Source organism: Mobula birostris, chromosome 19, assembly GCF_030028105.1.
Source record: "Mobula birostris isolate sMobBir1 chromosome 19, sMobBir1.hap1, whole genome shotgun sequence".
Taxonomy (NCBI): Eukaryota; Metazoa; Chordata; class Chondrichthyes; order Myliobatiformes; family Myliobatidae; genus Mobula; species Mobula birostris.
In genome coordinates this window covers 48523047-48595135 of record NC_092388.1, presented here as the reverse complement: position 1 = coordinate 48595135, position 72089 = coordinate 48523047, and the positions used below count along the sequence as shown (strand labels likewise).

General features: G+C 42.3%; 2 long non-coding RNA genes across 3 annotated transcripts; one reads left to right on the top strand and one right to left on the bottom strand.

The window, feature by feature from the left end:
• Positions 1-24461: 24461 nt before the first annotated feature.
• LOC140212354 (uncharacterized) lies at positions 24462-48737 on the bottom strand. The gene is made up of 3 exons (XR_011889702.1): positions 48643-48737; positions 48441-48492; positions 24462-24591 (listed from the first exon to the last, which is right to left on the bottom strand). It is a non-coding gene; the product is annotated as an uncharacterized lncRNA (long non-coding RNA).
• Positions 48738-65380: 16643 nt separating this feature from the next.
• Positions 65381-71239, top strand: LOC140212353 (uncharacterized). Of its 2 annotated transcripts, none has more exons than XR_011889701.1 (4): positions 65381-65476; positions 67229-67355; positions 70169-70235; positions 71004-71239. It is a non-coding gene; the product is annotated as an uncharacterized lncRNA (long non-coding RNA). The 2 variants fall into 2 exon arrangements; XR_011889700.1 differs by having other exon boundaries at positions 65381-65533.
• Positions 71240-72089: the final 850 nt, after the last annotated feature.

Sequence of the window (72089 nt, the reverse complement as noted above, 5' to 3'; positions counted from 1 at the left end):
ATCTTTGACTTTATTCTATCTCTTCCTTCAGCAAATGGGCCTGGGTCAAATATTTGCATTATCACCAAGATTAGATGCATGAGAAATGCTGAAATACATTTTTTCCACACAAAGCTTTCCCTTATTTGGCAAGAGTTGGCAGGTCTGGAATGGATGTCTGGCACATACTATAGTACTATGCTATTGTGCATCATGAAGGATCCCACCCACCCTGCTCATGGACTGTTTGTCCCACTCCCGTCAGGGAAAAGGCTAAGTAGCAACCACACCAGGACCACCGGACTCAAGAACAGTTACTTTCCCCAAGCAGTAAGGCTGACCAATATCTCCACCTACTAATCTACACTGCACGCCCCCAACCACCACTACTTTATTATTTCCTATTAGTCACTTTATATACAGACACTCTTGTGCTTAGTATCATATTATGGACATACAATCAATCTTATATATTTACACTTATTGTGTTATTATTATTGAGTTCTTTATCTTTTGCGTGTTTTTTATGCTGCATCAGACCTGAGTAACAATTATTTTATTTTCCTTTACATTTGTGTATAGGAAATGACATTAAACAATCTTGAATCCTGAATATTGTGGAGATTCCAAGTAGCATGAGTCTTAAATTTCCACGTTGACTATTTCCATCCGCCACTGCTTGTGCTGCGCTTCCCAGGGTCTCCATCAAAATCTCCCAATACTATTGTAGAAGATTTAGAGAGCACCTGTAGAAATGAAAGGCCTCTAGTTTTCAAGCCGGACATTTCCATTTCAGTTAGGGAGTCATTTTAAATCCAGAATCAGAACAGATTCTGCAGGTACTGTATCCAAGTACTGTCTCATCGATGTTATATGATTGTTCCTTCCCGCTGGTCTTGTTGAAGAGCTTTCCTTGCAAATAACAATCAGCTCTCAGGAAACATCCACTGGATGTACAGCTGTAAAGTGTGCCCTGAGGATAGCAATGTGGATTTTATAAATTCAGGTCCATTTGGTCTTACCTGGTGCAGTAATAATACCTTCAGTAAAGCACCCTGAATTTCTATTGGTAAAAGGCCCTTGCTTGTATCGCTATGGAAACAGCTTGTGGAGGGAAAGACGAAGTTGGAACTTGGTAATGTAAGTTTGTGGGTGAATCCTGCCTTACGAAATTAGGAAAAGTAGTTGCAACAGAATGTGAAAAATTTGGACCAAAGTTAGGATGTCTAGCTTCTTTGGTCTTCTTCACATGTAATAATCATCCACAGATCTCCTCTCACAAATTGACAGCGAAGAGTGTATGTGTGACCTCCATATAGAAGAGAACACTTTCATCCCAATACTCTCTGAGGTCCCTAGTCATCACAGTTCTTTTTCTTAAGCACCCCTGTTTTGTTGTCACTCTTTTGGCAGCAAGGCCTTCAGCTGCCTTGGCTCCAAGGTGGACCTTTCCTCATTTAAGATGTTGCTTATATCTATTTGATCCAGATTTTGCTTATCAAGCATTAATTACCCTCAGCTTGACATCAGATTCTCTTTGCTAGCTTTCTGGTGAAGAACTTTGGATCACTACTAATTTAAAGATGTTTTATGCCTGTAACTTTTGGTTACAGATGTCAATCCACAAGTATTTGAGAACAATGGGCCTGTAGGTATGGGGGGAACTGAAAAAGAACTTTCCTATACCATGGTAATTTATGACCATGAAACAATTCAGTGCTCAGATTCTGCATTGGACATCATCATTACTCTTTGTAGAAAACTAAAATAGTGCGGTGACCTACTCTCACTCAAACTTCATGCAGTAGGTCTATATGTGAACTTCAAATTCTTGAGCTTGTTGATTTAATATTTTAACGACTGGTTTGTATTTTGCTGTCAAGCATTCCATTGACAGTTCTGTGGGCCAGTAGGTCTGCAGAAAGAAAGCTGAAAGCACATCAGATATACCCAGTTAATTGATGTTGCGGTGCTGTTACAGAGTGACACATGTGTGGTGTATTTGAGGAAAGGCTGGTCATTGGATTATTGACTGTCTGTTGTTTTAATCAACAGTTAAGCAAGTCAAAAAATGCTAACAGTCCTTAAAATTCACTCTTAAACTCCTGCAATGTCTACATTCATAATGGATAGTGAAACATGCTATGAATTATAATGCAGTCAGGGGATCTATAATAAAGTGTTGTTCCAGCACTTATGGAACACAGAATTTAGATAGTTGAAGTTAAGTCTGGAGGAAGGAGATCAAAGGTGGAGATTGACTGATCTGGTAAGTGGCTGCTTTCCCACACTCAGCATCCTGTCCTTTATAAAGGAGCCAGGCACGCAGTCTGGTTGTTGTAACTTTCTCTTTTTCTTTCTTGGACACATTCTAATTAAAGCAGAGAGCTGCCTGCATAGCCATGCAAGTGGGTGCTTAAGGATGTCTGCAGCCATGTTCACACACTGAATGATGAGAGCTGGTGCTCCGTTACTAACTCTCCACTGGTGGAACCACACAGCAATTCTAGAAATGGAATTGGATGGTTTGGCACAATCAAGTTTGGAATCAAAGGAAGCTGTTAGATTACAGATCAAATTCCACAAATCCCGTTGCTATTTATTTCCATTATTTTGCTTTATGATGTATTTTACATTCATTTGATATGCTGCATTAAGGGCTGGAAGACATGAAGGATGTTTCACGTTCTAATGGCACAAATTAACAGTGAAGTACATAGAGACCAATACAGGTGTAAATTCTATGGTTAGGTATTGAATATGGCTCAGTGACAGGATGAGGTTAATCAGCTCACTATTTGTTAGATATTCCTGTGCAAAAATTGGCTGTAATTTTAGAGTCACTCAGTCATAGAACACTACAACACAGAAACAGATCCTTCAGTCCATTTAGTTCATGCCGAACCAATCATCTGCCCCCAGATCAGAACCCTCCGTACCCCTCCCCTCCATGTACCTATCCAAATTTCTCTTAAATATTGAAATCCAACCCATATCCACCACTTGCAGTGGCAGCTCGTTCCACAATCTCCCCACCCTGAGTGAAGAAGTTTCCCCTCATGTTTCCCATAGACATTTCAAACAATGTCCTCTATTTGTAGTCTCACTCAAAGTAGTGGAAAAGCCTGCTTGCATTTAATCCATCAATACCTCTCAAAATTTTATTTCTCTATCAACTCTTCCCTCAATCTCCTACGCTCCAGGGAATAAAATCCTAATCTATTCAATCTTTCCCTACAACTCAGGTCCTCAAGTCCCAGCAGCGTCCTTGTAAATTTTCTCTGCATCCTTTCAATCTCATTTGTATGTATATACCGTATGCACCCAAATCAAAAACCATGGATGAACTAGGCGGTCTGTCATCTGCTGAAGGCTAGATCTGTGGCATTCAAGTCTGGTGACCCAGGTCTGTAAAAGAAATCCAGGTACGACCTGTGGAGGGCTATCTCAAGAGCAAAAGAACAATTTCACACAAGGTTGGAGGCAGAATCAGATGAACATCAACTCTGGCAGAGTTTGCAGGTCTTTACTTCCTGCAGAATGAAACCTAACATCATGAATGGCTTCACTCCCAGATAAGCTCAACACCTTTTATGCACACTTTGAAAGGGAGAATAAAATTGCAGCTATGACGATCCCTACAGCATCCTGTGATGCTTGGACCTCTCCCTGTATTCAAACAATGACTGCAAACCATGCTACTATATTGGTGATCAGGCAAAAAGTTTTTGTAAAGCTCTTTGAGAGTACTCATCTTCCTCCTCTCCTTTCTAATACACTACTTTTTGCACAACTTATTGAATTAAACTATTCAATGTATACATAATAAAAGAGAAAAAAATGTGAATTACAGTAAGTATATATACAGTGGCATGCAAAGGTTTGGGCACCCCGGTCAAAATTTCTGTTACTGTGAACAGCTAAGCGAGTAAAAGATGAACTGATTTCCAAAAGGCAAAAAGTTAAAGATGACACATTTCTTTAATATTTTAAACAAGAAAACTTTTTTATTTCCATCTTTTCCGTGCGTGAGTGGGCCAGTGAAGGAGTGGAGCTTTGAGGCTTTGACTCGAGAGGCTTTGACGAGAAGAGGCGGAGGACAAGCTAGCTCGCAGTTAGTTTTTACAATGTCTCCTGAGACGGTGATGTGCCTCTCATGTGAGATGTGGCAGTCTTGGGGGAACTCCCCTCTCCCACAGAGTCACATCTGCCAGAAGTGCATACAGCTGGGTGATCTGGAAGACCGTATAAGGAATCTGGAGCAGCAGCTGGATGACCTTCGACTCATAAGGGAGAATGAGGCAGTCACAGATGAGAGCTACAGGGAGGTAGTCACACCTAGGCTGTCGGAAGCAGGTCGTTGGGTGACAGTCAGAGGGGGGAAAGCGAAGGTGAGCAGACAGGTAGGGCAGAGCACCCCTGTAGCCATTCCCCTGAATAATAAGTTTACCGTCCTGGATACTGTTGGCGGGGACGACCGACCAGGTGTGAGCCACGGTGGCAGGGCCTCCGGCACTGAGACTGACCCTGTGGTGCAGAAGGGTGGGACAGGGAAGAGGAGAGCTGTCGTCATTGGAGACTCTATAGTCAGGGGAGCAGACAGGAGATTTTGTGGACGTGAGAAGGACACCCGCATGGATTGTTGCCTCCCAGGTGCCAGGGTCCGGGATGTCTCTGACGGGTGCACAACATCTTGGTATGAGAGGGAAAACAACCAGAAGTCGTGATACATTTTGGGACCAACGACATAGGCAGGAAGAGGGATGAGGTCCTGAAGTGTGAGTTTCCGGAACTAGGCAAAGGCTGAAGAACAGGACCTCACGGGTGGCTTTCTCAGGATTGCTGCCAGTGCTACGTGACAGTGATGGTAAGAATTGGAGGAGATGGCAGTTGAATGCGTGGCTGAGGAGTTGGTGCAGGGAGCAGGGTTTTAGATTTTTAGATCATTGGGATCTCTTCTGGGGAAGGTGGGACCTGTACAGATTGGATGGGTTGCACCTGAACTCGAGGGGGAGCAATATCCTTGCAGTAGGTTTGCTAGCATGGTTCGGGAGAGTTTAAACTAATTTGCGAGGGGGATGGGACCCAGAGCGATAGAGCAGTAAAAGAAGGGCGTGGATTAAAACCAGATCAAACATACAGAGAGGCTTTGAGGAAAGAGAAGCAGAATAAACGGTGTAAAGACAGTAAAGTAGAAGGGCTGAAATGTGTGTACCTCAATGCAAGAAGCATCAGGAACAAAGATGATGAACTGAGAGCTTGGATACATACATGGAATTATGATGTAGTGGCCATTACAGAGACTTGGCTGGCACCAGGGCAGGAATGGATTCTCAATATTCCCGGATTTCAGTGCTTTTAAAGGGATAGAGAGGGGGGGGAAGGGGAGGAGGGGTGGCATTACTGGTCAGGGAAACTATTACAGCTACAGAAAGGGTGGGTAATGTAGCAGGATCCTCTTTTGAGTCAGTATGGGTGGAAGTCAGGAACAGGAAGGGAGCAGTTACTCTATTGGGGGTATTCTATAGGCCCCCTGGCAGCAGCAGAGAGACAGAGGAGCAGATTGGGAGGCAGATTTTGGAAAGGTGCAAAAATAACAGGGTTGTTATCATGGGTGACTTTAACTTCCCTAATATTGATGGCACCTGATTAGTTCCAAGGGTTTAGATGGGGCAGATTTTGTTAAGTGTGTCCAGGACGGATTCCTGTCACAGTATGTGGACAGGCCGACCAGGGGGAATGCCATACTAGATCTAGTACTAAGTAATGAACTGGGTCAGGTCACAGATCTCTCAGTGGGTGTGCATCTGGGGGACAGTGACCACCGCTCCCTGGCCTTCAGCATTATCATGGAAAAGGATAGAATCAGAGAGGACAGGAAAATTTTTAATTGGGGAAAGGCAAATTATGAGGCTATAGGCTAGAACTTGTGGGTGTGAATTGGGATGATGTTTTTGCAGGGAAATGTACTATGGATATGTGGTCGATGTTTAGAGATCTCTTGCGGGATGTTAGGGATAAATTTGTCCCGGTGAGGAAGATAAAGGATGGTAGGGTGAAGGAACCATGGGTGACAAGTGAGGTGGAAAATCTAGTCAGGTGGAAGAAGGCAGCATACATGAGGTTTAGGAAGCAAAGATCAGATGGTCCGATTGAGGAATATAGGGCAGCAAGAAAGGAGCTTAAGCAGGGGCTGAGAAGAGCAAGAAGGGGGCATGAGAAGGCCTTGGCAAATAGGGTAAAGGAAAACCCCAAGGCATTCTTCAATTATGTGAAGAAAAAAAGGATGACGGGAGTGAAGGTAGGACCAATTAGAGATAAAAGTGGGAAGATGTGCCTGGAGGCTGTAGAAGTGAGCGAGGTCCTCAATGAATACTTCTCTTCGGTATTCACCAATGAGAGGGAACTTGATGATGGTGAGGAAAATATGAGTGAGGTTGATGTTCTGGAGCATGTTGATATTAAGGGAGAGGAGGTGTTGGAGTTGTTAAAATACATTAGGACAGATAAGTCCCCGGGCCCTGACGGAATATTCCCCAGGCTGCTCCACGAGGCGAGAGAAGAGATTGCTCAGCCTCTGGCTAGGATCTTTATGTCCTCGTTGTCCACGGGAATGGTACTGGAGGATTGGAGGGAGGCGAATGTTGTCCCCTTGTTCAAAAAAGGTAGTAGGGATAGTCCGGGTAATTATAGACCAGTGAGCCTAACGCCTGTGGTGGGAAAGCTGTTGGAAAAGATTCTTAGAGATAGGATCTATAGGCATTTAGAGAATCATGGTCTGATCAGGGACAGTCAGCATGGCTTTGTGAAGGGCAGATCGTGTCTAACAAGCCTGATAGAGTTCTTTGAGGAGGTGACCAGGCATATAGATGAGGGTAGTGCAGTGGATGTGATCCATATGGATTTTAGTAAGGCATTTGACAAGGTTCCACACGGTAGGCTTATTCAGAAAGTTAGAAGGCATGGGATCCAGGGAAGTTTGGCCAGGTGGATTCAGAATTGGCTTGCCTGCAGAAGGCAGAGGGTGGTGGTGGAGGGAGTACATTCAGATTGGAGGATTGTGACTAGTGGTGTCCCACAAGGATCTGTTCTGGGACCTCTACTTTTTGTGATTTTTATTAACGACCTGGATGTGGGGGTAGAAAGGTGGGTTGGCAAGTTTGCAGACGACACAAGGGTTGGTGGTGTTGTAGATAGTGTAGAGGATTGTCAAAGATTGCAGAGAGTCATTGATAGGATGCAGGAGTGGGCTGAGAAGTGGCAGATGGTGTTCAACCTGGAGAAGTGTGAGGTGGTACACTTTGGAAGGACAAACTCCAAGGCAGAGTACAAAGTAAATGGCAGGATACTTGATAGTGTGGAGGAGCAGAGGGATCTCGGGGTACATGTCCACAGATCCCTGAAAGTTGCCTCACAGGTGGATAGGGTAGTTAAGAAAGCTTATGGGATGTTAGCTTTCATAAGTCGAGGGATAGAGTTTAAGAGTCGCGATGCAATGATGCAGCTCTATAAAACTCTGGTTAGGCCACACTTGGAGTACTGTGTCCAGTTCTGGTCACCTCACTATAGAAAGAATGTGGAAGCATTGGAAAGGGTACAGAGGAGATTTACCAGGATGCTGCCTGGTTTAGAGAGTATGCATTATGATCAGAGATTAAGGGAGCTAGGGCTTTACTCTTTGGAGAGAAGGAGGATGAGAGGAGACATGATAGAGGTGTACAAATAATAAGAGGAATAGATAGTGTGGATAGCCAGCGCCTCTTCCCCAGGGCACCATTGCTCAATACAGGAGGACATGGTTTTAAGGTAAGGGGTGGGAAGTTCAAGGGGGATATTAGAGGAAGGTTTTTTACTCAGAGAGTGGTTGGTGTGTGAAATGCACTGTCTGAGTATGTGGTGGAGGCAGATACACTAGTGAAATTTAAGAGACTACTAGACAGATATATGGAGGAATTTAAGGTGGGGGCTTATATGGGAGGCAGGGTTTGAGGGTCGGCACAACATTGTGGGCCGAAGGGCCTGTACTGTGCTGTACTATTCTATGTTCTATGTTCTATGTTTTACAGTTTCAAAATAACAAAAACGGAATAGGGCCTGAAGCAAAAGTTTGGGCACCCTGCATGGTCAGTACTTAGTAACACCCCCTTTGGCAAGTATCACAGCTTGTAGACGCTTTTTATAGCCAGCTAAGAGTCTTCTAATTCTTGTTTGGGGGATTTTCGCCCATTCTTCCTTGCAAAAAGCTTCTAGTTCTGTGAGATTCTTGGGCCATCTTGCATGCACTGCTCTTTTGAGGTCTATCCACAGATTCTTGATGACGTTTGGGTCAGGGGGCTGTGAGAGTCATGGCAAAACCTTCAGCTTGCACTTCTTGAGGTAGTCCATTGTGGATTTTGAGGTGTGTTTAGGATCATTATCCTGTTGTGGAAGCCATCCTGTTTTCATCTTCAGCTTTTTTACAGACGGTGTGATGTTTGCTTCCAGAATTTGCTGATATTTAATTGAATTCATTCTTCCCTCTACCAGTAAATGTTCACCGTGCCACTGGCTACAACACAAGCCCAAAGCATGATCGATCTACCCCCGTGCTTAACAGTTGGAGAGGGGTTTCTGCACCCTTTTTTCTCCAAACATACCTTTGCTCATTGTGGCCAGAAAGTTCTATTTTATCTTCATCAGTCCACAGGACTTGTTTCCAAAATGCATCAGGCTTGTTTAAATGTTCCTTTGAACCTTTTGAATAGAACTTTTTGGCCGCAATGAACAAAGGTATGTTTGGAGAAAACAGGGTGCAGAATTTCATGAAAAGAACACCTCTCCAACTGTTAAGCACGGGGGTGGATCGATCATGCTTTGGGCTTGTGTTGCAGCCAGTGGCACAGGGAACATTTACTGGTAGAGAGAAAAATGTATTCAATTAAATACCAGCAAATTCTGGAAGCAAACATCACACTGTCTGTATAAAAGCTGAAGATGAAAAGAGGATGGCTTCCACAACAGGATAATGAACCTAAACTCACCTCAAAATCCACAATGGACTACCTCAAGAGGTGCAAGCTGAAGGTTTTGCCATGGCCCTCACAGTCCCCTGATCTAAACATCATCGAAAATCTGTGGATAGACCTCAAAAGAGCAGCGCATGCAAGAAGGCCCAAGAATCTCACAGAACTAGAAGCCTTTTGCAAGGAATGGAAATAAAAAAGATTTCTTGCTTAAAATATTAAAGGAATGTGTCACCTTTAACTTTATGCCTTTTGGAAATCAATTCATCTTCTACTCACTTAGCTATTCACAGTAACAGAAATTTTGACCAGGGGTGCCCAAGCTTTTGCATACCACTGTACTTCCTGTAAGTCACATTTTTCTCTGTTATTATGTATTGTATTGTGCTGCTGTCTGCAAAGACAACAAATTTCATGACATATGCCGATGATATTAAACCTCATTCTGATTCTGATTCTGAATATAGTTTTTCCAGTATCAATTTTCTTCCACTTAGTGCGAGGCAATGGTCTTAATTAAAGAGGTGGCAAATGGATGAATGAATCATTCCAAGTTTCCAAGTGGTATTGTTAGACAAAGCAGCCACCAAGACCTCCATCAATTCAAAGGCTTTTTTCATTTTTGTATCTTCTTGAAGCCTTTGACTCATTTTGAACTTTATTGATGTTTACTGGGTATAATCTTCAAACATAAAACAACAGGTTTTGAAAGTAATTACTGTTTTGGTTGAGAAATAAAAAGGCACCTATCAAAGTATGAAACGTCACTAAGCAGCATGGAGGTCCGGGAGTCTCCTTACATGATGAACTCAGCATTCAGAGGGCCATTTTCTGGTTGATGCCAGGTTCAGGCTGTTTATCACCCATGAAGTAACTTCACAATCCTATGATTCAGTGCCACAGTAGCGTGACGGTTAGTGTGATGCTGTTACAGCTCAGAGCGTTGGAGTTCAGAGTTCAGTCCCGGCGTCCTCTGTAAGGAATCCTTCCTCCTCATGGAATGCGAGGGTTTCCCCTGGGTGCTCCAATTTTCTCCCGCAATGCAAAGTTGTATTGGATGGGTTAATTGGTCATTGTATAATTGTTCTGTGATTGCATTAGGGTTGTTGGGGTTGCTGGGTGGAATGGCTCGAAGGGCTGGAAGGTCCTATTCTGTGCTGTATCTCCAGATAAATAAATAAATGATTGTGGATGGGGAGAGAGACCTTTTCAAATGCGGTTTCAGTTTCAGCTCATCCTTTCAAAGTGTGATGAACTCAGTCAGAACTTTTTGTGACCTCAGGAATCTCAACGTTTCATAGAGTCATTTAAGCAGTTTGAAGAGTTGTTTGGGTGCAAAATATGGGATGCAGCAGCCAACTTGCCAAGTGTAAGCACCCACAATGTGATGATCACACAATAATCTGCTCTACTGTTGCTTGTTGGAGGCACCAAGACGAACCTTGGTACTGGCATCATTGGGTGTTGGACTCCTCCCCAACTATTGATTTTGTCTTATGCTGGATTACTGCAGTAGAACATAGTCCATTTCTCTGACCATTAATTTTGTCTTCTTAATTACTGACCAATTCTGCCAACTTCTGACCAGCAATACCCTTCTGACATCCAAATCATGCCCTGATGTTCTACTCAGCCGTTATGCTTATCAATTGGCCCCAATCCCACTTCTGTTCCTCAATCTTCCCAATTCACTCTGGCACTGATCCCTGTTTAATTTCCACTAGCGAGGAACAGCTGAAACCTCAGAAAAGTAATGAGCAAGTACTGCACTGCTGCTGATGATGTCTTCTCAATGACACCTGTTCTCTCAGGTGGACATAAAAAGCCACAAGATTAATGAAAAACAAGTAGTGTCCTAGCTGTCTTGCCAATATTTATCCCTTACTGAATACTTCTGGTTATTTTGTCATTATCAAACTGTTATATGCAGCAGTCTGATGTGTATAAATCACTCATTTACATCGGTGGTGCACAAGTGGAACAGGGCAAAAGTTTTAAGTTCCTCGGGGTCAATATCACAGATGACCTGACTTGGTCCAATCAAACAGAGTCCACTGCCAAGAAGGCCCACCAGCGCCTTTACTTCCTGAGAAAGCTCAAGAAATTTGGCCTGTTCCCTAAAACCTCATTAATTTTTATAGATGCACCATAGAAAGCATTCTTCTATGGTGCATCACAACCTGGTATGGAAGTTGTCCTGTCCAAGACTGGAAGAAGCTGCAGAAGATCGTGAACACAGCCCAGCACATCACACAAACCAATCTTCTGTCTTTGGACTCATTTTACACCGCCCGCTGTCGGAGCAGTGCTGCCAGGATAATCAAAGACACGACCCACTCAACCAACACACTTTTCATCCCTCTTCCCTCCGGGAGAAGGCTCAGGAGCTTGAAGACTCATACGGCCAGACTTGGGAACAGCTTCTTTCCAACTGTGATAAGACTGCTGAACAGATCCTGACCTGGATCTGGGCCGTACTCTGCAAATATCCGGACCTGCCTCTTGGTTTTTTTGCACTACCTTACTTTCCCTTTTCTATTTTCTATTTATGATTTATAATTTAAAATTTTAATGTTTACTATCGATTTGTACTCCAGGGAGCACGAAGCACAGAATCAAATATCACTGTGATAATTGTACGCTCTGGTATCAATTGTTTGGCGACAATAAAGTATAAATTAGTTGTCATGCAAGTTACTAAATTTCAAAAAACACTTCACTAGCTGTTCATATTGGTGCTGAACCCTTCACTGCCCTTTCCCAGGTCAGATAATCACTGTACCGATACACTGTTTTCACTCAGTTCAGATTATCACTGTACCTCTTACAGACACCTTTCTATTCAGACATATATCATTATATCATGACGCTGCCCCCCGTTTACAATTCAGATCATCATTGTACCCCTACACTGCCCCTTGCTAGTTCAGCTTGGCACTGTATGCCTACACTATCCCTCCAGTTTAGAAGGATACTGTACTCTTACACTACCCTTTTCCAATTCAGATTAACATTATTCTCTGATTCAATGCCTTTCTTTCTCTGTCTCCCTCAAGTCATAAACTGTATTTGATGGAAAACAGTTGTATGAAAGTAACACGTAATAATTAAGGTTTAAACCACTGATGTTCAACAAATATATATGCCCTGTCCAGTAGATTGAGAGCATTAATTGTCTGGAAACAGTGGAATTCTAAGGACATTAACCTCAAAGCAGCAACACAAGCTTAAATGCCTTTGCAGTCTAGTGGCTTCTTTCATTCTGTTACAACTCTGAACTGGAGAGGCACAGAAGGTTTAGAAGGGGATGGGGACCACTCTCTTTCTGTAACTCTAACCTCTTGACCCTCTGACTTACTGAGCACTCATTGCACCCGGAAGGGATGGTGCCTAACCTAATTCAAGGCAAATCAGCAAGACCATCTCCAAATGTGCACCCCAAAGTCAGCTCATTACCGAGCAGCCCATAGGCTCTTCAGCCCCTTGAGAACAGGTTAGTGAATGCTTTTGGTTGGAAGTGGGTGGAGGAGACAGAGATATAGAGTCAATCACATTCTGTGCTGACCCTCTGTTGCTGCACAGCCAGTGGGTCTGGTCAGAGAATACACGTCTCGGACTCTGGCCACACCTTGCTTAAAATGTCCTATAGGCTCCTTGATACATGTTGGTTTGCTTACTTAAAGGAGCCTACTGCATAAATGAAGTGCCAAAATAATAAGCCCACTTGAAAACCAAGAGTTGGTATAGTGGGGTTGACATACATTTGACCCCATTCTGCATCTGTCTACACATCTGTTCATGCTTATCTTGCCAATCTGAAAAAGAGAGCACAAGGAAATAGTGATGTTCTTCCTCTGATTCTTTTTAATGCTAATTAAAATAAAGACATCCTGCTGCATATCTTTACTCACATTCTTTGAACAGGCCTTTGGATCTCTGAGCTCCATTAACAATATTACCTAAACTAAGCTTTAATCTTACAAGTAACTCAAAACACTGAAGGCTCTATTACTCCCTCCAGCTGGAATTGTTAAAAAGGATGTTAGGGTTTTTACTGATATTAATAAAAAAAACCTCTGAAGATTTGTGTCTTTAATATTTCAGTAATATTTGAGTAATATTGTAAATATGTTGTTTGATTAAGCATTCTTTGTTTAAATAATTCATTATGGCTAAATTTACGAAGTGCATGAATGGCATGCGTCATCACATCACCATGTCATACGTGCGTGCCTCACTTAAAGTAAAAACAAAGTACACAAGTTATCCCCAGTTCGCCGATGTTTTGCTTTCAATTAGTTTTGGAGTTTAAAAATGTTACAGTTGCGAACAGGAAATTTTAAGCGAACCAGAGACGACTACCTACTTGTTGAAGCGCAACAAGACATTCAAGCTAAAAAAAAGTGCAGCGAGGCATTCGAGTTAAAAAGAGCATAGAACATTTTTTTTGCAAGGGGATAGATGCATCAAGTTAAAAAAAGGTAGCAAACAGACTAAATTCACATCTTCCTAAACAGTGAGTATGAGGTGGCAATAATCATAAATTAAAAATAAAGCAGAAATAGCAGACTACTTTGAAAAGATTAGACACATTTGATTGCACAAGAGATAACTGGAATATGTATATTGAGCAAATTGAGCAGTATTTTAAATCAAATGGAATAACCAATGAGAAACAGGTACTAGTTTTGCTGAGTGCTGTAGGTGGAAAAGCACACAGTTTGCTTAGAACTTTGATTGCTCCAACTAAACCAGCTGGAATGAGCTTTGCTGATATCATGAAAGTAATACAGGAACAGGAAAACATAGAGCTGACTGTAGAATGTTTTAGGTTTCATAAGTGGAATCAGATGGAAGGAGAGTCCATTTCAGCATAGGTGGCTGAAATGAAAGAGTTTTCTGAGCATTGACAGTTTGATAATGGGCTTAATTATACACTGAGGGATTGTTTAGTTTATGGAATCTTTCAAGAAAACATTCAAAAATGGCTCCTAACTGAAGCAGAAGCTACATTTAAGAGCAGTTGAAATAGCTGTATCAATGGAAACAGCAGAGACACAACTGAGTTGCAGTCAAGAATTGAAAGTGAGTGTGAAAAAAATTGTAGCATTTAAACAGAAACTGGCCCAGCTGAACAAAATGCGTTACCATTGTGCAGGGGTATGTATTTAATATTTGAATAATATTGTAAATATATTATTTGATTAAGCATTCTTTGTTTGTTTAAATAATTCAATATTGTTACATATAAGAAGTGCATGAATAGCATATGCCATCACGTTGCTGCATCATAAGTGCACACTTCGCTTAAATTAAAAACAAAGTACATGAGTTATTCTGGCTCTCCTGTGTTTTTCTTTCAATTAGCTTCGGTGTTACAAAACTGAACAAGGACCTATTTAAAAGTTGTTTTTTTCTTCAAACAAACCAAATTTTATTCTAATTATATATCTTATCAACTGTGTATCTTACTTTAAGAATGTGTTAAATTAAATTAAGAAGTAATGCACAAACAACGGACCAATAGCTTCTGATTGTTGATACAAAATACAATATACTAGTAAATGAAAAAGTGGTGTCAATATAAAATGGGAAGGGGTTATGGTGCCAATCTGAACAGCAAAGTAGTTTTAAAACTTACATTACTGTCTTGAAATGCACGGGTGTAATTTATTCTCAATACCAATTTAATCTCAAATTATCAGCAACAGCTAGTTCTGCATTCTGTTATTGTTTTCCTTTTTATTATCTCAATGCACTGATGTGAAAGATTGATCTGCATTGCAGGCACGCAAAGCAAAGTTTTTCGCTGTACCTTGGTACATGTAACAATAATGAACCAATTTAAATTTTAAGTAATACAGAATTTGATCCATTTGCCCGAAGTCCTTCCTAGTAACCAAAACTGGAAACTAGAATCCAGAAGACACTCCTGAGGTGAATAAAAGTCTAAAATAAAACAGAGCTTTTAAGAATGACTTAAAAAAGCAGAAGCTTTTTGTTTCTTGGAGAAGTTTTTGCGCATTTTCTTTGAGGAAATGAACCATACCACTGCCCTCCCCAGTGACTAGAGGTGCACCCCTCCCCCAACCCAGGAATGAGCACTGCAGAATGGTCTTCCCCTATCTGTATCACATCAGGAACCTTTAGATTGATTGAAACCTTCATGCCGAGGTGGGTGGTCCACAGAGAAGCGTCGGCAGAAGTCCCTTTCAACTTTGCCATTTATAAATAATTGCTTGTGTATGATCTGGAGGAAATAAGCTCCCAACAGTCTATGAGTGAGGGCTGGGAATGTTACAAACGTTTTACGTTAGAAGAAGAGAGGAGGCGGATAAAAAAGCTGCAACAGTTATCAGTAAAGTTAACTTCCAATTCTTTATTAAATTTATTGATTGTTCGAAGTTCCAAGCACATGTTTCTAATAAAAGTGTTAGTGTAATGTTGGAAAATCTTTATTCAGCCGCTTCCCATTATTTACTGAACAAGTATGTCAAATTATGTAACTTGGCAGAGCAGAAAGAATTCATTCACGACAGTTGGCACCATAATGGTTCAACAGTTACTGGGCTAAACTGGCTGAACTAATAATCCAGAGACTCAAGTTCAAACCCCACTATGGTAACTGTCCAGTTAATAATCTGGAATTTTAAAGAAACAGTAATAATAGTCAGTAGCATGCAGATTATTGTTTTCAAGCCCATCCGCCATTTAAAACTGGTCTGTATTTGACTCCAGGCCTAACAATGTGAATAACTGAAATGGCCTAGCAAACGATGACAGCTGGGAACTGTCAATAAATGCTGCCCTTACCAATGATGCCCAGGCAAACTGAAGCACAATTGACAGATGCTGATACTCACACACCATAAAAGCTACCTCTCATCCCTTAGATATCCCTGGGAACAGTACAAGACACAGTAAACCTACTGTTGATGTCACTCCACAGTCCTACATTCACAACTTTCAGAAATTATACAGATCTGAAAAAAAGGTGAATCACCAGTAAACCTTGCTCCATAGCAGGCATCAGGAAATTCACAAGGAGCCCACATAAGTTAGCTGCATACAGTATCTAATTGTCACTGTGATTTTTGTTCACTCTCAGCACGTCACCATCACTAATAAGAATAAGATTTATTGCCAATGCCTGGATGCTGTTGCAAAGGTGGTAGACGACTTTCTTCTTGAACCTCAACTGTCCTTGTGCTGAAGCTGATCTCATGCTTGTTAAGCAGAGTGTTCCAGGGTTTGGCCTGGAATAAGAATGTGCATGCAAATTGATATGTTAATTACCTACACGATGTTAACTCAAAATTAAACGTGCCCGTGATGAGAATAAAAATATTTTAGTAATTACATCATGATGCCTTCCCTTTTATTAATTTAAATGACATTTTAAAGTGTGTTGAAATTCAAGTAGTAGTTCAAGCATTTATTCAGAGGTAACATGTTATTCTCATATATTACGACTTGGAGAGAGGCTGTTGGCCCATTAAGTCAATGGCAGCTCTCAGAGCAATCCCATTACCCACTCACATCCTTGAGCCTAAACACCATCAGATTCCCATCAACTTTATTTCTTACTACCCAACTAGAGTGGAGGTGATTTACCATGACAAATTTTTGGACCAATCATCACTTATTTGAGATGTGGGAGAAACTGAGGCATGTGAGGGACGTTCACGTGGTCCAGGGAGAATAGGCAAATTCCACATAAACAGCTCTGAAGATCAAAACTGAACCAAGTCTCTCAAACAAGAGAGAGCATTAGGTTGTACCGTAGAAGTGGAAATGGTGTCCTCTTTGGAAGGGAACTTGCAAGAGGTGATGGCATCTGCTGTCCTGGTTCTTCTAGCTAAAGGAGATTTTTGAGAAGCTATATATATAACCCTAGTGGTGAGGGAAGTGATTGTTAATAGGGATGGGTGGACTGTCAATTCTACAGCCCATTTGTAATGGAATTAGTTGGCTCAAAACATCGAACTTGGATCACTTTACAAACATGTTAATATTTCCAAACTGAATTTATATAAAAATGAATCATTTAAGGTTACAATGAACTGGTCAGGAATTATACTAAAACTTAATTGCTCATTCAGGTCATTGAGTGAGGGAATTTAAGCTCAGTTTAAGCTGTCTTGATGTAAAATCCACACTGAAATAACGTAGTGGTTAAGTAACAAAGCAGTCTCAGTGCTGGAGTCATTGAGTTTTGCAGCAGAGAAATTAGTCCATCAGCTCACTGGGTCCAGAGCAACCTTTTTATCCATCTACACTAATCCCATTTATCCTTGTTGGGAACATTCCCTTCTATGACTTGCCTACTTAAAGAATCAAAACGTATTGAAAAATAAGATTAAAAAAAAAGGCAGATACTGGAAATCTGAAACTAAAAGCAAAGAATTCTGGAAATATCCATTAGATCAGGCAGCAACTGTGCAGATAGAAACAGAGTTCTGTACCTGTAATATTGTGTACCGGTCTAGTGTTGTTACCTGCAGGAGGATATATTGTGATAAAAGAGGGAACAGTGAAGGTTTTCTCTTCTGCTTTCTAGGTTGGTGAATATGATTTAGAGAAGAAATTAAGCAGTTTGGGTCTATATACTTTTGAGATTAAAAGAATGAGACAGCTCTTTGAAATACATACTATTCTTATAGTCAAAGTAAACTTATCATTAAAGTATGTCACCATATACTACCTAGAGATTCATTTTCTTGGAAGCATTAACAGGAAAATAAAGCAATACAGTACAATAGAATTTAAGAAAAACTTTTCATAAACAAAGACTGACCAACAACCAATGTGCAAAAGAAGACATAAGCACAAGAGGTTCTGCAGATGCTGGAAATCCAGAGTACACACACAAAGTGCTGGAGGAACTCAGCAGGTGAGGCAGCATCTGTGGATAGGACAAGGATTTGATGTTTCGGGGTGGGCTCCTGACTAAAGGTCTCAAGCTGAAACATCGACTCTTTATTCCTCTCCATAGATGCTTCCTGACCTGCTGAGTTCCTCCAGAATTTTGTGTGTGTTACACCGAAAAAGAAAACCATGTGCAAGAGGCATGATCTTTTAAGCTTGATAAACTTTTCAACAGAAATAAGTTTTAAAAAAAATCTTTCGTGCCATAATGATGACATCTCAAGAGAGAATTTAACAGCTACAGAGTTAGGGCCACAGTTTCTACAAACATTAAAATGTGTCAGCAGTAAATTTGTAAAGTGTATTGGACATCCAACTAGTCTTTTGGGTACTTTTAAAACTTGGCTACACTCAGGCTTGGAGTTATACTACATTTGGCATTCAACCAAAGCATTTGGATTGACACAGAAAAGCAAAGCTATAATTGCTTAGTGTGATATTGTCAATAGGGAGTGGGGGCTTGGATTTCCTTATAACTGAATTTATTTGATTACAGGAACAGAGCATTCTGAACCCAAGTACTATCAAAAATGAGCTAATCTAAATATTCTTAAATGAACCCTAGATAACTCCATTTTCTCCGAGCCAATTTCTTAATTCAGTTCACATCCCCATTGCATTGCATCGCATTCTCCTTGCCAGTGGCTGAAGGGGGAATCTGGTTTGCTGCCAGTGGTGTGGACCAAATCCACATTGAACTGAGGAAGGTAATTTTTTTTTGCTGCTGGCTAGTTTAACTTCGGCCTCAGTTCACTGTATTTAAACTGCCGTGTAACCTATTCAAAGGTAAACTTTATCATCAAATCATAGAATAGTACAGCATAAACACAAAAAATTCTGCGGATGATGGAAATCCAAAGCAACACACAAAATTCTGGAGGAGCTCAGTAGGTCAGGCAGCATCTATGGAAATGATGTCAACGTTTTGGACTGAAACCATTCTTCAGGACAGAATAATACATCCTTTCCACTCACGTTGTCCACGTTAACTGCAATGCCTATCTACGATGGTTTCATTACCTGCATTAGCCCCATATTTATCTATGTCCTTCCTATCCAAGTACCTATCCAAATACCTTTTACATGTTGTAATTGTATCTGTCTCTACCACCTCCTCTGGTTGCTTGCTCTAAGAGTCACAATGTTCCTCTCAGATCTCTTCTAAAATGTTGCCCATTTCTGCACCTCTAGTTCTAGATTCATCTACCCTGTGAAAAAAGACTTTGATCCTTACAATGTACTACTTGTTATAGATCTCCTATAAGACCCTTTTCCAGGGCAATTTTGGATCCAGTGACCCCTGATGAAGGATCTCAACCCGAACTGTCAATTTCCCTCTACAAATGCTGCATGACCTACTGAATTTCTTCAGCAGTTTTTTAAAATCCAAATTTCAGCCCCTCTTCTGTCTGCATCTTGGATCCCTGTTGCCTTAACCATCTGGATCAGCCAAGCATGTAGTTCCTTCTCAAATTCTTTACTAAAGTCCATGTAAACCACATCTACCCCAATTTTATTATTTACCTCCTCTAAAAGCTCAGTCAGCTATGTGAGATATGATCTCCCCTTCACAAATCCATGCCAACATCCCACAATTAATGTCTGCCTTTTCAATTTGTGTCTGCCTTTCCAAATGAAGATAAATCTTGTCCTTCAGAAGCTCGTCCAGAAACTTTCCTACCATGACAGTTCAGATAAAGGGTGTCAACCCAAAACATTGACTGTCGATTTCCCTCCACGGGTGCTGCCTGACCTGCTGAGTTCCTCCAGCGCTTTGTGAGTTGCTGTAGATTCCATCATCTTCCCGACCACTGATGCCATCATCACCTCTTGAGATTCTTCTTCAAAAATGTATTACTCAGTTCTTCTCCTGGGATTATAAAAAGAACTAAGCAGCAAGGTAGAGACAACAATGGAAAAAATATTGCAGTTATTCTTGTAGATAGCTGAGAATGAATGCTAAGAATATTGGGACAACAAAGTCATGGTGACTCTTTCTATGGCCGGAAGCAATGTATAATTGAAATGCTTTGAATTAGATTATCTATGACCTATGGTTTGGCTTTTTCTGTTGAACGCTGGTTTTGTAGTTACTGTGGGCTCTGTAGTAGGTTAGCAGCTAGTTGATGTTACCAGTGTGGTGCAGCACTGCATTCATGTACAGGTGCATGCTTTTTTTAAATATAGAAGTGTATTATTCTGTCCTGAGCTCACAGATGTAGAGGTCTCAAAAAGACATTTTATTAATAAAATCGCCCTTTAGTAGAGCTATGTATTTGTCCACCTGGTCCCTCCCAAACACTATCAACTACTTCAGTTACTCTGTATCCCAGTGTCACAATCTGAGCATACGAAACCCCCAAGGGAAGACCTTCACTTAGTCCGAAACATTTTAAAGGCAGGGAATTGCAGAAAGAAGTGTTGGGTGGAGAGATTGAGGGAAGGAGAAGTTATGGCATTTTGCTATCCCTGGTTAAGTAATTTTTAAAGGTATTGTGATGCAGAAAATATAACAGCACTTCATCCATCAAGGGCTCAAAAAAACTAGGTAAAAATAAAAGGTAGTATGGTTATTTTTAGGGACATTTGTTAAGTAATGGATATTGGTCAGGATGTCTGGGAGAAATTCCCAACCCTTTTTCCAATAAAGTTAAGCAATTTTTCCAAATTCACCAGGAAGGCCAAATGATTCCTTATCTTGATGTCTTGTCTGACAGATGGTATGTCTGTGCACTACTGCCAGCCTGACTTTGGCCCTTGGAGTGTAACAAGCTTCCTTGACTCAAAGGTCTCTTATGGTCAATAGGTGACAGCTAGATACAACCACGTGTGTAAATGGACTTGAACCACATCTGTGCGGTTGTTCTGAAATTGTCCCTTACCCAGGAAGAGGCAACTCAGATGGAAACAGCAGTTTCTATAGTGGCATACTTGACCACAGGAACATTTTGCTTTTGTGTATATATGTTGTTATTTTTTATAGAGAAGAAGCTGAGTTCAAGTGAAAATGTTCACAATGCTTACTTGTAACCCTAATGATCAAATGCCGCTTAGCTTCACCTGTCTGTGATGCTCTGATGCAGGAGCCTGCTTGTTTTACTTTCAGCTGCTGGTAAAACGCAAGGATGTCTACAAATGCCAAGCAGACATGTGTAAGTAATTAAAGGCAAGCTTACAGAACCTGTACCCAAAAAGAGGAAGTCATTTTAAATAGGAAGCATAATTTCTTAATCAAAACAGATGATATTTTTTACTCTGCTAATTGCCAGTCTTCTAGATAGCCTTGGGTGACTTGAAGAAAGGAGCTGACTGTTGTTAATGAGGTTTTTGTTACGCTTATGTTAGAGTGGTTCATGTTTGTGAAGGCCCAACAATAAGGTTCAGTGTCGGTGTGGGTCACATTGACACGGGACCTCAGGGTCTAAAAGGTACTTACATTTTCTCTGCCACAGGGTTTCCTCCCATAGGTCATGTGGTGAACATATGTCTTGTGTTACGGCCGGAGACATTTACTTCCCTTGATTGCAGTGAGAGGGTGATACCATAGGGGTCACCTTACAAATCATTTGGGTGCCATGCTTGACACTGTGCCAGTGCCGAGTTAGTTAGGCTCAGTATGGGTGAGCTGCAGTTTCTCCCTCAGGTCTGGGAAGCTTGCTTGTCTCGGCTGATATCCAGTGCACTCCCCACCAACATTCCTTACCTGCCTCCTTTCCTCTTTTTAAGTAGACAGAAAGAGATATGATCAACTTGGCATCCATCACTGAATTCTCTCTGTCTCTCAATAAGTATGTTCAGTGCTCCTTCTTTCCATGGAACTTAAATCACAGTCCCACAAAGAACAGATATTTACCTTTGGCATCGTGTATGATCTTCAGCAGCTGATGTGATATGAAACATTTGCCTCCCAGCTTCACTTTCTTTGTAATCGGTAGGGCATTATGTTACGAAAGTTGCTGACAGTGCAGCTTTAAGAAGAGGTGATGAACACTGTGTTGCCCTGCCCATTGCCACAGGAAGATCGTGAACAAGTGGAAACGTGAGTTCTTATATATATTCCTTCAAAGGATATGGGCTTTGCAGGCTGAGACAGCAGATAATGGTCTATCCGCAGTTGCCCTTGATAAGGGGGTGGCGAGCTGCCTTCATGGACTGTTGCTGTCGCTGAGGTGTGGGTATACTCATGATGCTGTTGTGGAGGGAGTAGCAGGATTCGGATCCAATGACAGTGAAGGAGTGGCAATATTTTCCATGCTGGGATGTTGTGTGTTTCGGGGTGCGGGGGGTGTGTTGGTAGAGGAGTGTGGTTGCAATTTCCAGTTGGTGATGTTCCAGTGCGTATGGTGGCCTTGATCTTCCAGGTTTGAAAGGTGCTAGAAACGTGCTTCCTACGGAGTCTAGGTACAGTGCATCCTGCAAATAATGCTGCAAACTGCTGCTACTGTGTGCTGGTGATGGAGTGAGTGAATGGCTGTGGACGCTTTGCGTTTCAAGAAGTCTGCTCTGAGATGGATTACATTAGCTTATGATTCATTCAGTTTTCTGGAAGGGTGATACTAGCATATAATCTCTATTTTTCCCACTTGTTAGATTGAAAACTACCTTCAGTATTCTGCACAAAAAACTGCAGATACTGGAAATTCAAAATAAAGTTTACTGAGTTTTCATGAAGGGTCTCTGGCCTGCAATGTTATTCTTGTTCTCTTCTCACGCACATGGCCTGACCTGCAGAGAGTCTTCAGCATTTTCTGTTTTCATTTTCAGTCTACTTTAGTTCTTTTGTAAATCATGTATTCTTCCTTACATACAAATTACCAGCGAGGATGTGTCAAAAATTGCACCTTATTTACTAAGAACAGCTTTTAGATTATGCAACTACGAAGGATGATAAATTGTTAAAAGTTTTTTTGGAGATCTAAGAAAGAGCAAATAAAACCTTAGTTTTAACTCAGAGAGTGATGGGCTTGTTATATGAACCAGAGGGTGAGAGGAGTTAAGTTTAAGGAGGATGTTTGGGGCACGTTTTTTTTATGCAGGGAGTGTTGCATGCCTGGACTGCACTCCCTGGGGTGGTGTTGGAGGCATATACAGTAGGGATGTTCAAGGGGTTCTTGGACGGTCACATGAATGTTCCAAATGGAAAGTTATGGAGATTGTAAATGGAGAAGGAATTATTTTTGTTGTGCATTCAATTAGAAAGGTCTTGGCCCAAAACTTAAGTTGGTTATTCTTCTCCATAGATCCTACCTGGTTTGCTGAGTTCTTCTAAGACTTTGTGTGTGTGTTGCTCAAGATTCCCAACATCTGCAGAAAATCTTGTATCTATGATTGTTAATATATTTAGTTCTGCACCACATTGTGAGCTAAAGGGCCTGTCCCTGTGTTGGACTGGTCTTTTTTCTGTATCAGAGACACGTTTTATTAGTTTTCAAAATAATGGAGTCAGTAGCAAGGAATTGCTACCTCTTTGATATTGAAAACTTTCTTGAAATACTAGTGACTTGATAAAACTGAGGGATTGTAAACAGTCTGTCACACTTTCACTACATTGATATCAATGGACCAAATTGGATAAGGATGGCAGATTTTTTGACCAAAAGTACATTAGTTAAAACAGGTGGGCTTTAATAAAAGTCAAGGGGCTTTATGATGCCAGTATATTATCTGCATCTTTTTCCTTAAAACTGGGTTCAAATAATGAAGCACCCATAGTGAGGTTTTTTGGATAACAAATCCAGTAATGCATAATTGTGTGAATTTCAAGTGATGGAGGCTAAATATGTTTTTTGGGCTTTTTCTCAGGATGAACAGGATGCATAGGAACAAAGGAAATGCAGCATGTTTAAGAAAGCCACCCGCTACAGTCTTAATCATCTCATAATGATAACATTATCTTTGACCACTTATAATAATCAGTTTCTATCAAGCAGAATATAAACCGATAAACTATTTAATAGATCAGTGGTCCAGAGTTGCTGAATTCATCCTCTCTCTTCCAAATATGCTTCTTGTATGAATGTTTCTACTATGGTCCATAGCAGAATAATATTTGTATGAATTATTTTTGTTGAGAGTTAGATTTGGGCAAAATAGCTGGGAACTTCCATCTTTGATTAAGTTTAATTTCCTTGCAATCAATCCTGCATATCATGTGGGCAGTAGGACGGAAGATTACAAGGAATTTTTGAAGCAGATCATCAACCACACAACACTCCCCCACTAGAGTAAAGCCTCGATTAGTGCACTTCATATCTCTAGTATTATTTCTTAACCCACACCATTTGACTAAGTCTCAAGAGTGCTTTCACAAAACCACAGCTGGTCAACTTGTATAAAGTAATTATTACAAATCCAAGCTTTGTTTCACCAGTGTGACATTTTCATTGTTTAAATGTACAAAGCAACTTTATGCTAATATATTGCTCAACCAAGGGCTGGTATTCTTGGTTCCACAGAACTGACAAAATGAAACTGTCCCCAGTCTCTTTCACTTGCTCCAGCAGTGACTAAAATCTTTTCATACACCGACTAATATATATATATATACACACTTTTTTATTGGTTTTAAAGAACAGTCTGTACTTCCAAGAGAAGACACTTCACCCCATTAGGCAGGCAGGTTCTTGAGGTGAAAGGTACACGCTGTTCACCAGGTGTGCTCGCCAGCACTTTTCATTGCCAACTAAATAAAGAAAGAAAACAACTTAAATTGTGTTATGTTCTGAGTTTTAGAATTTGGGCTGAGCAAGGATAAATTAGGTTTTGATTTTAGTATTGAACCAAGTTTCTTGCATGCATGAAAGAAGTTTATTTTTTTTAAGGTTCTTTAAGTTGATATATTCCAAGACCATGTGCAAGAATTTAACACCATGGAAAAATTAAGGAATTTGGAAGCATGTCTCATTTTTTACTGTGCATATTTGATACATGTACAAATCTATTCATTCAGCTGCAGGCACATTTCCTGAGACTAAATAAAAGAGCAATATATGAAGAACCTGCATGTTGAAACAGTCCTGAGCAGTTATTTAGTGTAGACTATAGTTACAACTATACAAACTATATAAAGAATAAAGTGCAACTATACAAACTATACAACTTACAGGTGAAGTTGGACTGGCACCTCTGGTAGGGCTTATTCCTGGTAGTTTCAGGACTTGACCTCAGGTCTTCAGTCACAATTCCCTATGTAGATAGTCATGTAACATATGCACTGGCAGTGCCCCGCACTTGCGAAGCAACTCAGAACCAGACTGATAGCATATGACCTTATTCTTTACCTTATTGTTATCTGATTGTTGGTCAGCCATCACAATTAATCCTATCAGAAATTATTTGAAATAGTATTCAAGGAAATGAAAAGCATTTGTTGTGTTTTTTTTTCCTGGACTGTTCATAGTAGTGTTCAGGAGAAAATTGATTGTTCCTCAAGACTACCCACAGTGTGACAATTTAAGTGCAGGTATGAATTTTATGTATTTTACGTGTGTGTGTGTGTGTGTGTGTGTGTGTACAGCCGTCACATCAAGTCCTTGGAGTGCTTCCACATAAGCTGCCTCCAGCGCATCCTGGGAATTACCTGGCGTGAGCGGGTGCCTCACACTGAAATACTTGTAAAGACCAACTGCAGGAGTATTGAGGCCATGATCACCCAGCGTCAGCTGCAGTGGCTGGGGCACGTGATAAGGATGCCCCCATGTCAGCTACCCCACTGAGTGTTATACGGCCAGCTACATCATGGTCGATGCTCAGCTGGAAAGCTGAAGAAGCGCTATAAGGATCAGATGAAGAATGCTTTAAGGAAGTGCAAGATCAGACCCGAGGACCCGGAGGATGTTGCTGCTGACCGTACCACTTGGCGACAGCTGTGTAGGGACGGGGTTCGTATTCTGGAGATGGAAAGAACAACCAGGAGACAGCAGAAGAGAGCCAGGAGAAATGCAGCCATGGTTGCCACCACTACCACATATACATGTCCCACCTGCAATAGAGCTTGTGGGTCCAGGATAGACTGTATAGTCATCAAAGATCTCACCGTTAAAGGAGTGGGCGTCATCATCGGATTTCAATGGACAGCGGAAGAAGAAGAAGAAGAAGAAGAAGAAGAAGTGTGTGTGTGTGTGTGTGTGTGTGTGTGTGTGTGTGTGTGTGTGTGTTTCATGTAGTCATGTGCCTCTGTTTATGTGTGCCCACTAACATGATCCTGTTTGTCAGTTTGCATGCTTCCATTCGTGTGTGTGTGTGTTTGTGTAACGCGTTTGTGTCTGTCTGCCTCTCTATCCATCTTTCGAAGCGTAAGTCCAAGTAGGAAATGTGGCAGCTGAAATAACCTCTAACTATTTCTGTCTGATGCAAGCGTGGCTGCCTACTTGTGAAAACTACAGAGAATAGGACAGGAACACTAAAAATCCATCAGCGTTTAATTAGCATTAAATCTGCCGGCGGAGATGCCACTCATGAACAACCCACGAGCGGTGGGGTGTACAGGGATTGTAAAAATTGGCAAACTTGATGAATTTCAAGACACACGATTTAAAATTGAAAAATACGATACCTATTTCTCTTTCCATCACTACCACCAAACTTCACAATCATTAAGCAATCATAACCCCATACCTTAAAAAATACCCTTAACTGCGCTGTCCATACAAACTAACTTACATGTCTGCTTTCCTTTCCCAAGATTTTGAAAGTTGTGAGCTCCTAGAACTTCAGTTTGAATCTATTTGCGAAGTATCAGATCCTGCCATAATACGGAAACAACTCCGATCAAAATCAGAATTGAGAACTCTGTAAACATAAGTGGTAACTCTCCATGCTCTTCTCAGTCTGTGTGCATTGTTAAAGGCTCTGCCTTTGTCCCATGCCTCTCTGTCATCCGTCATCTGGGTAAGACCACACTCATTTCGTTCGATTGCTTGATATCCATCTGCAACCCGAGAACCATCACCAACAATGGTTTCCCTTCCCTCACCTCAGGAAAGTGCCTTGGTTCCTTCTAATTTAACGTACGCATGGTATACTTTGATGGCACGATTTGGTCACAATGCTAGCTTTTCACATAGCTTGATAACACCCAATTCTCTCACCAGTGCCTCTTCCTAACCCTGGATATCCAAGTCGCATGACATCCAGTAGTGAATGAACAGAAACTTGTGATATAAATTCTTGTGAAGAGAAACATCATTTTCTTCAGATATCACTAAATGCAAAGGGAGAACTTGTTAGGCCTCCAATGTTTTTGAAAGCTTTCAATCCTTAAATCCTTGGCTTTTGTGCATTTTCATTTCTGCTAGTCAGTCACTGGTGGATTAAACAACTGAGAGATGCTATAATTCTGAAATAAAAGCATAAATAGCCCAACAAGCCAGGCAGCACCTGAAGGTGAAATACCGTTAATATTTCAAAGTGAGCACTGTCCATCAGAACTAGGGAAGTTTGATAACAAGCTTGGTTAGGCTTATACCTTGATGCCTCTAACCATCATGTTCCCCCATTTCCCAGCTATTTCCTACCCTCACTTGAAGCTTAAAATTGTCATGAATAAGTTCATGCAACTCTTGTGTTCTATTGGTATTCAGATCCTTCAAAAGTTAAACCAAAAACTAATGCAAGGAAGTCTGTCATAAAGGTATTAAAACCAAACTCACACCTAATCCAGGCCAACCAAATACCTGCTGCAGAGAATTAGACTTGGGAGGACACTTGTTTAATTCTGGTCTAGGTGAACTTAACATGCAAAGACCAGAACGTAAGGAGAGCCTTGAGGTGTGTACTATCTGGCAGCAACATCACTGGAAAACAAGGATAGTTGGTCAAAAGAGATCCAGACTGGTTTTACTACTGGCTTTGGTGATTAGTATCCTTTACATATCACCTCTCCTTGCCTCCCCTCCACTCACCCAAGCATTCACCAGGAATTCTTTGTCCTCCACCTCTTTCACAGACTCTCCATTTCTTGAATGTTGTCACTAAGGGTTCTTACTCTTTTTGATGCATTGTGGGTCTTTCTTACCTTGACCTCCTCACCTCAACATCACTGACTGGCCTCCTGCTACTAACTAAATCATTGGTAGCCTATCAGACCCCAGGTCCCAGGTGGGAATGATTTCAGAGAAAACATGCTGGTAATTTCAGTGGCTCAATATTAGGGCTCAGAACATAGAAAACCTACAGCACAATACAGGCCCTTTAGCCCTCAAAGTTGTGCCAAATATTTCCCTACATTAGAAATTACTAGGGTTACCCATAGCCCTCTACTTTTCTAAGCTCCATATACCTATCCAAAAGTCTCTTAAAAAACCCTATCGTATCTGCCTCCACCACCATTGCCAGCAGCCCATTCCACGCACTCACCACTCTGTGTAAAAAACTTATCCCGGATATCTCCTCTGTACCTACTCCCCAGCACCTTAAACCTGTGCCCTCTTGTGGCAGCCATTTCAGCCCTGGGAAAAAGCCTCTGACTATCCACATGATCAGTGCCTCTCATTATCTTATACACCTCTATCAGGCCACCTCTCATCCTCCAAGGAGATAAGGCCAAGTTCACTCAATCTGTTTTCATAAGGCATGCTCCCCAATCCAGGCAACATCCTTGTAAATCTCCTCTGCACCCTTTCTATGGTTTCCACATCCTTCCTGTAGTGAGGCCTCCAGAACTGAGCACAGTGCTCCAAGTGGGGTCTGACCAGGGTCCTATATAGCTGCAACATTACCTCTCAGCTCCTAAATTCAATTCCACGATTGATGAAGGCCAATACACCGTATGCCTTCTTAACCGCAGAGTCAACCTGCGCAGCTGCTTTGAGCATCCTATGGACTCGGACCCCAAGATCCCTCTGATCCTCCACACTGCCAAGAGTCTTACCATTAATACTATATTCTGCCATCATATTTGCCCTACCAAAATGAACTACTTCACACTTATCTGGGTTAAACTCCATCTGACACTTCTCAGCCCAGTTTTGCATCCTATCAATGTCCCGCTGTAACCTCTGACAGCCCTCCACACGATTCACAACACCCCAACCTTTGTGTCATCAGCAAATTTACTAACCCATCCCTCCACTTCCTCATCCAGGTCATTTATAAAAATCACGAAGAGTAGGGGTCCCAGAACAGATCGCTGAGGAATACCACAGGTCGCCAACCTCCATGCAGAATATGAGCTGTCTACAACCACTCTTTTCTTTCTGTGGGCAAGCTGGTTTTGGATCACTGCAATCACCAAGATCCTTTTCCATAGTGAATACTGAAGTAAAGCATTTATTAAGTACCTCTGCTATTTCCTCCAGTTCCATACACACTTTCCCACTGTCACACTTGATAGGTCCTATTCTCTCATGTCTAATCCTCTTGCTCTTCAAATACTTGTAGAATGCCCTGGGGTTTTCCTTAATTCTGCCCACCAAGGCCTTCTCATGGCCCCTTCTGGCTCTCCTAATTTCCTTCTTAAGCTCCTTCCTGTTAGCCTTATAATCTTCTAGATCTCTAACATTACCTAGCTCTCTAAACCTTTCGTAAGCTTTTCTTTTCTTCTTGACTAGATTTACCACAGCCTTTGTACACCATGGTTCCGGTACCCAACCATAACTTCCCTGTCTCATTGGAATGTACCTATGCAGAACTCCACACAAATATCCCCTGAACATTTGCCCCATTTCTTCTGTACCTTTCCCTGAGAACATTTGTTCCCATTTTAAGCTTCCAAGTTCCTGCCTGATAGCCTCATAATTCCCCTTACTCCAATTAAACATTTTTCCAACTTGTCTGTTCCTTTCTCTCCAATGTTATTGTAAAGGAGATAGAATTATGATCACTATCTTCAAAATGCTCTCCCACTGAGAGATCTGACACCTGGCCAGGGTCATTTCCCAACACCATATCAAGTACAGTCTCTCCTCTTGTAGGCTTATCTACATATTGTGTCAAGAAACCTTCCTGAACACACCTAACAAACTCCACCCCATCTGAACCCCTTGCTCTGAGGAGGTGCCAATTAATATTAGGGAAATTAAAATTTCCCACCATGACAACTCTGTTATTATTACACCTTTCCAGGATCTGTTTCCCTATCTGCTCCTCGATATCCCTGTTAATATTGAGTGGCCTATAAAAAACACCCAGTAGAGTTACTGACCCCTTCCCGTTCCTAACCTCCACCCAAAGAGACTCCGTAGACAATCCCTCCATGACGTCCACCTTTTCTGCAGTGGTGACACTATCTCTGATCAACAGTGCCATGCCCCCACATAAAACCCAGTACTTGAAGTACCCCTGTCCCTGAGCCATCCAAGTCTCTGTAATGGCCACCACATCATAGCTCCAAGTACTGATCCACGGTCTAAGCTCATCTGCTTTGTTCACAATACTTCTTGCGTTAAAATAGACACATCTTAAACCGTCGGTCTGAAAGCGTCCCTTCTCTATCACCTGCCTATCCTCCCTCACACACTGTCTCCAAGCTTTCTCTATTTGTGAGCCAACCGCCTCTTCCTCAATCCCTTCAGTTTGGTTCCCACCCCCCAGCAATTCTAGTTTAAACTTTCCCCAGTAGCCTTAGCAAACCTCCCTGCCAGGATATTGGTCCCCCTGGGACAAATACCTTGAGCACAGATATCTGTGGTGGTACTCCTGTGCAGTGCACTGAGGTTGCCATGTTACAGTGAAAAGTATTTTCAAATGTGACATTCAACCAAGTGCCTTCTATTCTCTCAGTTAATCTCAGAACATTTTTATGAAGAAAAGAAGAACTCTCCCACATTGCATCACTGAAACTGATTACCAGTCATAATTATGTTGTTGTTTGTGGGAACTTCTTGTGGTTGAGTCGGTAACAGTAATTCTCACGTTATGTAAGCGCTGTGGAAAGGAACTTATATAAGTAATCTGTGAGTACTACATTACCTGGCAAGAGCTTGGGTGCTTTTGGAATAAGAAGCAGAAGATGCTAGAATAATGTTTGTGTTACAATGTGCATTGGCAAAGTCAGAACACAAGTGTGGAGGAAGGACAGAGGACAATGTAGAGATGGCGATTGGAGATTATTCATAAGATTTCCAAAAGAACATCGGTGGTTTGGCCAAGCGACAACGCGAGAAGTAACATTCTCAAAACTAGGACCCCGGTAATCAGGCATCCACTTGAATAATACAAGCCTATTAAAATAAACTTAGCAAGTTTAAACAGAAAGCTCCAGGAGACAGCATTACAAAGTGCGAGTCACTTGAGAAAAACACAAGGGACTCTAAGTGATTAATTACTCTCGCTAAACAAACATTAACCAATTCAGATGCTCTATAAATCTTGGACCCCAATGCTCTCCGGTTCCCTGCATAGACCCAAAGAGTTCATTATAGCATGACTTTCTTTTCACTTTCACCACCTTATAGGGTCATAGAGCACAAGCAATCAGCCCATTATTATTATGCCGACCTTTTTGCCCATTTATAGTAATCCCATATGCGCACATTAGGTCCATATCCTCAAACAAAAGAAAAACTGCAAATGATGGAAATCTGAGCAACACACACGAAATGCTGGAGGAACTCAGCAGGCCAGGCAGCATCTCTGGAAAAAAGTACAGTCGATGTTTCGGGCCTTCGGCAGGACTGAAGAAAAAAGGTGAGGAGAAGATTTAAAAGTTGGGGGTGGGGGGTGGAGGAGAGAGAACTGTCAGGTGATAGGTGAAACCTGGAGGGAAAGGGATGAAGTAAAGAGCTGGGAAGTTGATTCGTGAGATGAAGTGGTGGGGTGGTAGGTGAGGACAAGAGGATGAAGTAAGAGCAAACGTGCGTGAAATGGAAGAGACAGGTCCATATCTTTCTATCCTGGCCTACTTTGTGCCTGAAATGCACCGCCCAGTGTGGTGATGAAGGCTGATATGAGACATTCAGGATGGACACATGAATGTGTAAGAAATGGAAGGATGAAGGCATTGTGTAGGCAGGAAGGATTAGTGTAGTTGGGCATTAGATTACCAATGTAATTAGTTCAGTACAGCATTGTGGGCTGAATAATCTGTTGCTGTGCTGTACTGTTCTAAATTCTATATTCTAATTTAATGTTGGCCTAAATGCCTCTTAAATGTAATGAGTGTATCTGACTCGACCTCCTGTGGCAGCAAGTTCCTGGTATTACTCACTGATGGTGTAAAAAAACTTTCCCCTTAGAGTCCCCTTAAAGCTCCTTCCTCTTACCATGTCCTCTTGGTTTTGATACCCTCGCTATGGGGAGAAAAGATTCTGACTGTCTACCTATCTATGCCTTTTATAAACTTAAATACCAATACCACGTCAAACATCAACTTCCATTATACCAGTGAAAAAATCCCCAGTCAGTATAAACTCTCCCTTTGACTGAAGTCCTCTAATTCAATCAATGTCCTGATGAATCTTCTCTACTCCCTTTGCCTTTTTCTCATTAACTTCTGGTCAGAGTTATGTGTGCGGGTAAGGAGGTCTGCTGACAATATCCTGAAGCCAATCTACAATAAACATCGAGAAACTGTCTGTCAGATACTGATCCTCAGCTGGGTCTACTGGCTGCACTAAATGCCATATAAAACTGGGTTCTCTTTGGCAGGCTGGGAATAGTAATTTTTCCTACTTTGGGAATAGAGTTTCAGCCAGAGGCTTCATTCATATTTAAATGCTGGGGATCCAATGACATTGTTCAGATTCTAATAGGAATCTTGAGGCTGATTGTAGCAGATCTCCCACTGCTGTGACTGTGGGTGGTCAACTGTACTGTAAAAAACTTAGAAATGATTGCTTCATTGAAGAGATCTGAGGGGGTCAGGAAGAGGAGGAGTGCTCCCCTAGGCCCTGCAATGAATCCCGGCATTTCCCTAGCATCTATACCCCAAAACCAGCTGAGTGTGTTAGCATAGAGGTAATGGTACATAATTCAGTTTTAAAGGATTGTTTGAGGAGTAAAGTTTGGCCTTTGTTCTTCTGCTCACCTCACCTCGATACTGAACTGATTCCACAACCAATGGACTCACTTTCAAAGACCCTACAACTCATGTTGTTGGCTTACTTGCTTGCTTTATGTATGTGTGTATGTATGTATATGTATGTATTTATGTATGTATGTATTTATCTATCTATCTATCCATCTATCTGTCTGTCTATCTATCTATCTTTCTATCTATCTATCTGTCTACCTGTCTACCTATCTATCCATATCTATCTCTCTATCTATTTCTCTGTCTATCTATTTATTCTATGCCTTTGTTTCGTGGCGGCCTGTTAGGAGACAAATCTCAAGGTTGCACAATGTATGAACTTTGATAATAAACGTACTTTGAACTTATATTTATCTTTCTATTTATTTATCTATCTGTCTATCTATCTACACATTGATTGTCAGTCTGTGTGTGTAGTTTTTCATTGATTCTATTGTCTTTCTTCGTTGTACTGTGAATGCCTGTAAGAAAATGAATCTCAGGGTGGTATATGGTGACATATACGTACTTTAATCATGAATGTACTTTGAACATTGAACCTTCAGCAAGGGCTTGGGATCTTTAATGCTCATCTGGGAGAGTGAATTTTAAGAAGAGACTCATCAAGTGATCCAGCCCTGCCTTTATACGGGCTTGGAGTATCAGTTGTGTTTCACAGTCGGATGTCTGAAATGGGGCTTGATCCCGCAGCCTTATAGTTTCGAGACAGGATTGCTAGAAGCAAGCCAAGAATAACTTCTTTACTTGAAGGATAAATTCTAGCCATGCCTTGAGACAGCTTTTTGCTTTCTGAACCGATGCATTTGCAGCTCAGTGTGGGCCGTGAGTTGATAGGATATCTGAAGTTAGAGCGTTTAGTAGAACTGCATTCCTTTCAGCAGGGCTTACACTCATGGAGTAAGTGTGTGCATTCGTGTGGAGCACATTGCTTTGTATGCACTTGGTGGGATGATTGTTCAGTTAAATGTTCCTAGCACGTGCCATTGGGTGCCAGCCTAACTATGCACACTATCCATTCTGAGCAAATTTGGCACTGGATTTTTAATATCCCAAGGGTAGAGTAATCACCTCTAGCTGGATGTATTGCTGTAGATTTCCTCACAGGTTCTTCTGACTCCAAACACTCCATCCTGTCAAACAGCTTTTTATTGTTCCCAGTGTTATTATAACTAATAAACTAAAACAAAAAGGGACCACAATTGTTTCTTGCCATCACAATGATTTGTTCTCCCAGTTTGTTTGCAATCATGCGCAGAATATTAACCTTAAATGCCCAGAAAAACGAGAGCCTTCCTGATCTCTCCTGAATATTTAATTTGTGTTTACGTGAGGAAAGTAAATTAGTCGATGAAATCCCTTATGCACAATATCGGTTTTAAGAGCACGAGTAACTGACATCAATCAATGGTCTTGCAGTTATGGCATACATAAACCTATTTAATATATGAAATATTCATTATAATTCCTAACAGCTTGCATAATCCTGAAGAGGCTTTTTTACTCCCATAACCCTTGTCTCTATTTTTGCCTACTGCCTTCAAAAGAAGGAGTTATTTGGTTCTCTCCTGCAGCATTTCTGACAGCCCTACAAAACACCTACATAAACTATTAAGGTTAAACATGGCCTAATGTTAAATTATGTCAGATTGGCTCAAGACCAGCAACATGGGGATGGGAAGAAAACTGAGAATCTTCCCTCAACTCCTGCTGGCTGGAGTAGGAGTCACTGTCTGAAGTATTAAAACGTATTTAGTCATCGTTTAAATTGCTGATACCATTTGGGTTTCTAAGGCATCAAAGAAGAAATTCTGACAGGATTACTAATCCAAGAACAAAGGGTGCAGCCTCCTGTGAAGACTGCAAAGTAAATATATCACATATGCATGCTTAAAGTAATTAACTTTATAGACAGGAGTACATATGTAGATTGGCAACTTTATTTCCTCAGCAATACTAACAAAATAGCCTGTGTATTCCCTCTGCACTTTGGTGTTGCCATGGCAACTGCTTAGCAGGTCAAAGTCTCGGTATGAAAGCATGGGTAGATGTCTCATGCTGGTGGTGATGGCTTTCTTCTGCCCTTTCTGTCTGACTACACTCAGTCAATGGGCTGGAGGCAGGCCACGTGACTGGGTTTCGCTGAATAGAAGGAATGTGTGGCTTGCACATTGAGACAGGGCCAGGTTTTAAACAGGGCGAAACACAGTGCAAGAGTTTGTGAACCTTAGGTCAATAGAGAAGTCAGGAATTTACTAGCGGCTGTGAAGATTAAATTGAAATTTAAGCAGATAACTTATCTTACTAATTTACCAGATTCTTCCTGAAGAGAAACGCTGAAATCATTTGTTGTTAAATTTCTATTGTTAGGTCTTTACCCTTTCTTCTTAGCTTGCATTTGAGTGAGCTTTATAAATATAAATCAACTACAACACTAGGTGCACCATCTTGCTTAAAACAGGGCAAATGCTGCCTTTTAACCCTGCACATCTTTTAAAATGTCCGTTGCCCATCTTAATTGCATCACCGTGGTGGGGGGCTACTGCACAGGATTAAAATAAGCTGCAGAGAGATGTAAACTTAATCATTTCCATTATGGGCACTAGCCTCCGTAGTATTCAGGACATCTTCAAGAAAGAATACCTCAAAAAGTCACCAATCATCATTAAGGATCCCCATTGTCCAGGACATGCCCTGTTCTTATTGCTACTAGCAGGAAGGAGGTACAGAAGCCTGAAAGCACTCCCGTGATGATTCAGGAAAAGCTTCTTCCCCTCTGCCATCCATTTTCTGAATGGTCATTGAACCCATGAACAATACCTCACTACTTCTTAAATTTCTATTTTTGCACTACTCATTTAACTTAACTATTTGATAATGTGTACACACACTGTAATTCACAGTTTTTTCCCCATTTATTATGTACTGCTGCGGCAAAGACAACAAATTTCATGACATATGCCGGTGATATTAACCCTGATTCTGATTACATGTAATGTTCGTCCTTATTGATCTGATTATAAAGTGCTTTTCAGATGGATGCTGAGAGCAGAATGATTACCCCTCTTTGATTATCGAGAGTAAGTATGGGTATTATAAACACATGCCACAGGAAGGATTTTAATTGTGCAGGAAGTTGAGAGAAGGTGGGATTGCTGAGCGATTAGAAAGGGGGAATAAAATGGTTCAAATTGATGTGTGGGTTTTACTGAGGTAATATAGCAGTTTCTTCTGAAATTGTCAACTCTTATCAGTAGCATGAGAATCGATATTGAGAGGACACTTGATAATGATACTTGATTTATTGAGGGGAGAAAGCAGGATCTCCCAGTGGCCACACATTTTAATTCCACGTCCCATTCCCATTCTGATATGTCTATCCACAGCCTCCTCTACTGTCAAGATGAAGCCACACTCAGGTTGGAGGAACAACACCTTATATTCCATCTGGGTAGCCTCCAAACTGATGGCATGAACATTGACTTCTCAAATTTCTGCTAATGCCTCACCTCCCCCTCGTACCCCATCCGTTATTTATTTATATACACACATTCTTTTTCTCTCTCTCCTTTTTCTCCCTCTCACTATACCCCTTGCCCATCCTCTGGGCTTCCCCCCCACCTCCCCCTTTTCCTTCTCCCTGGGCCTCCTGTCCTATGATCCTCTCATATCCCTTTTGCCAGTCAACTGTCCAGCTATTGGCTCCATCCCTTCCCCTCCTGTCTTCTCCTGTCATTTCGGATCTCCCCCTCCCCCTCTCAAATCTCTTACTAGCTCTTCTTTCAGTTAGTCCTGACGAAGGGTCTCGGCCCGAAACGTCGACTGTACCTCTTTCTAGAGATGCTGCCTGGCCTGCTGCGTTCACCAGCAACTTAAAGTGCATAGTCAGATGCTCTTTGAAGCCAAAAACAATGACCCTGTCAGCATAGCTCTTAATTATTTAACAGCACAAATCAGACCTGTTATCTTTAGCACTCACAATAAAACAAGCATGACATAATGCCAAACTATGTTAGATTTTAAATGTCTTATTTCATCCCACCATGGTGTTTCTCTTTTGGTTTTGGGTTGAGTATTGACCAGTGAGAGCTTTAACTTAAAAGTAATGGTGAACCAAGAAGAACTGCCTCATTTTTCAACAATGTCATAACATAATTTGCATTGATGTAGATTGGGTGAATGGATGATTTGAAAACTGCACTTTTGACAGTGCAACACTCCCTCTGGAGGGGTAGTCTTGTTCATCATGGAGTCATGCTGCACCAAAATAAGTCTCTTCCTCCATTTTATCTATTTTTACCACCAAGTGCATTTCTGTACTAATCTCATTTATGAGCACTTGTTTTATAGACTTCTATGCCATCATGGAAAAAAGTCTCAGTTTATCCAGTCTCTCCTCAGAAATGAAATGCACCATCTCAGGTAAATTAGGTTAGATTAGATTAGATTAGATTAGATTCAACCTTATTGTCATTGTGCTGAGTACAGACACAAAGCCAATGAAATGCATTTAGCATCTGACCAGAAATGCAAAGAATAGTGTTGTTTACAAAAAAACTGCAAATAAAAAAAGTGCTACAGCACACAAATATAAAAGTACTGAGGCAGTACAATATGGGTGCAATACTGCTTAGTGCTGTGATGAGAGGTTCAGCAGCGTCACAGCCTCAGGGAAGAAGCTCTTCCTGTGCCTGCTGGTGCGGGAGCGGAGCTACTACTGGATGGGAGGAGAGTAAGAAGTCCAAGGTTAGAGTGAGATGTATCCTTGATAATGCTTTTCGCCCTGCCCAGGCAGCGTTTATGGTAGATGTTCTCAATGGTGGGCAATTGGGTGCCGATAATCCGTTGGGCAGCTTTCACCACCCGGAGTGCTTTGCGGTCCAATACGGGATAATTGCCATACCACACTGAGATGCAGTTGGTGAGTATGTTCTCAATGGTACAGAGGTAAAAGTCTGACAGTATCCTGGGACTGGGGTAAGCTTTCTTCATGCTCTGCAGGAAATAAAGGCGCTGTTGCGCCTTTTTGATCAGGATGGAGGAGTTCAGGGACCAGCTGAGATCCTCGGAAATGTGGACACCAGGAATTTGAAGCTTGATACACGCTCCACTATAGTTCTGTTGATGTAGATGGGGACGTGAGTGTGACTCTTGGCATGCCTGAAGTCCACAATGATCTTCTTGGTCTTCTGGGTGTTAAGGGTCAGATTGTCGTCGGCACACCATGCAGCCAGGTGCTGAACCTCATCCCTGTAGGCCGTCTTGTCATCCCCTCTCCACATGTCCTGTCTACACTCTCCATTGCGATTGCACCTTTCCTACAATGTTGTGGTTAAAGTGCAGGAATAACAAGTCACTGCTGTCTAGATATGGAATTGTTTTAATTCTGGGGCTTCTTTTACACAATGCCCGCTCTCTTGACTCTCATAGTTTGAGGGTCATATCAAAAACGGTTGTATTGCATTTCAGGACAGACATTTGCCTCTTTCCTCACTCTTGCTGATTTATGTTACTTGTTGATTCAATGCCCCAAAGGCTGTTGGCTTGGAATGAACATTAACCAACAATGACACACTGAAGCTGAAGGGTTTGAGAATTGTAGTAGATGCAGTTAAGTTAAAGCATTGGTCAAGTTCATAGAGAAGCAGTTCTGTAGTAGAGGTACCAGCATGGAGAATAGAATGGTACAGTGTAATAACAGGCCCTTTGGTCCACAGTCTCTATGCTGACCATGATGCCAATCCCAAGTAGTTTCAGCTGTCTACACATGGTGCTTATCCCACTATTCCCTGTCTGCTCATGTGTCTATCAAATACCTCTTAAACATTGCTATTGTGTCCAATTCTACTACCATGCACACTTATATTAGGTATTTCCTCCCTGGGAAGAAAACTCTATCTACCCTATCTACATGCGTCCTGATTTTATATACTTCTATCAGGTCACCTCCCAACATCCAAAGCCCTAGAGTAAACAATCTTAGTTTGTATAACCTCTCGTTAAACGAACCCTCTGAAATCCAGACAATATCCTGGCAAGCCTCTTCTGTATTCTCTTGAAAGCCTCCACATCCTTCCTGTAATGCAGCAAGCAGAAAAGCACATGGATCTCCAAATGTGGCTGACCTGACTTTTTATGCAATTGCTTGCGAGCAGCATGCAGCAGTGCCCCCGACGTTTTGCTGACTGGGTTTGTCAGTTTTGGGAGGGTGGTGGAGTTTGGGGTGACCAGACTGAAAGGAGCTTTTGTTCACGTGTAGGTGTTTTAAAGAAAACAAGTTCTGCAAATGGTTTAGATGATAGTTCAGATGTGGGAGTTCTTAGACATTATCTGAAGTGGAGTCTCAAAGTTAGTTCTGAAGCTTGTGCATTGCAGTTACTGCAAAAGGAGCAAACTGCATGGTGCACTTAGTTTTGCAGCTATTGACTAGGGACAGTCTCAATAATGTCAAAGGCTGAACAAATCCATGAAAAAACATTACCAATCTCAGGACCCCAGAAGTCAATGCCTCCCTCTGCAACTGGATCCTTGACTTCCTGACAGACAGACACAAGTAATAAGAATAGACAGTAACATTTCCCCATGATGATCCTAAACACTGCTGCTCCAAAAGGTTGCATTCTCAACCCCACAGTTTACTCCCCGTACACTCATGCCAGCATAGCCGGATTCTGCTCTAACACTATGTACAAGTTTGCAGGTGATGCACTGCAGTGGGCTGCATCTCAAGTAACAATCAGTTGGAATAGAGGGAGAAGATAGGGCGCTTAGTCACATGGTGTCATGACAACAACCTTTCCCTCAATGTTAATAAAATGAAAGAGCTGGAGATTGGCATCAGAAAAGGGGGTGGTGCACATGCTCCTGTCTATGTCAATGGTGCTGAGGTTGAGAGAGTTGACAGTTTCAAGTTCCTAAGCATAAACTTCTCTAATAGCCTATCCTGTTTCAACCGCGTTGATGTCATGGGCAAGAAAGCTCAACAATGCCTCTACTTCCTCAGGGAGCTAAAGAAATTTAGCATGCCCCCATTGGCCCTTACCAATTTTTATCAATAATTCTTCGTTAACAGCATTCTGTCTGGATGCATAATGGCTTGGTGAATGCAAGAGAGGACAGAGAGATATGGACACAGCTCAGCATATCATGGGAAACACCCCCTCTCCATGGACTCTTGTCTATATTTCTTGCTGCCTCATAATTCAAGACCCTACTCACCCCAGACATTCTCTCCTCTCTCTTCTCTGATTGGGCAGAAGATACAAAATCCTGAAAGCATGTATCACTGGGATCTATGCCATTGTTATCAGACTCTTGAATTGAACTCTCGTATGATAAAATGGACACTTGGCCTTACAATCTACCTCATTATGATCTTGCATTTGATCTCTGCACTTTTCAGTGGTTTCTAAACTTTATTCTGCATTGCTATTGTTTTGGTCTCAACAAGGCAGTTGCAGTGAGAACGTTTCCTTTGGTTCACCGATTAGGAGAGAGGAGCATTGTCTTTTAACACTGTAATATGAGGGGTGATTGATAAGTTCATGGCCTGAGGCAGTTGGACATGAGTTATACAGCTCTTGTTACATGCATGTGCAGGTCAACTCTGAGTGATTATGCAGAAAGTTTGAAGTTAATAACTCATTTCCTTCTACCTTAGGCCACAAACTTATCAATCACCCCTGCTGTGAACCACTTTCTGGAGGTCCAAGATGCCGACTTCTACAAAGAAGGGATCCGTATGCTCCTCGACCGCTGGACTAAGTGTGTAAATGTAGGAAGCGAAAATAAATGTGCTAGGTTTTCTAAAATTGACTCCTTCTACCTTAGGCCACAAGCTTATCAAACACCCCTCGTAAGTATGAATTTCTTGTGTCAGAATTGTGATCCTTGGGGAGTCTCTGCACAGGGACTGCTGGACTATCGAGGAATGCAGGAATCAGCTGGTAAATGAAGTTAATTCCAAAGGCCAGATCAACCATACTCTGACTGAAACACAGATCATGTTCTAGGGATTGAGTGACCTCCCCCTGTTGCTATTTATAACAAAAGACCTGAAGCTTTGTCATGGAGGTAAATTAATGGAACAAGGAAAGGGGGAGAGAAGGAAAGATTTAAGGAGGTAATTCCATAGCAAAGGACTTAATGGATTTAAATTACATTCGGTGACAATGCTGGGCCAACGGAAATGAGGAATGGATGAAAGGCTGGAAATGAAAGAGTAAGGAGACCTTAAGAAGTTGAAGTTTACAGAGATCAGGAGGGGTGGAGAGAGGAGCCATTAAGGAATTTCAGAACAAGAATAACAATTTTAAATTTAAAGCTTTGCTGCCCTGGGAGCTGCTTAGGGCCAGTGAATACCACTGTAAAGCTGAACAGGACAATGCCATTTGACACCATGATAAGCCTCATGCTAAATTGTATTTATATTGTGGCAAAACTTTTCCAGCTGACCTGAATTGACAAGCATTCATTAGAAATAGCTGTATTTTCTCAAAGGACATTGTTATTGAGACAGCTCTAGGACATGTGCACTCAATAGCGTTCACAGTCTGCAGGACTCAATCACTGGCATAAAACCCTACAGCCCGAAGGCTCTGGGTGCTTGGCTGCAAAGTTAAATTACATTCATTACAATAAAGCAATTATTTAGGATTGCACACAGAATTTTGCTACTTTCTACACTGCAAATAATAATTGCCAACTTTCATTTGATCCATTCCTGGCGGCAACATTAAGGACCTTTACCATCCGGGGCATGCTCTCTTCTCATTACTACCATCACGCAGTAGGTACGGGAGACAACAGACCCACACTCAATGGTTCAGAAACGGCTTCTTCCCCTCCCCCAGCAGATCTCTGAACAGTCCGCGAACCCATGAACACTGCCTCATTATCCCGTTTTTGCACTATTTATTTATTTTGCAATTTACAGTAATTTTATCTCCTTGTCCTGCACTGCGGCCACAGAACAACAAATTTCATGTCAAACAAGACAGTGAAAATAAACCTGACCACCTTCAAACGACCATGTTGTCAGACTGTAGCCACGCAACCCTCAACCTTTCCCCTCTCACATTGCTCCACCACAGTGGAAACAAGAACACAGCTTGCACTTAGATAGCATCATACATATAGGAAATGTCCTAAAGTGCTTGACAGGCGTAGCCTCAATCAACGCTTGGTAATGAGCCACTGATATTTAGCTGCTTTTAGCATGCGGTGATACCAGAGGAGTTTTCACATCCTTCTGCATGATTCCTCTGGAGATTCACTACACAGTTTACATACCCGGGTGTCGAAATGAGGTTTACTAAGAGAATACCAGGAACATCAGCAGCACTACAACGTCAACAAACATCGTGTGCACTCACCTCCTGTTGGAAGGTGCTAAGGAGAGGGCAAAATCAATCTTTTTTCAACATATTTAAGAAGATTTGTAACTTCCCTTCACATTCTATTAATATCCAACTCTATATAGTGAATTACGTCTCCCCTTTTGCTTTGGGAGATTTCAAGCACGCAGGTGTGTCTTTGCCAATTCTTGGCAAATATATTTATTCATTGAGATCCGGTATTGAATAAGCCCTAGAGCCATGCCACCCAGCAATCCTCCAATTTTAACCTGAGCATAATCACGGGACAATTTACTATGACCGATGAACTTGCCAACCGGTATGTCTTTGGATTATGGGAGGACACCGGAGTATCCAGAAGAAACCCACACGGTCACGGGGAGAAAGTACAAACTTCTTACAGGCAGCGGTGGGAAATGACCCCAGGTCACCTGTACTGTAAAGCATTGTGCTAACCACTATACTACTGTGCCTCTTCAGTAGGGGAAGAAGCTAGTCCAGCTTGTTGCTATTTGACCTATATCCCTCGAAACATAAGACCAAAAGACGATAAAAATAGGAGCAGAATTAGGCCATTCAGCCCATTGAGACAGCTACACAATTCCAACATGACTCATCCCGGAACCCACTCAACCCTATACACCTGCCTCTCCCCATAACCTCTGTCACCCTGACCAATCAAGAAACTCAATTTTCATTTTAAATACACCCATGTTCTTGGCCTCTACAGCAGTCTGTAGCACAGCATTCCACAGATTCACTACTCTGGCTAAAAAAATTCCTCTTTACCTCTGTCCTAAAGGGTCACCCCTCAGTTTTGAGGCTGTGCCCTCTAGTTCTGGACACCCCCACCACAGGAAACATCCTCTCCACATCCGCCCTGTCTAGTCTCTCAACATTCGGTAGGTTTCAATGAAATCCCCTCGTGTTCTTCTAAATTCCAGTGAGTACAGGCCCAAAGCTACGAAATGCTCCTCATACATTCACCATTTCATTCCCAGAGTCATCCTTGTGAACCTTCTCTGGACTCTCTCCAATGGCAACACATCCTTTCTGAGATAAGCGGCCCAAAACTGTTGACAATACTCCAAGTGATGTCTGACCAGAGCCTCATAAAGCCTCAGCATTATCTCCTTGTTTTTCCATTCTATTTCCCTCGTAATAAATGTCAACATTTCATTTGCCTTCTTTACCACAGACTCAACTTGTAAATTAACCTTCTGGGAGTCTTGCATCAGGACTCCTATGTCCCTTTGCACCTCTCATGTTTGAATTTTCTTCCTATTTAGATAATAGTCTTCACTTTTGCTCCCTTCGCCAAAATCCATTATCATACATTTCCCAACACTGTATTTCATCTGCCACTTTTTTTGCTCATTCTTTGAATTTGTCCAAGTTCATCTGAAATTACATTCCTTCCTTAGAGCTACCTACCTCACTACTTATCTTTGTATTATCTGAAAACTTTGCCACAAAGCCATCAATTATCTAAATCATTGACAAACAATGTGAAAAGTAGTGGTCCTAATACCAACCCCTTGAGGAAGACCACTAGTCACTGGCAGCCAATCAGAAAAGGCCTCCTTTATTCCCACTTACTGCCTCCTGCCTGTCAGCCATTCCTCTATCCATGCCAGTATCTTTCCTGTAGTGCCATGGGATTTTATCTTGTTAAGCAGCCTCATGTGTGGCACTTATCAAACACCTTCTGAAAATCTAAGTAAATGACATCCACTGCCTCTCCTTTGTCCACCTTACTTGTAACTTCCTCGAAGAACTTTAACAGATTTGTCAGGCAAGATTTCTCTTTCCAGAAACCATGCAGACTTTGACTTACTTTGTCGTTATTCTCCAAGTACCCCGAAACTTCATCCTTAATAATGGACTTCAACGTTTTCTCAACCACTGAGGTTAGACTAATTGGCATAATTTCCTTTCTTTTGCCTTCCTCCCTTCTTGAAGAGTGGAGTGACATTTGCAATTTTCCAGTCCTCTGGAACCATGCCAGAATCAAAAGATTCTTGAAAGATTATGACCAATGTACCTGTTGTCTCTTCAGCAACCTCTTTCAGGACTCCGGGATGTAGTCCATCTGGTCCAGGTGACTTATGCGCCTTAAGACACTTCAGTTTGCCTAGAACTTTTTCCTTTGTAATAGCAATGGCACTCTCTCTACTCCCTGACACTAATGGACCTCTGGCACACTGCTATTGCCTTCCGTAGTGAAGACTGATGGAAAGTACTCATTAAGTTCATCCACCATTTCTTTCTACCCCATTACTACCTCACCAGCATCATTTTCCAGTGGTCCAATGTCAACTGTCGCCTCTCTTTTATACTTTATATAACTGAGAAAAAAACTTAGTATCCTGCTTTATATTATTGGCTAGTTTGCCCTCATATTTCTTATATTCCCTTCTTATGGCTTTTTAAGTTGCCTTTTGTTGGATTTTAAAAATTTCTCAATCATCTAATTTCCCACTCACTCTTGCTATATTATATGCCCTTTCCTTTAGTTTTATGCCATCCTTAAATTCTCTTGTCTGCTGCGGTTGCCTACTCCTGCCATTTGAGAACAACTTCTACTATGGGACATCTCTATCCTGCACCTTATGAACTATTCCTAGGAACTTCAGCCACCTCTGCTCTACCATCACCCCCTCATATCCCACTCCAATCCACCTGGGCAAGCTCCTCTCTCACGCCTCTGTAATTCCCTTTATTAAATTATGATACTGATACATGTGACTTATGCTTCTCCCTCTCAAACTGCAGGATGAATTCAATCATATTATGATCACTGCCTCCTAAGGACACTAAGGAGACACTGTCTCCTTTACCCTAAGCTCCTTAATAAAATCTGGATTATTACACAACACCCTATCGAAGATAACCATTCCCTGAGTAGGCTCAAGCACAAGCTGCTCTAAAAAGCCATGTCATAGGCATTCAACAAATTCCCTCACTTGTGATCTGACACCAACCTAATTTTCCCAATTCCCTTGCGTATCGAAGTCTCCGATGACAATTGTTTCATTACCCTATTACATGCCTTCCACCTTCCTTTGCAGTCTCAACCCCACCTCTTGGCTACTATATATGATTCCCATGATGTTTTTTTCTCTCTCGCAATTTCTTAAATCCACCCACAAAGATTTGACATTCTCTTACCCTGTCACCTGTTTCTAAAGATATAATTTCATTTCTTACCAGAGAGCCACACCACCACAGATGCCTTCCTTCCTGTCCTTTCAACAAAAAGTATATCCTTTGATATTAAGCTCCCAACTATGACCTTCTTTCGACCATGACTCAGTGATGCCCATAACGTCATACTGACCTACATGTAATTGCGCCACGAGTTCATCCATCTTATTCTGAATACTTCTTGTATTTAAATACAGCACCTTCAGTGCTGCATTCTTTGCCCTTTTGACTTTTGCCTTTGTGGTACAATTTAACACTTTGCACTGTCTGCATTTGTATCCACTCATTGGCCTGTTCTTCCTTACCCTCATATGACACCCATCATCTACTTGTAAACCTCCTCAACCCTATTAAATTGGTTCCTATCCCCCTCCCATATCAAACCTGGCCACAAGAATATTGGTCCCCCTCAGATTCAAGTGCAACCCAACCCTTTTGTACAGGTCCCATCTGCCCCAGAAGAGCACCCAATGATCCAGAAATCTGAATCTCTGCCCCCTGCTCCAATTCTTCAGTCACGTATTTATCTGCCACCTCATTCAATTCCTATTCTCACTGTCGCGTGGCACAGTCAGCGATCCTGAGATTACTACTCTTGAGGTCCTGCTCCTCAGCTTCCTTCCTAACTCCCTGTACTCTACTTTTAGGCCCTCCTCCCTTTTTCTACCCATGTTGTTGGTACCAATATGTACCACAACTTCTGGCTGCTCACCCTACCTTTTCAGGATATTGTGGACACGTTCAGAACCATCGCAGACCTTGGCACCTAGGAGGTAAGCAACCATCCATGTTTCTTTTTCACTTCCACAGAATCGCCTATCTGTCTTTCTAGCCATACAGTCCACTATTACTGCTGCCATCCTCTTCAGTTCCCTACCCTTCTGAGCCACAGGGTCAGACACAGTGCCAGAGGCATGGCCACTGTTACTTCCCCCAGGCAGGTAATCCCCCCAACAGTGCTCAAAAAGGAGCAGTTATTGTTGAGGAGGATGGCCACAGGGGTGCTTTCCACTGTCTGATATTTTCCTTTCCCTTTCTTGACAGTCACTCATTTATCTGTTTCCTGCAGCCGTGGGGTGACTACCTCCCTGTAGCTCCTGTCTATCACCTCCTCACTTTCCCTAACAAGACGAAGGTCATTGAGCTGCAGCTCCAGATCCTTAACTCAGTCTCTAAGGAGCTGCATCTTGATGCACCTGGTGCAGGTGTGGCCATTGGGGAGGCAGGAAGTCTCCTGGAAATCCCACATCTGGTACTCAGAACAGAACTCTGGCCCTGCAGATATACCTCCTATTCTTTCAAATGTTAAACAAGAAAAAGAAATATGAAATAACCTTATCTACTTACCTTGCCTCTGCCTGTTCTTGCCGAAGCTTTTGAACCAAAGCCTTACCACTCTGACTGCGACCACTCTGATGATGGCACTCTGCTAGAAGGTACCTCTCTCTATGTTTTTCAAGCTTTGCTCAGAACCTGCACAGGAATGCCTCTACTACATCTGTGCCACTGTCCATTCCCCCTACATCATTTCAAGTGTCTTTTGAATGTTGTTATTTTACCTGCCTCAACTACTTTCTCTTGGAGCTGGTTCCATATATCAACCATCTTCAGTGTGGTAAAAGTTTCCCCTCAAGGTTCTGATTAAATCTTTCCCTGCAAAACCAATGTCTAGTTTTTGATTCACCATTTACGGGAAAAATATTCATCTCTTCCAATGTTAGTGAAACTCAAGAAAGACAAGGTAGTATTAAACAGTGCATTAAAGTTTGTTGATGGTCCCAGAACATTCACTTACAAAATGTGAACAGATGCTCGCAAAGACTGGGTTAAAATCAAATGTGATTTTTGCTTGTTACTGTCATTGCTCGTGATGAAATTATGCAACAGGGCATTCAATGCGTGCAGTAATTTTACTCGGCAATATGCTGTTATTAGCAAGGAGCTCACAGAGTTGCCAGGTGCACCTGCATGTGTTAAAACTTGCATTTATATACAGGTGTACCTGTCATAATCATGATGTACTCTAAGATATTTTACAGCTACTAATGTACTTTAGCTGTACCATTAACATGAAAATATAGCAGATCTGTGCACAATAAGATCCCACAAATTAAAGTCCAATGATGATATTAGTGATGATAAGATGACAATATTCTCCATTATGAATTGGTTTATTATGGTTTCCTAAGTTAGCTGACAAAAGATGATTTTCTTTGCAACTGCTGTCAGAGTTAATCTTATTGCCCAAAGATTCTTGTGAGGACCACAATCCACAAGCTCCTGAATCTATTCGAGGGACTATTCTAAATGTCTATCACATCGCCTGGCTATGGTGTTCGATGACCAACATCCCAATGAGGGAAATTATTATGTGACTTGGGCCTTTTGTCTTTTCTGCAGGAAATCACCAGTGTTGGCAGTCTAAACTTCAGTAATCTTACCTAAAACTGACCACCATTCCTCAGGATTCTGTGGAGCAATGCCAGGCAGTTGAAAATGTACACAAGAGACTACGGATATGTGCTCCACCTCACTGCTGTCGATCCAGCCCTCACCAAACCAATTCTATTTTCTAAATGTCTGCCCTTGGCCCAACCCAGACAGAACAGAATGAGTGTACCCCTCACCCTTACCTACCACCTCATGAGCCTCTATATCCAATATATCACTCTCTGCATCTTCTGCTACCTCCAGCAGGATCCAACCACCAAGCACAGATGCATCTCCTCTCTCCATTTTCTGCAGGGATCTCTCCCTCAGAACTCCCTTGTTTACTCATCCCTCAGCACCAATCCCCTTCCTGTTCTTATCCCTGAAGTTGCACCGCTACACCTGCCCGCACAGCTCCTCCCTGTAAGCAGTCCTTCCAGCTGAGGCAGTCCTCTACATGAGAATCCATCAGTGATATTTATTGCATCTGGTGCTTCCAGTATGGCCTCCTCCACATTGATGAGATCTGATGTGGGTCGCTTTTGGTTTGTTTTGTGTTCAAAAGTGTACCTTAGCCTCGATGAACGTTCTTGGTTTAAGCAAGCAGTTAGTCCCATTGGTTCTGGTGAAATGAAAGATGCCAAGAATTAGGCTTTATCTTTGGCAGAAGTATTCATGAGCATTTCTCAACATGCTCAGTCTAATTAACTACTATTTTAAGAATACTGATTGACAAGTGTTCTGATTAATGTTTCAATAATTGCATGCCTACATTTAAGCAGATGCCAGGCAGTGCTGGGCGCAGTGGACCGGTGTTCCCTTCTCTCCTTCTGCAGAGCAGTGCTGCTGGGGAGCGGTGCATGTGGAGACGAGGGCAGACTGAGCGAAATGGCACGATATTTCACAGTGATAAAGATAAAAGTTTGGTTGGGGTGGGTGTGGGGAGGGAAGGTGTGTGTGTGTTTGTGTGGCAGGGGATAAGAGTAATTGTGGTGCGCGTTTTGTATGCGTGTGTGGTATCTATGCATGAGAGGTGTATTTATGTTTGTATTACGAGTGTGCTCATGTTCTGTGTGTGTGTGTGTGTGCGTGTGTGTGTATTGTCTGTGTACCAATCAGTCCTGGCAGCTACAGCAGCAGCCACTTCCTGACGCCTCAGTCTTGCACCTGCTGTTGGGCCTCGCTGACGTGCTTAGTACAGACGGCATGCATCCCCTTCATGCCCTGGACGAGTATGCAGATGCACATCTCTGGGTGAGAGCTTTGCCCCCCCTCCCTTTATTGCTTCAGTTGCAGCCATTTTGTCAGTGAGCAGCTGACGTAAATGCCTGTGGGAGCTGGTGGGAGAAGGCCTTGCACACTCAGAACACACACACATTTGCCCATTTGTACAGCAAAGGCGATCAGATACCGCATGCAGCCGACACCAGCACAAACTGGGATGGCACATTGCACAGCACAAACTTTACACTTCATTCAGGAACTTTTACTTGAGATATATTTCAGGGTATTTCTGAGGAATACATCTGGTGGTATTTCTAATGGGGCAACAACACCCCAGTTTCAAGAGAGATGGGAAGAAAGTTAATAGGGCTGGAGATGAAAAATTATGTTTAAAGCGATATGACCCTGGAGGTTTCAGTTTGAATATCAGCCCCTCTTGATTCTATATCAAAGAACCAGAAAGGAAGGCAGCTCACCCACTTCACTGATATAAGGTGCATTTAAAAAGGTTCAACTTTAAGGTGGTAGTGTAGGAGTTATGTGAAGGGCAGAGCATCTCTTAGCAAAGGAAACATCAAACAGGCTGTCTGCTTGGGTGTGTATCTGTGAAAGACGCCTGTGCTTAATTCAATTGCAGGGGAACTTTCTCCCCCACATGCTGACATTCTGGCTTCAGTAAACAGCATTTTCTCATTTTAACAAAGATGTGTAATGCAAACAAGTCACTTTACTATCCAGTTGTGGTTAGGGCCCAAGAAACAGAAGACTGGGGATAATTGAAGATCCCTGAAAAAGACATGACAACCAAGTGTGCCGTAGTGATTGAGAATGGTATTGAGAATAATTAGTCCTCCTGATCATTATGTACAGTTCATCAATTCACCAATGAACTGTTGGTATTGGCACTTGCAGGAAGTTATAAGGGAAAATCTGATTCAAAGCAAATGCACTATTTTTCTCTTGCTTGTAATGGGACGACCTTCTCCATTTTAAATATGACTTCCTTTACCTTCCCAAGGCTTCTGTTTCACCAAGTTGTACTTGCAGATGAGGTGCCTCTATTAGTGTTATACTTGACCCTCTCTGATTGGGATGCTAGTCAAGCAAATTTACATCATAGACCAGCTTTTCACATTCAAGTTCAATTTTAATATCATTCAACCATACACATGTATATAGCTAAACGAAACAACATTCCTCAGGGAGCACAGTACAGACACATAGTTACATATAGTTACGATTGACACACACAGTCTCAAGGTAACATCAGCACAAGTCCCAGAGTGGCAAGGCCTGACGTATTTGCAGTGGCAAATAGGGATAGGGGATAGTCATACTTTATTGATCCCGGGGGAAATTGGTTTTCGTTACAGTTGCACCATAAATATTAAATAGTAAGAGAACCATAAATAGTTAAATAGTAATATGTAAATTATGCCAGTAAATTATGAAATAAATCCAGGACCAGCCTATCGGCTCAGGGTGTCTGACCCTCCAAGGGAGGAGTTGTAATGTTTGATGGCCACAGGCAGGAATGACTTCCTATGATGCTCTGTGTTGCATCTCGGTGGAATGAGTCTCTGGCTGAATATACTCCTGTGCCCATCTAGTACATTATGTAGTGGATGGGAGACATTGTCCAAGATGGCATGCAACTTAGACAGCATCCTCTTTTCAGACACCACTGTCAGAGAGTCCAGTTCCATCCCCACAACATCACTGGCCTTATGAATGAGTTTGTTGATTCTGTTGGTGTCTGCTACCCTCAGCCTGCTGCCCCAGCTCACAACAGCAAACGCGATCGCACTGGCCACCACAGACTCGTATAACATCCTGAGCATCGTCCGGCAGATGTTAAAGGACCTCAGTCTCCTCAGGAAATAGAGACAGATCTGACCCTTCTTGTAGACAGCCTCAGTGTTCTTAGACCAGTCCAGTTTATTGTCAGTTCATATCCCCAGGTACTTGTAATCCTCCACTATGTCCACACTGACCCCCTGGATGGAAACAGGGGTCACCGGTGCCTTAGCTCTCCTCAGGTCTACCACCAGCTCCTCAGACTTTTTCACATTAAGCTGCAGGTAATTCTGCTCACACCATGTGACAAAGTTTCCTACCGTAGCCCTGTACTCAACCTCATCTCTCCTGCTGATGCATCCTGCGAGTTAGTAACTGAGATCCTCTTATTCTGGGGTATGAATCATCAATGTACCGTTATTCTGTTCAATAAACTAATGTTCAGGGTTCCTTTGGTACATAGATTCACGGCACTTCAGTGCAGCACCAGATTCTGGGCAGAAACACAGTAGGAGGAGGCTCTGAAAAAGCCAGAGCTCCTTTTGTGACGGGTTATGCAATCAGCAGCAGACACAGTCTGTTGTGGTTGACCCTCGACTGAGTATGGCAAGACAAGAGTTGACAAAAGCAGGCTCACAGCACCAAAAACCTGTTCTTTGCCTATTGTGACACAATTCTGGTTGCTCCAATATGGGAAGGATGTGGAGACTTTACAAAAGTGTGCAGAAGAGGCTTTCTGGGCCCTTATAAACTATAAGGAGAGGCTGGATAACATTAGGCTGTTTTCTCTGGCGTTTTGAAAGATGAGGGAGAACCTATGAGAAGTATCAGAAGGACAGGTGGTCAGAATCATCTTCCCAGGGTAAAATGTCAAGTGCTAGAGGGCAGGCATTTAAGGTGAGAGGAGGAATGATGAAGAGGAATGTGTTAGGCCAGATTTTGCACAGAACGCGGTAGGTACCTGGGATGGGTTTGCCAGTAGTGGAGGCAAATGTGATAGTGGCATTCAAGACGTTTTATATAGAGACATGAATATGCAGGGAATGGAGGAGTATGGATAATGTGCAGGCAGAAGAGATTTAGTTTAATTGGGCATAGTGGTCAGAACAGATGTCGTGGGCCGTAGGGCATGACTCTGTATTGCACTGTTCTGTTTTTCATGTTCTTTGTCCAATGTTCTGCTCCACACCAACCAACCTGATATCACTGGCAGCATTCAATGTGTTTAATGCTATTACTGCAATGGATTCAGATGTATTAAAGCACTTAACTATATAAGCTTTTTCTAGACTGCTCTTAATGTACCTTCGTTGTTTTCAGATGGAAGTCAATCCTTTAATCTCATTTGCTTTTTCACACTTGATGGGAGAGAAATGAGGGAGGAAGTGGAGGCCTCTGCAGAAAAAAGCAGCTTCCACAATAACCTCATGACCCATAAAACCTGAGTAGAAACAGATCATCCTCAGTCCTAAGAAGAAGAAGGCAGCAATTGCATTATCTTGTCCACCAACATTTTGAGCTGCTTTCTCTGGAGTGGCATTTGACCTGAGTTTTTTGACTGATAGGCAGGAAAATAATCAATAGTATCATGGTACTTGTTATATATACCTGTTAGGATGCATTATCCAGTTATAAGGTAACCATAGCCTTCAGCCAGGAGCAGATGTCATCAGGTGGTTTCCAACCTTCAAAGAGTGTTTCGACCCTTAACCATGAGACTCTCCAGTTGGTAGGCTGGCAGTGGTGGCCAAATCACTGCCTACCTGCTCCTGGCTTCCAGCTTCCCTCCTCTCGCCTACTCCAAATACAACAAGAGGCTCGTTCTGCCTCTTCCTCCATCCTACGAGCTGCTTGTTTTTTGTTCCTTTCATCCAGGCCCAGAGATAACAACAACCGCCATGCTGATTTGGCTGGGAAACCTCTGCAGCTGATCTCCACAGGGAACAACCATGCCTGTCATCCCTTGTCTTTACACTCCTACAGTAAGGACTGGTACTTCAAGGCCTTTCTCTTGTGGACCTCTTCCCGTTCCTCGTCCCACGGCACAGTCAGCTCAACCAGAATTATTTTCTTGCCTTTGGTTGACCACAGTACAATGTCTGGGCGTAGGGCTGTGTGCACCACATCCAGGAACTGCAACCTCCTTCCAACATCGACCCTCATCTTCCAGGACCTGGCCGTTAGCAGCAGATTGGGCTTTGGTTGTTTGGTTACAAAAGGCCTGGCTCCCTCTTTGATGAAAGTGATGGCCTTCCTCGAATCTCTGCCAGCCGTCCTCTTCTTGCATCTCTCCCACTCTAGTGTGTCAGCAAGAGCCAGAAGCACCTTATCATGGCACCACCTATACCGTCCTTGAGTTAGAGCTGTTTTACACGCGGACAGTATATGAGCCAGTGTCCCCTTTTGACCACAGGGTTTACAGTTCGGGTCCTCTCTCATCCCCCATGTGTACAGATGTAATGGTGAAGGAAGGGTGTCACACACGGATCGCAAGAGGAAGGAAATACGGAAGGGCTCCAGTCTCCATAACTATGACCATGAGATCTTGCGCTTAAGCAGATCCCATTTTGTTCAGGCACCCTGGCACCCTTGTTCCACTGCCTTTGACATCCGCTTCTCTTCATCACGGATCCGAACTTCTGCCTGTACGTGTCTTGCCTGTTCCTTATGCTTGCATTTCCCCACTGCTGGAAGTGAACTGAGCCGTGGCTTTGCCGCCCGGTGCAGGGGTTGCCGATGATATCTCGCAGCTTCAGAGAACACACTGCCTCCTCCACAGCTGCGTTGGCTGCCTACTTGCGCCCAGATCCGGTTGTAACGCCTGTTTGCTTTACCAAGACATCATTGGAATCTCTCAAGCTTAATAAGGCTCTGCATTTTGCCACCTTGAATTCCTCCACAACAGATGACAGGGGAAGCTGCAGCTGCCCAGAACAAATGTAGTGGCCCACTGAAGAGAAGCTTGGGGGAACTCCCAACCATCTTCTCAGGTGCTTGTCGGTTTTCCTCTCGATGCCCTCTAAGGCAGTCGTGTGGAACTCATAAAGTGTGAAGAGCCAGAGAAGCCTGGGGAGAATGCCATATTGGTACAGCCAGGTCTTGAATTTACCAGGAAGTCCGGATTTGTCGATCTTCTTCAGCCATTTGTCTGTTTGCTTCACAGCATTGGTGACATTGGCCCTATCTGTCAGTGACACATTAAACCACTTCCCCAAGCATTTTATCGGGTTATCTTCAATGGAAAGGATGACCTTACCCTGAACTTGGAGGCTAAACTTGCTAGTAACTTTGCCCTTTCTGATCACCATGCACCTGGACTTCTTGGCCTTGAAGGACATCCTCGCCCTAGTGGCTACATTACCCAGGGTTTCCAATACCCATCTTGCTTAGACATGTGACACAGTTGTTATAGTGATGTCGTCCATGAACCCTCGTAGAGCCGGCTGAACAATGCCCGGCTCAAACGTTGGGCCGTGGGTTACATCTTCTGCTGCTGATAATAGGAGGTTCATTCCCATAATAAATAGGATGGGGGAGATGGTACACCCTGTTGGAATCCCCTTCTGGAGGTTCTGCCAACTAGTTGTGAAATGGGCTGATGTAAATCTGAGTTTGAATCCTCCAAAGCAGCTGGTGATCACGTCTCAAATAGCTACTGGGATGTGGTAGTGGTCGAGTCCTTCTAGGATGCGGTCATGTGGAATAGACCCGTAGGCGTTCGCGAGGTCTAACCAGACAACTGTTAGGTTGTGTTTTTTCTGCTTGGCCTCACTGATCAAATGGTTAATCATTGAGGTGTGTTCCAGACACCCCGAAAAGCCTGGAATACCGCCTTTCTGGATGAACGTGTTGATATAGCGGTTCTGCGTCATGTAAGAAGTCAGCCTTCTTGTGAGCACAGAAAAGAAAATCTTACATTCCACATCCAGGAGAGAAATTGTCCTAAACTGGGCAATAGTGGAAGAAACCTCTTCCTTTGGAATAAAGCATCCCTCTTCCAAGTTCCAACTTGATAGAATAGTACCTTTGGCCCAGATCTTTCTCATGACCTTCCACAGCCTCCGAAGAAGTTTTGGGCATTTCTTATACACCATATAAGGTATGCCGCTTGGGCCTGGGCAACTGATGCTTTAGCTTTCCTGATGATGTCCTGGATTTCCTGCCATGTAGGCTCCTTCACGTTCAGCTCAATTGATGGTTTTTCCGGTCTACGCACAGCCTGATTGGTTCCTAGTCCCTGACCCCTCCGTGGGTCACTGTGTGCCTCCCACAGGAACTCCTCTACCTCTGGCTTCGAGCTGGACAGTATACCAGATTTTTGTTGGCTGAGAAGAGCCTTGGTGAAGCTGAATGGATCTCTCACAAACTGCGCTTGCCTTTTCTCTTTCTTCCTTCTTTGCTGTCGCAGATGTTCCACCTTCCAGAGTTTGCACAGCTTTTCCCACAGCATACTGGTTAAGTCCTTGATACCTTCTTTCTCAGCTGGTGAGCTGGTTTTAAACCTCTTGTTGAGCGTCTTTAATTCGCCTCTCAAGCGACGAGTCTCCGTTTCCCTCCTATTTGGTTGCCGTGGTAACTCAGGCTGGCTTCTCCGCTCCATTGGGCCAAATGAGGGACGTTTGTCTGCTCTTGGACTGTATTCCTTGGAGTTTAGAAGAATGAGGGGAGACCTTATAGAAATATTTCGAATGTTGAAAGGCATGGACAGTGTGGATGTGGCAAAGTTGTTTCCCATGATGGGGAGTCTAGTACGAGAGGGCATGACTTAAGGATTGAAGGGCGCCCATTCAGAACAGAAATGCGGAGAAATTTTTTTAGTCAGAGGGTGGTGAATCTATGGAATTTGTTGCCACAGGCGGAGGCCATGTCATTGGGCGCATTTAAGGCAGAGATTGATAGGTATCTGAGTAGCCAGGGCATCAAAGGTTATGGTGAGAAGGCGGGGGATTGGGACTAAATGGGAGAATGGATCAGCTCATGATAAAATGGCGGAGCAGACTCGATGGGCCGAATGGCCGACTTCTGCTCCTTTGCCTTATGGTCTAAATCGTTCCTTAGCTAGATTATACACTATGGCTGTGAGTGAGTCGGTCTTTCTGTGTACTGGACCTGCTAAGGCAACTTCCAGGATGCCGACTAGATCATCATCGAACTGCATCCAGGCGATGTTGTCTGATGATCTAGGCCATCTGATCCTGTCTTTCCTTGACCAATGAATTGGGGTAGCCAAAGAGGAACTCACTGGGTCTGTTGTTTGGTGCTGAGGCGACTCAAGCATGGAGAGATCTTCAGCTCTGTGAGGTAAACATCATGAACAACAAAAATCAGAAAATATTGGTAAAAAGTACACAGCAAGTCAGTCAGCATCTGTGGAAAGGGGAAGTCAATGTTTCACATCTGGGAGTTCCAACTCAGGGTCATAGGCACCAAATGTCAAATGTTACCTTTTCCATAAATGCAGCGTGACTTGCTGAGATTTTCCAGAATTTTCTTACATTTTGTTTTAAATGTCTACTATCTACGTTTAAAAATAAAATCACTGTAGTCAGAGAAATGTGTTGCATAGGACTTTTGATTTGCTGGTGAGGGACAATCTGGTGCAAATTGTTTGACAAAGGGAGGCTTGAAGACTGATTTATATCCAGACCTTAAAGTTCAGTTCCACTTTGAAGTTCCAGTGACCTTGTCCAAAATTGTAAACATTAAGGATTGTAAATATGCTGATTCTCAACCAAGACCGGAAGTTGTCACTGTGTCCAAGAAATTTTATGTCTCATGCTCTTTGTGCCTGGATTTAATCTGACATTGTGGAGACAGAAAGTGTGTGAGAAATTTGATAGGAGGGCCTATGATTCTGTGTGAACTTTCAGACATTTTAGCCCCAGTAGAAGAGGGGGGCGATGGGGGAGTTCAGGTGGGCGGTGTAGAGTTTGCAGATGAGAAAACTGGACTTAAGATTTTCCCACATATCTTGCAGGAATCAAACCCAAAATGACTTCTGGAAGTTAACAAAGCTTCCCCAGCCCAGATGTTTTCAGATTAATGATTTTCTAGCTGCAGGAAATGCAGTTGAGGAATAACATGTGAAATGGGGGATGGGAGGGTGGGCCTGCATGCCATTGAGAGAAGGGTCCCCCAGCTGTATGGATGGATAGTATTTGAACCAGGTGTACATCTCTGCTGCTTCTTCACAACGGCAGAAGACGAGGTATATGATTATCACAGTGAATAATACTTAAAATCTCCTCAGCATCCACTATAAGCATAGCTGCTTACTGCAGTTTAACAGTTGAAATTGTCAGCATTTATTTCTTTTCATCCTTTATTTAACACAAGGTATAGCTTCTAATCTGGTATCCATCAAGAAGCGTTGGAACACATAAGGCTTCTTTGCCCCCACCTTTTCATAATTATACAAGGCATGTGGTACAGTTGCAGAATATCTTTGCTCTTCTGTTTCCATGAGCAAAACTTTCCGTGCAGTAGGTTACTTTACACCCCTTTCACCCTCCCTCTAACCAAGTGCAGCACTGTGACACAGCTGGTCAGGATGATACCTCAGAATGCCAAACTCTTTTGTTCAGTTTTAACCTCCAGTGGAGTTTGCACGTTCTCCCTGTGGTTTCCTCTCAAAGACTGCAGGTTGGTAAATCAATTCACCATTCACTGTTGCCCTTGGTGTAAAGGTAAATTATAGTATCTGGGGAGAATTGATGGGAATGGAGAAATGATAGGTTACAGGAAACATTCTTCAATGAGCTAGCATAGCACAGTAAGTTATTTCCCTTTCTCCTATTGTCCACTCTCCTCTCCTATCAGATTCCTTCTTCTCCAGCCCTGACCTTTCCCACCCACTTGGCTTCACCTATCACCTTCCAACTAGCCCCCTTTCCCTCTCCCCACCTTTTTATTCTGGAATCTCCCCTTCCTTCTCAGTCCTGAGGAAGTGTCTTGGCCTGAAACATCAACTATCCATAGATACTGCCTGACCTGCTGAGTTCCACCACCATTTTGTGTGTTGGTCAATGAGTCAAATGACCCCCTTCTATATCATATAAAAATATGATTGTTTATGGAGACCTATCATTGCCACATGGACACTTCATATTTTACCCTGTCTTGTGATGTGAAGGAGGTTGTAAGACTGAAAAATCTGGACAGACAACTCAGCCAGGATTTATACTGAAAGGTAGACCATATGTGTAAAATCTGATTAATTTTGACAGCACAAATATTCTGGGGAAGAGTATTTTGATCTTGTTTCCTCAAAGGGTAAACCTCCACAATATTTCACATTTACTGTAGCTTTTGATCAAATCGGTTTAAACATGTAAAATACTGTATGTACAAGATCAATCTCACCCCTTTGCTAGAATCTTGTGTCAGCCTTCAGCTTCTGATCATGTACTACACAGAAGTAAACTCATTCTAAAAAGCAGGAAGGATTTTACCTCAGTACAGGTTGGACTGAGACAGAAAATAAAAGAATTGATGGTTTGGTTTGGGTAGCAGCTTGTACAATAATCTCAGGCTGCGGTTGTCTCACCGGTTGACAATCAGGAAGGCTCTCTCTCTGCGGCACACTGTAAAATGCTGCAACATCAAAGAAAAATATCCCCAGTAATTATTTCTGTAACCCTGAAGAGTGTAATCATCTGGTTCAGGTGAGCTTGGGCCCTTCATGTTGTCCTAGGCCAGGCATAGAAAGATTCTTTTCTGTTAGTGAATTGTACTTCTGGATAGCCATAATCACATTTTGTGAAAGCCATTTCATTCACACCATCCACTACCTGACTCTTAATCCCCTCTTCCCCACAATGAAGGACGTGGACTAGATTGATATATAAATGGAACCATTTCTCACATTGATTGAGCCCAAGGAATTGGAAATGGAATTGGAATTATCACACGTACAGACAAATCATTACACAGAACATTGAGGTTGTATAAGGTAAAACAATAAAACAATCAAAGTCAAAGTAAATTTATTATCAAAGTCACCATATAGTACATTGAGATTGATTCTCAGAATCAGAATCAGGTCTAATATCACCAGTATATGTCATGAAAGTTGTTAACTTTGCGGCAGCAGTACATTGCAATACACGATAAAGAAAAAACTGTGAAGTACAGTAAGCACACACTCACACACATATATATATACAAAATAATTAAATTAAATAGGTAGTTCAAAAAATGGAAATAAAAAAGTAGTGAGGTAGTGTTCATGAGTTTAATGTCCATTTGGAAATTGGATGGCAGAAAGGAAGAAACTGTTCCTAAATCATTGAGTGTGTGCCTTCAGGCTCCTGTGCCTCCTTCCTGACAGTAACACTGAGAAGAGGGCAAGTCCTGTGTGATAGGGATTCTTAATGATGGACACTGCCTTTCTGAGTCATGACTCCTTGAAGATGTCTTGAATAATACGTAGGCTAGTTCCAATGATAGAGCTGACCAAGTTCACAACTCTCTGCAGCCTACTTCGATCCAATGCAGTAGCCTTCTCCCCATAACTTGCAAATATCTTGCAGGTATTTACAGGACAGTATAGAAATATGACGGAATTTATTAAAACTATACATAAACAAAGGCCATACAAAAGCAATCTATGTGCAACAGCTGGATAAAGTGTGACAGTTACAGAAAAAGTTCAGAGCAGGTGGACAATAAGATGCAAGATCACATCAGGGTAGATTGTAAGGTCAAGAGTCCAACTTATCAAACAAGGAACCATTCATCAATGTTATTTCAGCAGGGTAGAGGATGTTCTTGGACCATGCTTTTAGGCTTTGGTCCTTCTGCCCATGGTGGGTGGGGAGAAGAGTGAATGTCTGTGGTGGTGTGGTCTTTAATTATGCTGACTGCTTTACTGAGGCAACAAGAAGTATGGACAGAGTCCATGGAGGGAAAGTTGGTTTCTGTGATGTGTTGAGCTGTGTTACCTTTTGCAGTCATGGGCAGAGCAGTTGCCATAGCAAGCTGTGATGGATCCAGGTGGATGTTTTCTATGGTGCATTGATAAAAATTGGTAACGGTTGATGGGGACCTGCCAAATTTCTCTCACCTCCTTTGGAAGTAGAGGCGTATCTCTTAAGAAGTAGAAAACAATCATCAAATGGAAATTGAGTCATGCTGGGGATATAAAGAGGCTCAATGGGATACACAAGTTCAATTAATGTGAAACAACTGGACTGGGAGTACAATGTGGCAAAGTTTGAAGTTATAATTGTTGATAGAAAGATACAGAAATTCTTCCAATTGAGAGAAACTGGAAATTCTTTCAATGGTGAGAGACTGGGAACTGTAAATGTTCAAAGGGATCTTGCTGTTCTTGTAAACAGGACACTGAAAACTATGTAGATGCAGCATGCATCAGGAAAGCAAATGCCTTGTTGGCTTTTACTCCAAGAAGAGTGAAGACATTGTACCATAATTCTATAAGGCTTTGTTGGGATCATTGGAGAGTAGTGTACAATTTTGTAATCTGTAAATGGAGAGAGTGTAATGAGGAATCATCAGACTCATTTTGGAATGGCAGTCCTGCTGTATGATGAGCCTCTATTCTCTAGAGTTTAAAAATGAGAGATGAACTCTTTGAAACATATGTAATTCATATGTGGAGCTTAGGAGACAATGGTGCCTAACGGCGACTCCTTTGTTTGCATCTTCAGAAACAGCTTTATTTCTATCTTTAATATCTTTATATTTCCCCTACGGGGTTCCTTTGATGACCCGGACCTGGAGTTACGCGCCGACTTCGGTTCTCTGTGGGAACGGGACCCGCTCTCGGGGTCTCACAAATGGCCACTATTCGACATACCAATGATGTGGCCTAGAAGACTAGCATGCCTTCGGGATTCTGGGATTTCGTGTTTCTGGAGGGAGGCAGACAGACTTGAGGTCGGTGCCTCCACAGGAAATCCTTTATTATGGAGAGAGAGAGAGCCTGTGGTATGTTGAACTACTGGATGAATGAATAGTTGTTGGGGTACTGCAAGTCTGTGTCTTTATTGATGCTTTGCTGCATGCTTGAGTGCTTGGTGGGGGGGGGGCGCCGATGTTTTTTTTGCTAGTGGGGGAGGGGGGATTGTTGCTTTGCTGCTGCCTATGTGTGGGAGGGGGAGCTCAGGGGAACTTTGGGGTTCTGACATTTAACTGTCATTCATTCTTTGGGGCACTTTTTTTTTGGGTGGTTGTGAAGAATTTCAGGATGTATGTTGTATACATTTCTCTGACATTAAATGCACCTTTGAATTTTTACGGATCTTGACAGGGCAAGTGGATATGATATTTCCCTAGCTGAGGAGTGTACAACCAAGGTTAAAAAATTGGAATAAAGGGTAAAGCTGCTTATGATTGGGATGAAGTGAGATTTCATTATTCAAAGGATGGTGAACATTTAGAAGAAGGTACAGGAGCCTCAGGACTCGTGCCACCAGGTTCAGGAACAGTTATTACCCATTAACCAACCATTAGCCTCTTGGACCATAGGGGATAACTTCACTCGACTTTACTTGCCCCATTACTGAACTGTTCTGGCAACCCGTGAGCTCACTTCATCTCATGTTCTCCATATTTATTGCTTAATTATTTATTATTATTATTATTTCTTTTTGTCTTGCTTTATGTACTTGCAGTTTGTTGTCCTTTGAACAATGATTGTCCGTCCTGTTGTTGCGCCCTTTCATTGATTTGATTATGGTTATTGGATTTATTGAGTATGCCTGCAAGAAAATAAATCACAGGGGTGCATATGGTGACATACCAGGGGTGATTGATAAGTTCGTGGCCTAAGCTAGAAGGAGTCAGTTTTAGAAAACCTAGCACATTTATTTTTCCTACATTTACACACTTAGTCCAGCGGTCGTGGAGCATACGGATCCCTTCTTTGTAGAAGTTGGCATCTTGGACCTCTAGAAAGTGGTCCACGGCAGGGGTGATTGATAAGTTTGTGGCCTAAGGTAGAAAGAATGACTTATACAGCTCTCGTTACATGCACGTGCAGTTCAACTCTTTCAGTGATTACGTCGGAAGTTTGAAGTTAATAACTCATTTCCTACCTTAGATCACGAACTTATCAATCACCCCTCGTATATCTACTTTGATAATAAATTTACTTTGAACTTTGAACCTGAAAGAGCTGTGAAGACCCTCTTAGGGATAGACGGATCTCTGGATATTAAGAGAATCAAGGAATGTGGGTATAGGGCAATAAAATGGTGAATCAGGTTTGGGGGAAACGGAATGACTAATTCCTACCTCTATTTTCTTTGAGCATCTAATGTGCCTCTGTCACATCAGAACCACATGCCTTTAGGCAAGCATGTTGCATTGGAGCCCCCAAGTGTGCTTTAATTATGATACCAAACTCACTAGACACTCTTCCTGGTATATCTGATTTTCTAGGGACTGAGACACTAGAAGGAGATTGCAGGGCCTGCAAGGGAGTATAGAAACCCAGGGCCTGCAGTAAAGGTTATTGTATTCTTGAAGGTGTTATCACTGGGGGCATCAACTTGCTTATAAAACCAAAAAAAAATCTACTCTGGCAAATCTTTTCTGGCCCTTTGTGATGTTTTAATTTTTATACAAGTTCATATCTGTGAGAAGAGTCTGGATTAGGATGGCCACCATCACACATTCAATGCTTACCCTCAGAGTCTGTCTATCAGCCTCCCAAACTCCTGCTGCTGCTGTGCTTGAACGCAACTTGCTAGCGTTAACAGACTCACTCAGACAAGGAAGGTTTATGGCAGGTGAAGTACTTCAACATTCATGTATCTTAAATGATTGAGAGGGTGATATACAAAGGTCTGGGAGATACCCCCTTCCCTGAGATTGGGAGAAGTTGCAACACTTATTATTGTGTGCAACAAGCAGCAGGAACCATTAGTGAGTTTCTATTCCTAAAGATGTAATTCTGAAACTAGTAAAGATTTTTTCTAGATTAGTTTAGATTTACTTGTCACATGCACATCAAAACATAGTGAAGTGTGTCAGTTGCATCAAAGCAAATCAGTGAGGATTGTGTTAGGTAGCCCACGAGTGTCACCACACATTCGGCGCCAACATTGCACGCCTACAACTCACTAACCCTAGCCATACACCTTTGGAATGTGGGCAGAAACAGTAGCACCTGGAGGAAACCCATGCGGCCATGGGGAGAATGTACAAACTCCTTATAGACAGTGATGGGAATTGAACCCTGAGCTTACAGCTGGCTGTTATAAAGCATTGTGATAACAGCTGCTCTACCATGCAGACCTTATCTTTAGCAAGAGCTGGTACGAGTTTGAAAAAAAATCCACCCGTATAACATCATTACTGCCACTGGCAGCTTGTCAGTGATGATGATTTTACATCTGACAAGATGATAATCATTGTTACACATGCGAGCAGCAGGAAAGCATTCGTAGGCTATGTATTTGCAAAACTGGTGCTGTTCAGAACAAATCCTCAGGCTCAATGCAAGTAAAACAGAACGTGAATCACCTATTTGTGTCTTGGGTGAGGTGGTCAGAATCTTCTTCTCGTAGACACTCAATGGCTGACCTTCATCTGGTACTTTTCAGTGATACTATCCCCTCAGCAACCAATGCTTGAGCACTTTGCATCAACACAATGCTCAGGCACAAGTGCTGCCAACTCTGAACGGGCCTGAACTTTGCAGCCTTCAATCACACAGCCCCTCTTCCTACCACACACTTCCCATTGTACAATGCACCCTTTTCTCGCTGCAGCATGTTTGCAGGCCTACAGGAAGATCAACAAAACTGAGTCGAAATTTGTCCTCCGCTGTGTGCGTTAAAAGCCTGATCTTACTGATGGGGGTATTTCGCGTTCTGCAAACCAAATTTCAGGAGATGAGTTTAACATGCATACATTTACTATATTGTATATTCAGTGGCATGAGGAAGTATGCAGATGCTGGAAATCCAAAGAAACACACAGAAAATTCTGGGGGAACTCAGCAAGTCAGGCAGTATCTATGGGAATCAATAAACAGTCAGTATTTTGGGCTGAGACCCTTCTTCTGGACTGGAAAGGAAGGAGGGAACATGTGTCCTTCAGGTAACCTCAATGGAAATGAATAAACAGTCGATATTTATTCATTTCCAAAACTTCGACTGTTTATTCATTTCTATAGATGTTGCCTGACTTGCAGAGTTCTTCCTGCATTCAGTGTGTGTTGCTTTGTGTGCTCAGTGCTGACAAGGTAGGGAGTCCAAAATCTGAGAGCATAGCTTTAAGAGTAGAGGGGCAAGTTTAAAGGGATCACGAGGAGCACTTTTTCCACGCAGAAGGTGGTATGTGGAATAAGCTAGCACAGGAAGGGAAGTAGAGTGATATACAATTGCAACATTTAAAAGGCAATAAACAGGAATGTGGACAGTAAAGGTTTAGAGAGATATTGACCAAACGTGAGCAAATGGTACTGGCTCAGATAGGTAAATTGGTAGCATCACGTGAGTTGAGCCAAAGCATCTGTTTCCATGTTTTATAACACTATGATGAGAGTTAAACTATATAGAGTCATACCATGACTAGGTCCTTATTGCATACTTTGCTTCTGTGTTCACTAGGGCAAGATTGGAGCTTCTGAAAAACATTAGGCTAGATGCGTCCCACAGGGCTGGATGGAATATACCCAGATCACTACAGGAAGGGAGGGAAGATATTGCTGGGATGATGAGTGCCAGAGGACTGGAGGATGGCAAATGTTGCTCCATTGTTCAAGGAAGGGAATCATAGATCAATGAGTCTGATGTCAATGGACATCCATTTGTGCTGAGTGCAGGAAAGTTCAGGGCAGTCAGAAATCAGTTCTTTTTACACACAGAGAGAGTGGTGGGTCCTTGGAGTGCACTGCCAAAGGTGGTGGTAGAGGTAGATACATTAGGGACATTTAGGAAAATCTTAGAAACAATATAGGTATAAGAAAAATGGAGTGTCATTGGGCTGTGTAGAAGGGAAGGGTTAGATAGATTGTGGAGGAGGTTTATACAGCTCAGCGCAATACCATGGGATGCAGGGCCCAAATCATACCGTACTGTTCTATGTGCTATGTTTTGTGACAAACAGGATGAAGGTCTTTTGTTCCTGATAACATGATTCCTTTCTCTCCCATATCTTAGAAAGGCTAACGAGCAAAAGTATTGAAAGAAAGTGAAGCACAATTACTCATTTTTCTCATTGATTGGTGTCAGCAGTATGATGGTGCTTAACCTGCTCCTGGAATCTTGAGAACATCAGGGAAAATTGGACACCTATTGGGTACATGTACCATCCTGGCTTGCATAAAGATCATGACCTCTGAGGCCCCATTCATCTGAGTTTTATCTCCCCGTATGTCATCGTTGCTATGAATAGTCAGACTACACTTGTGTGCTTGCCTACCCACATCCTTTACATGTGCCTGAGTGCAGTTTCGATAACGTCAGTCCCCAAGCCACAATACAAACACACGATTGCACCAGGTGCAGCCTGAAATTGCTTTGCTGCTGCAAGGCCAGAGATGTTGCTTATAAGAGAGCAAAGGCCTGGTGGGGCAGATTGTCTTTAGACGGTATTTTCCATTGGGAAAGGTATGTATGTGGAGGGCTGCACATTTGATCAACTGTTACATTGGTGTCTGCCATCAGGTAGGTTACTGACAACCTCTTCACTGCGTAATTGAATAGACATGGAACAATGGGCAGATTCAGCCATTATTTGCTTAAAGTACCTCTTCATTTCTCCTTACACCTCTTTAACCCCAGTTAAATATCTCTTCTCATGGAAAATTGCCCTATTAAAAGCTGTACCATATAGCCAGTGGGGAACTTAAAGCTACATTGTAAACAAATCAGCTTATACAATAACTCTTATTGCAGAACATTGAGTGGGGGACGTGTGAGGTAGGAGTTCATGAGGGGAGGTTGGTTGGGGGTTACTATACAGAGGGGGTTGACAATGTGGTGGCAAGTGCGAAGGACGTCCAGGTAAAACCGAAGTTAGTGAAACAACATAAGTAAAAACAATAAATGTTGGAAAATTCAGCACAACAGATAGCTTCTGTGGAAGGAGAAAATGTTTCATGTCAGAATTGAGAAAGAGAGAAAACAGCGTTGTCTACTTTTTATTGAATTAAATTGAATTGAATTGACTTTATTTCTTACATCCTTCACATACATGAGTAAAAATCTTTATGTTACGTCTCCATCTAAATATGCAATGAGCAATCATAGTAATTTATAGTAATTTATAATAAATAGAACAGTCAATGTAACATAGAAATACACTCAAATCAGCATGAGTTAATCAGTTTAGTGACCTGGTGGAAGAAGCTGTCCCAGAGCCTGTTGGTCCTGGCTTTTATGCTGCAGTACTGCTTCCCATATGGTAGCAGCTGGAATAGATTGTGGTTGGGGTGACTCAGGTCCCCAATGATCCTTCAGGTCCTTTCCTCACATCTGTCTTTGTAAATGTCTTGAATCATGGGAAGTTCACAACTGCAGATGTGCTGGGCTGTCCACACCACTCTCTGCAGAGTCCTGAGATTAAGGGAGGTACAGTTCCCATACCAGGCAGTGATGCAGCCAGTCAGGATGCTCTCAATTGTGCCCCTGTAGAAAGTTCTTAGGATCTGGAGGCCCATACCAAACTTCCTCAACCGTCTGAGGTGAAAGAGGTGCTGTTGTGTCTTCTTCACCACACAGCTCGTGTGTACAAACCATGTGAGGTCTTTGGCGATGTGGATGCCAAGGAACTTAAAGCTGTTTACCCTCTCAACCCCAGATCTATTGATGTCAATAGGAGTTAGCCCGTATTCCATTTCTCCTGTAATCCACAACCAGCACCAATGTCTTAATACTTTCATTTACTTAAACAACATTGAAATGACGTGCACTCACCTGAGAACGCCAATGAATTGAGGACATGCAACAAAAATTGTAATTGTTTCAATGTAAAAGATAAGCCCCTGATTAAAAATAATCCTTTATTTTTCATAAAAATGTGATTTTTTATTGCACAATGCAAGGCAGCACACAATTTCTAGTCTGATGTACTAAGCTTAGAGCATCAGTACACTGGAGAGAGGGTATGAAATTTGACCTAGTCTGGAAACTATTTAAAGGCAGGCTTCCGGAAGGCACACTGTTGAAAGTACTTCAGCGCATGTTTTTTTGGGGTTCAAAACATGCCTTGAGATGCCAGAAACATTCAGTTCTTTCTCTAATTACATTTTTATTCGATAGCAAGGACTGAACACGAATTTGAACTTCTTTCCATGGTGGGACTTCTTTCCTTGGAGGCAAAGCAACATTTAATAAGATTCCCATCTTTTCTTTTACAAGGAGTCCTGGAGAACCTCATAAAAATTTTATGGCTGGTGTATGCTGGACTTTAATGATGCTAGCTGGAAGCACAGACACTTTGTGAAAAGATTTCTAGCACTGTCCATGGCCCCGGGAGTTTCCTTTGGTAAGTGAAGGTGAGAATGTGAAAAATTGGTTTTCAGAAAAGCAGTTTAATACTCCCTTTCTACCCATCTGGAGGACACACTTGTGGTCAGTTGCAGTGACCAAACTTCAGACCAGCATGATAGTGACACAGCAGTTAATGCTGCTGCCTCATATCTCAGAAGGCCCAAGTTCCATCTTGGTCTCTAATATGGAGCAAACACAAGGAAATCTGCAGATGCTGGAAAGTCAAGCAACACACACACAAAGAATGCTGGTGAACGCAGCAGGCCAGGCAGCATCTATGGGAAGAGGTACAGACAACGTTTCGGGCCGAGACCCTTCATCAGGACTAACTGAAAGAAAAGATAGTAAGAGATTTGAAAGTGGGAGGGGAGAGGGAGATCTGAAATGATAGGAGAAGACAGGAGGGGGAGGGATGGAGCCAAGTGCTGGAAAGTTGATTGGCGAAAACGACACGAGGCTGGAGAAGGGAGAAAGTCATGGGATGGGAGGCTTAGGGAGAAAGAAAGGGGGAGGGGGGGAAGCCCAGAGGATGGGCAAGGGGTATAGTGAGAGGGGCAGAGGGAGAGAAAAGAGAGGAAAAAAAAGGATATGGAGTTAGGATTTTTCCCTGATACTGCTTGGGATCTCTCTGGGTGTTCCGATTTCTTCCTACATCCCAAAGACACGTTGATCAGTAGGTTAATTGTTGACTGCAAATGACTCCTCGAGGAGATGGGTGGTTGGAGAATGGAGGGAAAGGAGTGTTGATGAGGATTTGAGAGGGAAAAATAGAATTAATGTAGTTGAGAGTTTGATGGTCAGTGAAGACACCTTGAGTCAGAAGGACCTGTTTGAGAGTTATATGGCTGTCAACATCAAAGGAATTACTGAGCTGGAGTGAACTATTTAGTCCATAAAATCAGTGTCAATGCCTTCCCCACTCTGTGTCAGCCATCATCATTTTCCACTCACCCGTCACACTATCTGCAGTCACCAAGATAACAAGCTGCTTTCTCACTGTGCTGTCAGCTGTTCCAGGCTCACCTCTGGCACTGAAGGCGTTGGTTCCAAGTTCCACTCCAGAATTATCTGGAATGAATGAATCTGGAAATCGCAAGGAAATTTTGCCCAAGCTGAGTTATTTGCACCCATTTCTGGGTCAGGAAATTGGCCTGGGCATTCCCTGTCATGATTTACCCCATGACAGGCTTCATTTCCCTGTTGGATTTCCCACGTGAGATGTCATCATGTGCGTTGTTGGTTTTACAGACTTCACAACAGAAAATGGAATAAAAAGTGATGACCTACCACTATTATAGTTTGTTCATAAGTAAATGAATATATTATATAGAAATTAGGAATTCAGTGTGATTTAAAAGAACATCAATAGGACCATCTGTCTTTATGAATCACCCACTATTTGATGTGTGAATATTATCATATTAAACATGTTTGCCACACACAGCTCAGGCTGTGATTACAGCCCATGGCTCATCCCTGCTATAGTAACAGAAGCTGACAAATCCCCTGCTCGAGTATGCCTCCCAGCTTATCGCTGCCCCATCATAATGCTTCCCCATTCATCCTTTGCTCACAGGCCAACATCGTTGTTGATTTCCCATCCTTGAATTCCATTTGTGAACCTTCCGCCTTTTCCATTTCACCTCTTTCCATGTCAATTTCAGTCTGTCCCAGACTGATCCCTTTAACTAAGTTTTTGAGCCCACCATTTGCACACAATTCAGACATCATTCTCCATAATATTCACCATCTCCAACAGTATTCTACTACTAAGTACACCTTTCCCTTCCCCCACCCTACCTCTCTGTTATCGATAGGCATTGCTCTCTACGCGACTCCCTTGTCCACTCGTCCCTCCCCACTGATCTCTTTCCTGGCAATTATCCTTGAAACGTGACAAATGCTATACCTCATCACCAATCAGGGCCTCAAACAGTCCTTCTAGGTGAGGCGACACTTCACTTGCAAGTCTTTTGGGGTAGTCTTTTGTTCCCGGTGCCCCTGGTGCAGCCTCCTCTGCATTAACAAGACCTGATATGGATGTGAGATTCACAGACTACTTAGTTGCAGATCTTTTCTCTGTTTACAGCAAAAGGCAGGACTTACCAGTGACTACCCATTTTGATTTCCCATTCCCATTCTGACATGTCTGCCCATGGTGAGGCCAAACTTAGCTTGGAGAAGTAATAGCTTCTTTCTGGGTAGTCTCCGATCTGGTAGCATGATCATCGATTTCTCCAGCTTTTGGTAATTTCTACCCCCTCTCGCCATCTCTCTTTTCCCATTCTCCATTCTGATTAACCTCTTGCCTGCCAATTACCACCCTCTGGTTTTTATCCTCCTTCACTCTCTCCCATGGTCCACTGTGTCTCCTATTAGATTACATCTTCAGCCTTTACTTCTTCCAACTATCCCCTCCCAGCATCTTACTTCATTCTTCCTCCCCCACCCACCCATCTTTCCACTCAGAGGTTGTCACCTATCATCTGCCATTTTGTACTTCTCGTCCCCTCCTCCCACCCTCTTATTCTGGCTTCTGGCCCTCTCCTTTCCAGTCCTGATAAAAGTCTCAGCCTGAAACGTTGAGACTGACTTCGCGAGTTCCTCCAGCATTTTGTGTGAGTTTCCCGTGAGTCAGTGGTCATTGAAATGCAGTACATAGATCAAGCTTCAGTGTTTCTTCAGAGCGGCAATTTTTAAAGCAAGAACAACATTATTTGGTTATTATGTAACTTCAGATTTGGCATTAGTACCAAATGCAGCATCCATTTTGTGCACTAAAAGATATACTGTCTGAATTCTTATCAGCAATTTATCCTACTACTGAAAAGGCACTGGAAGGAACGGTTCCTACAGAAGTCCTTCTGCTTCTCAGGTAATTATTAAACATCCAAGGGCATCATTTGAAAATGTGTTGTAGTTCTCCTCAGGATTTCTCCATATTTAAATTTCAATTTCAAAATTAAAACAGGTTATCTAGTTATACATTGCTGTTATTTTTCGGTACAATAGTAAGCACACTCAAATACACTCAGCGGCCACTTTATTAGGTACACTTGTACACTTGCTTGTAAATACAAATATCTAATCAATCATGTGAATCAACTCAATGCATAAAAGCATGCAGACATGGTCAAGAGGTTCACTTGTTACTCAGACCAATGGGGAAGAAATTTGATCTGAGTGAGTTTGACTGTGGAATGAAAGCTAGCACCAGACAAGGTGGTTTGAGTATCTCAGAAACTGCTGACCTTCTGGATTTTCACACATAGCAGTTTCAGAGTTTACAGAGAATGGCGTGATAAACAAACAACATCCAGTTCTGTGGGCAAAAATGACTTATTAATGGGAGAGTTCAGAGGAGAATGGTCGGACTGGTTCAACCTGACAGGAAGTCAACAGAAACTCAAATAATATGTGTTACAACAATGGTGTACAGAAGATCATCTGTCATTGCACAACACATTGAGCATTGAAGTGGATGGATTACAACAGCAGGAGATCATGAACGTAAACTCAGTAGCTATGATGAGGTAAAGGAGGTCACCTAATAAAGTGGTCACTGAGTGTATGTCTTGGTATTATGGAAAGTGGTGTAAAATTCCAACCTTTTGACTGTTTTGTTTTTCTTTTATCAAAATAGGTCTGCTGCCCAAAGCATTTCGCATTGCACTAATTTGAAATCTGCAGATTACACCAGCTTTCTACTCCATAGGCCGTTCCCCTGGTGGTGTGGGATTGTTTGTGCAGACTAGTGATATAATAAAATCAGTATTGCTGGATAATGTCCAGGACAGCAGTGTTACTGACTGAGGTGATGCCAAAATACTGCACTGCAAATCAAGATTAATGTACTCTGCTTGGCTTATTGCCACTACGTAATGGGGTGGGAGAGGAATTTCTCAGCTTTCTCCCTGTATCACTGTGGCTTTTTTTTCCCTGTTAATTTGCCTCTCCTGTTATTGTGTCTATTTTCTGCTGCTGACTGCATAAGTAAGTAACAGAAATAGAGCTATCAATGGTAAATATTTTACTGAAGGCAGTAACTCTCAACTAAATAGCAGAGTCTAGTCTGAATAGCAGAGTGGGACATTCAATTCTTATTTGTCCTATGGAGACACATGAGACTTGCAGATGCTGGAAACGTGAAAAAAATACTACCAGAGGAACTAAACGTACCGGGCAACATCTGTGGAGGGAAATGGACAGTTGATACTTTGGGTCTTCACCTGGGTTCTTTGAGCAGCTTATTCTTTTTTGCTTACAAATCCAACGTTGTATATATTATATATTTAAGGAATTAAACATGCAATCCATTAACAATTTACATACAAAAATTTAGGTGTACACTATATCAGTGTTCAGTTAGAAATTCAACTTGTTATACATTTATTAAACCTCTTGGGCTCTTCATTTACCAAATACTTCACTGTGGTTGCACCTGACATCTTTAGTATCCACTCATGCCATTGCTAGTTCAAGTAATCACTTCTCCATACACATCAGATCCCATTGCTTTACCATAATTATCTTTACTACTGTGAATTAATTGTATTATGCATGAGAAAGCCTCACAAAGTCCAACCTCACGTCCCTGCCATGAGAGGTGGAAATGGCTAAGGCTGGTCAACAAGCTGTGTAGCCCTGCAGGATGAACACAATGGATTACAGAAATGTTGATGAACTCCAACCATACCATCGATTTGGATGATGGAGGCAGGAGGTTATC